The sequence below is a fragment of the Carassius gibelio genome, chromosome A3, assembly GCF_023724105.1.
Source record: "Carassius gibelio isolate Cgi1373 ecotype wild population from Czech Republic chromosome A3, carGib1.2-hapl.c, whole genome shotgun sequence".
NCBI lineage: Eukaryota > Metazoa > Chordata > Actinopteri > Cypriniformes > Cyprinidae > Carassius > Carassius gibelio.
The window spans coordinates 32285846-32357934 of NC_068373.1; the positions used below are offsets into that span (position 1 = coordinate 32285846).

The window sequence follows — 72089 nt, forward strand, 5'->3', positions numbered from 1 at the left end:
AAAAGTTCCCATAACAACGTTCTTTTAACGTCTTTATGATGTTATTTTTACTTGACTGATGTTCTCATAATGTTGAGGTAAAACATTTCGATAACAACGTTCTTGTAACGTCTTTTTGATGTTATTTTTACTTGACTGATGTTCTCATAATGTTGAGGGAAAACGTTCCCATAACAACGTTCTTGTAACGTCTTTTTGATGTTATTTTTACTTGACTGATGTTCTCAGAATGTTGAGGGACACTATTCCCATAACAACGTTCTTGTAACGTCTTTATGATGTTATTTTCACTTGACTGATGTTCTCATAATGTTGAGGGAAAACGTTCCCATAACAACGTTCTTGTAACGTCTTTATGATGTTATTTACACTTGACTGATGTTCTCAGAATGTTGAGGGAAAAAGTTCCCATAACAACGTTCTTGTAATGTCTTTATGATGTTATTTTCACTTGACTGATGTTCTCATAATGTTGAGGGAAAACGTTCCCATAACAACGTTCTTGTAACGTCTTTATGATGTTATTTTTACTTGACTGATGTTCTCAGAATGTTGAGGGACACTATTCCCATAACAACGTTCTTGTAACGTCTTTATGATGTTATTTTCACTTGACTGATGTTCTCATAATGTTGAGGGAAAACGTTCCCATAACAACGTTCTTGTAACGTCATTATGATGTTATTTTCAATTGACTGATGTTCTCATAATACTGAGCGAAAAAGTTCCCATAACAACGTTCTTTTAACGTCTTTATGATGTTATTTTTACTTGACTGATGTTCTCAGAATGTTGAGGTAAAACATTTCGATAACAACGTTCTTGTAACGTCTTTATGATGTTATGTTTAATTGACCGATGTTCTCATAATGTTGAGCGAAAACGTTCTCATAACAACCTTCTTGTTACGTCTTTATGATGTTATTTTTAATTGACTGATGTTCTCATAATGTTGAGCGAAAACGTTCACATAACAACGTTCTTGTTACGTCTTTATGATGTTATTTTCACTTGACTGATGTTCTCATAATGTTGAGGGAAAACGTTCCCATAACAACGTTCTTGTAACGTCTTTATGATGTTATTTTCACTTGACTGATGTTCTCATAATGTTGAGGGAAAACGTTCCCATAACAACGTTCTTGTAACGTCATTATGATGTTATTTTCAATTGACTGATGTTCTCATAATACTGAGCGAAAACGTTCCCATAACAACGTTCTTTTAACGTCTTTATGATGTTATTTTTACTTGACTGATGTTCTCAGAATGTTGAGGTAAAACATTTCGATAACAACGTTCTTGTAACGTCTTTATGATGTTATGTTTAATTGACCGATGTTCTCATAATGTTGAGCGAAAACGTTCTCATAACAACCTTCTTGTTACGTCTTTATGATGTTATTTTTAATTGACTGATGTTCTTATAATGTTGAGCGAAAACGTTCTCATAACAACGTTCTTGTAACGTCTTTATGATGTTATTTTTAATTGACTGATGTTCTCAGAATGTTGAGGGAAAACGTTCCCATAACAACGTTCTTGTAACGTCTTTATGATGTTATTTATAATTGACTGATGTTCTCATTATGTTGAGCAAAAACGTTCCCATTTCAACGTTCCTGTTACGTCTTTATGATGTTATTTTTACTTGACTGATGTTCTCAGAATGTTGAGGGGAAACGTTCCCATAACAACAGTCTTGTAACGTCTTTATGATGTTATTGTTAATTGCCTGATGTTCTCAGAATGTTGAGGGAAAACGTTCCCATAACGTTCTTGTAACGTCTTTATGATGTTATTTTTACTTGACTGATGTTCTCATAATGTTGAGGGAAAACGTTCCCATAACAACGTTCTTGTAACGTCTTTATGATGTTATTTTTACTTGACTGATGTTCTCAGAATGTTGAGGGACACTATTCCCATAACAACGTTCTTGTAACGTCTTTATGATGTTATTTTCACTTGACTGATGTTCTCATAATGTTGAGGGAAAACGTTCCCATAACAACGTTCTTGTAACGTCATTATGATGTTATTTTCAATTGACTGATGTTCTCATAATACTGAGCGAAAAAGTTCCCATAACAACGTTCTTTTAACGTCTTTATGATGTTATTTTTACTTGACTGATGTTCTCAGAATGTTGAGGTAAAACATTTCGATAACAACGTTCTTGTAACGTCTTTATGATGTTATGTTTAATTGACCGATGTTCTCATAATGTTGAGCGAAAACGTTCTCATAACAACCTTCTTGTTACGTCTTTATGATGTTATTTTTAATTGACTGATGTTCTCATAATGTTGAGCGAAAACGTTCACATAACAACGTTCTTGTTACGTCTTTATGATGTTATTTTCACTTGACTGATGTTCTCATAATGTTGAGGGAAAACGTTCCCATAACAACGTTCTTGTAACGTCTTTATGATGTTATTTTCACTTGACTGATGTTCTCATAATGTTGAGGGAAAACGTTCCCATAACAACGTTCTTGTAACGTCATTATGATGTTATTTTCAATTGACTGATGTTCTCATAATACTGAGCGAAAACGTTCCCATAACAACGTTCTTTTAACGTCTTTATGATGTTATTTTTACTTGACTGATGTTCTCAGAATGTTGAGGTAAAACATTTCGATAACAACGTTCTTGTAACGTCTTTATGATGTTATGTTTAATTGACCGATGTTCTCATAATGTTGAGCGAAAACGTTCTCATAACAACCTTCTTGTTACGTCTTTATGATGTTATTTTTAATTGACTGATGTTCTTATAATGTTGAGCGAAAACGTTCTCATAACAACGTTCTTGTAACGTCTTTATGATGTTATTTTTAATTGACTGATGTTCTCAGAATGTTGAGGGAAAACGTTCCCATAACAACGTTCTTGTAACGTCTTTATGATGTTATTTATAATTGACTGATGTTCTCATTATGTTGAGCGAAAACGTTCCCATAACAACGTTCTTGTAACGTCTTTATGATGTTATTTTCACTTGACTGATGTTCTCATAATGTTTAGCGAAAACGTTCCCATAACAACGTTCTTGTAATGTCTTTATGATGTTATTTTTACTTGACTGATGTTCTCAGAATGTTGAGGTAAAACGTTTTTATAACAACGTTCTTGTAACGTCTTTATGATGTTATTTTTAATTGACCGATGTTCTCATAATGTTGAGCGAAAACGTTCTCATAACAACCTTCTTGTTACGTCTTTATGATGTTATTTTTAATTGACTGATGTTCTCATTATGTTGAGCGAAAACGTTCACATAACAATGTTCTTGTTACGTCTTTATGATGTTATTTTCACTTGACTGATGTTCTCAGAATGTTGAGGGAAAACGTTCCCATAACAACGTTCTTGTAACGTCTTTATGATGTTATTTTTACTTGACTGATGTTCTCAGAATGTTGAGGGAAAACGTTCCCATAACAACGTTCTTGTAACGTCTTTATGATGTTATTTTTACTTGACTGATGTTCTCAGAATGTTGAGGGAAAACGTTCCCATAACAACGTTCTTGTAACGTCTTTATGATGTTATTTCATAATGTTGAACAAATACATTATTAAAACACCATTATTAGAATGGCTTCATTTTCGAAGTGATAGCAACAGAAATTACAAGTGTGACAAGTATAGTAGACTAGGCTATATACCACATTTCTGATCTTTGTTTCTATTTTTCCTATTTGTTCCCTATATTGTCCTAATGACAAATGTGGTTACAATTGGTTTATATTATAATATACCTTTGCAATAAATCATCATGTCTTTGATGAACAAAATGTATTTTTTTTTAGAACAGAATATGACAAAACATATAGCCTATCTTATTTTAAATTAAATAGGCATAGGCTATACTGCAAAGGTTATGTCATTTACCACTGCATTTTTCACATATTTTATTACAAACTTTTCCTGAACAAGGTCTACATTGTGAATGGATCTTCAGGTTTTGTACACCACAGGCTTTATTTTATTTTATTTATTGCGCTGAAGTGGACAGGACAGAAAAGTCTTGGGTGGAGAGAGTGGCACAGGAATAGCATAGAGTCAGGATTGGAACACCGGTCGGCTACCTAACCAGTAACAATTAAGCAACTGCATCCAAAGTACCGCAAGAGAATCGATCTCGTGAAAAAAACAGAGTTGCCAAGAATTGGGCTACTTTAACACTGCTCCGCGGGTTGTTTTTATGTCCGCGGGTTTAAGCGACACCAATAACGTGATATTTAACTCTAAAATGCTCTAAAAACCCTCACCAAAAACGTGTATTTTACCTCACCGGAATGCATATTAAAGAAAAAAACACAACCTACTGTGTAATAGACTCACCTGTTATATATATATATATAAATTTGCAGTTACCATGGCTACAAGAACAATGATTTGTGGTGTTATTGTTAAAACCATGGGTAATTTTCGTAAGGGAACCTAAAAAAAAAAATGCGTTTGAGCCCATGTGAAAAAGTTGCACAATTTACATATTATTTACAGTTTATTTTAATAAATATCAAACATTCAATTCAATTGTGCATTATAGCTGACACCTACATGAACAATTACAGTTGTTTTTATGACTGTAAGTCATTCTCCTCAAATGCTACTTTAGAAAAGTGTATACCAATATCGCATGTAACTTTAGAGATGGTCCCTAAATTTGAGACTCTCTATGGAAAGCCAAATGGGTCAGAATACGCGTGCTTTTCAACGCCGTATTCATTTTAAAACGCCGTTTTCATAACGCCGCCAGGCGTTAAATAAGCGCCGTTACGTGATAAGTTAACGCCAGACGCCACCAGGCGTTAAAATAACGCCACACGCCGACCGACGTTAAGTTAACGCGACACGCCACTTAAGATGCAAATTTATTCGCTCATCTACATGGACACACCTCTCATGGCTACGAGGACTCTACGGCAAGTCAGAGCATCCAGTTTGCAAGAGCGCGAAGATGGCAAGAAGAGCGTTTGTTTTGCAGTGTAAACACACTGTTAATGACTGCACTCGCCTTTTACTGTCTGATAATCCCGGGCCTGCTGTTTTTCAGTCATCATTAAACAGGTAAAGATTGTGTTTATGTTCTCCAAAATAATTTAGTTAGAGTTGTAACGGTCACGTTTTGATAGACACGATTACATGAGCTGTTGATTTAACTTGCTAATTTTAATGGCACAATAATGGCACAATATTTTTTTTTAACACAATTTACTAACTTTTATGCCCCAGAACTATGTTAAGTCATCTTAATACATTTTATGCAGTTGTTTGGAAGCAAACAAGATGCATTACAGTGTTTCTCCACCCTGGAACTGGGCACCCCCCAACACTGCACATTTTGTATGTCTTCCTTATCTGACACTGCCTTTTCAGTCCCCTGAGTTTCTTTTAATGAGCTAATGAGTTAAATCAGGTGTGTTTGATTAGGTAGACACACAAAATGTGCATTGCTGGAAATGCCAGAATGAACTGTCTCATATAGTTATTACAGGAATCACAAATAATTCCAACTTTGAAAATGATCAGTCGTTTGAACGAATGGACTGAATGATTTTTAAACATTTACTGACACCTACTAGCAGTGAGTATCTTTTTTAGTTTATGTTTAAAATATATTGGCTATATAGTTTCTCAAAAATTGAAATTCTTTTTATTAACATCTACCCACCCCAATGTTGTTTCAAACCTAAATGTCTATATTTCTTTTGGGGAACATATATTTTGAAGAATGCTGGTAACCAAGCTGTTTTAGTCATTAAATGTATGTAAATAATGATTCAGATGCAGCTTCAATAAATAAATAAATAAATTAAAAAAAATTGACAGTGTAGCCTAAATGTAAATTGAATATTTCTTTCTAAAGCAACATGTTAGAACAACATTTTTTAGACTTTAAAATGAGTTTTGAGGTTATTTTTCTTTCTTTTTAAAAAAACATAGCATGATATACTATTTAAAACAAAGCAAAAAATTATGTATTGTTATTAATTTATTTAATATAAAAATAATAATAATAAAAAAAAAAACATTTACTTTTTAGACTTCAAACCATGCTGAGGAGCCTGGAATGGGCAAAGGGGACTCTTCTACATACTCAGGCAGCAGATGAGATCATCCATGAAGTATCAGATTTTATTCAGGAGATTCAAACTTCTGAACCAAGAGCACAGGATGGTAAATGCAATCAAACAATCTTAATTACTCACAGTAAACTCCAGTTAGATTGTCTGATTTTGATGGCCAGTAACTTGACATCTACAGTAATATATTTTGAATAATTTTGCTAAGCATAACATATCACACAGACATACAAACTATTGGAAAAATTAAGAAGTCTGTTTATAATTGTTTATAAAAGCAATATATTATAATTATTCTACAGACAGCACTGTATATCGACCTCCACTGATTCGTAGTGGATCCAGAGGTGCACCATCTTATGTCATTACACAGGATCAGCTGTCATTTTTGTTGTCTTGTGGCTTCACTGTAAAACAGATTGCACAAATTCTACACACCTCCATATCCACAGTCAAGCGACGTTTAAGGTAAGTTATGTAATATAATAACTAATATCCATTGACTACACACATTACACCCTGTTCACAGGTGTATTTGTCATGCAAAACTAATAAAATGATGGAAACATTTTATTTTATCCCAGTTACATATGTTACATGTAGTGTGCATAATTACATGATACTGACCATAAACTAAACCCTAATCCTATTCCTAACCACAACCCTATAGTAAGTGCATCTAGATTATTATTATTATTATTTAGTACTTAAATGTGTAATTACACTGTGTAACCCGATTAATAAAGTGAATTTTATTTATATTTACATTTAGTCAGTTAGTGGACACTTTTATCCAAAGCATTTTATAACAATAGAAACATATTTGGGAATTTGCTCCACCTAGATTAAAATGTCATATGTTTAGGCTGACTGGAGTACTCATCTCATTAGATCATAATGAGTTGGGAAAAATGCTGAGTGCAACTTTTGATTTATTTTAGCGCTCCTATTAAATGTTAAAATGCTTGGATATATATTTCCAGGTGCTTCAATCTGTTGCAGTCTTCCTCATACTCAGATATATCTGATGCAGATTTAGATGAAAAAATTAGGGATATAGTGGCTGGAAATGACCAACTTGGACCAGAGGCAGTTCGAGCACAACTGAGGACAGAGGGAATTCGGGTTCAGAGGTGCAGAGTGCGGAGCAGTATGCATCGTGTCAACCCAAGGGCTGCAGCTCTCAGAGCAATGTCTCAGAGACTACGTAGAAGGTCCTACCGTGTCGCAGGACCTAATTCTTTATGGCATCTTGATGGAAATCACAAACTAATAAGGTAATTTTCTTTTTGAATGCAATCTTAAACATTGCATTATGCCTTAACCACTTTATTATTCTGTTGCTTTAACAAAATGCCATTAAGTCACTAAATTTAAAATTTGTTTTTAAAAGTCTAAATTTCAGAATTAAGCAGTTCATTAACAGAAATCAGTATGGCTGCATAAAAAGGGTTGTTGAAATGGATGTAACAGTGCTCTTGTAGAACATCTAAAGCACACCCTTCATTGGATATTTTGTTGTTGTCTAATGCAGGTTTTATGCTCAACTAAGTAATTATGTATTTGTGTTAATTTAGATGGAGGATAGTAATTCATGGTGCCATTGATGGCTACAGTCGGCTTGTCACCTTTCTCCAAGCATCTAACAACAATCGCAGCAGCACTGTCATGAACTGCTTCTTGGATGCCATTTCCAAATATGGAGTCCCTTCCAGAGTAAGGACTGACCATGGGGGAGAGAACAATGCAGTGTGCTTGTTCATGAACCTGTTCAGAGGCACTGAACGAGGGAGTGCTCTTAGAGGAAGAAGTACACACAATCAGAGGATTGAAAGACTTTGGGTCGATCTGTGGCGTGGGGTGTCAAATGTGTACTATGACCTTTTCCACTTTCTTGAGAGTGAGGGCATTGTGGATGTAGATAATGAAATGCACATGTGGGCTCTGCAATATGTCTACATCCCAAGAATTAACAAAGACTTGACAAATTTTAAACACCAGTGGAACAATCATGGTTTACGAACCGAGAGACACCAGTCACCTCTACAAATCTTTGTCCGGGATTGCCTGGCACAACAGAGTCTGCCAAGTACTGCAATGCAGGAGATATTTGCAAGACCCTCAGACTCCACTGGAGGAGAGACTAATTCAGCAGAGCTTGTTGGTGGTGACAGTCATTCTGTATCTGGAGCGGTATCTCATGTGCATTGGCTTGAACGAGTTACCGTACCTCCAAACCAGTTCACTGTGACTGATGATGAGATGAAACAACTCACAGAACAAATTGATCCACTTGAAGGTCCCCGGGAAAATCTTGGAGTAAATGTACTTAAAAATGTCCTTTCTTTTGTGGAAAACCTAAGAATGTAAATTGACATTTAACAGTGTCACTGTTACTTGTTTGAAGTGTTTTACATGGCATGTGTCATATTCTGATCGGTATCTCCCCTCTACTTTCCTGACTCATTTATAGTTTATGTAAGGGCTAGTCATATCCCTGAGATAAAAAAAAAAAAAAAAAAAACACTAAATCACATTAATAAACAACTTTTTATTGTAATTGTGATGTAAATTTCATTAATTTGTAGTATAATCTGAATACTTTCAGATGTGGATTCTTATCAGATATCCCAAGACAGAGCAGAACTGGAGAAAGGGACAAAACTTAGCAACCCCTACAAACATCAAAAAGCTGTAGTAGAACTGTATGATGAAATGTCCATTGTATAACTTTAGATAATCGAAGTGCACACATCCAACAGGCTGAAGGGCTTAATGTGAGTGCTCAACCACGTAAATACCTAAAACTAAGAAGAAATTTGGCACACCACAGCTCCAAAAGTATTATGTTCTCATCAAAGGTGACATTCCGAGCCTACAAGCTCTTCATTAGACAATGAACACATACATAGTTCAGGTTTTATATATAGCACAAACCTGAATGACATGATCACCCACATGATCCAAAAAAGGGCAATCAGGAAATCACCTCACATAAAGGCAATAAACAAACCTAAAAGTGAATACAACCACTAACTACAAATTCTGAACCTAAGCCTATATAAAAAAAATAGCTGTAAAGTATACATAAATTATAGAATCAAATTTACATTTGATTCTATCTTGATGTTGATTGTTTTCTTAACATCAGGCATTTTATTTAATGATTTTTGTGAGAGATAAAGTATTGTTCTTTTATGTATATTTTGCAAGTATTTTTTTTTTTAATATGTTGAGGTTCAGCATTTGTAGTTAATGGTTGTTTTCACTTTTATGTTTATTGCCTTTATCTGATTGCCATTCGGTTTGGGGGGCGGGGGGTCATGTGGGTGATCATGTCACTCTAGTTTGATGTATGTGATCATTGTCTGATGAAGAGCTTGTAGGCTTGAAATGTCACTTTTGGTGAGAATATAAATATTTTTCTACTCTTAGAGCAGTGGTGTGCCAATTTAGCTCTTCATGTTTCATAATAAAACTTTAAAACATGAAAATATTTAAAACTATTACATCAGTAACAGCCAACACAATTTTTCTACATCACTCCAAAAGTGGGGGATTGCAAAATACCACTTTCCATGTTTTCTCTGAAGAGTTCATAGCTGGGATGGATTGGTAGCCTCAAGACAATGCTGCAGGTATTTGCCTCTGGAAAAATTTTAGGGGCCTCATTCTCTTGAGGGTGTAAGAACTCCAATTTGGGTTCCACTGGGAACCCTAGCCTCGGAATAGCAGTAGATCCTGACACAAATCCAAGAATCTTGTCTAAGGTGAGTGGATATGCAGTTCCTTCTAGTAAAAATGAACAGGAAAAAAAAAAGTTAATGACCATTTTGCAGATACAGAATACCAGTAAAGTAGTTGTCACAGTTTATTGTACTTCATGTTCTTCCAAACCCATATAAGTATCCTCATCCCAGATAACAATAAAGTATAGTTGAATGTACTAAAAATACTTAAAAACAAGCAAGTACTTTTGTAGTAAATTCATTTTTTTGTGCTAAATAAGATTATATTTTATATAGACACTAATTAAAGGTGTATTTCTACTTGCACTTGAAAAAGTATATTAAGTAGCACTAATACTCAAATTCATTTTTAGTGCATTGAAATAAAGTATCCTATCACAAAAATATACAGAGGACTTTTATTTGTGTACTTCTAAAGTTTGATTTCATTACATTAAAAATTAGTTCAATCTTAGTAGATTTTTATATAGTAATCCTAAATTAAACTTTTAATAAATATAAGTACATTTTCCCAACTGTACCACATAAGTACACTTAATATAAATTGATTTTAAGTGTAGTCAGATAAAGTAAACCAAATATACAAGTGTTTTATAAGTGTATTAGTTAAAGGTGTGCTATGGTTCAGTATATATTTAAAAGTGTATGAAAGATTTGTTCAAGTGGCAACTAAATACATTTTAATACAGGGATAATATGTTAAAAGCACACATGAGCTATGGGATTTCATCAAACATATATACATTTTTATTTAATTTATCTTAAAAAAATATGATAGATAGATAGATAGACAGACAGACAGACAGACAGACAGACAGACAGACAGACAGACAGATAGATAGATAGATAGATAGATAGATAGATAGATAGATAGATAGATAGATAGATAGATAGATAGCTAGATAGATAGATAGACAGACAGAGAGAGAGAGAGAGAGAGAGATCCAACATAGCTTCAGTTTGATCTCATACCTTCCACTTCTATGAGCCAGTCCCTCCAGAAACAGATTGTTCTACTCTCCACTACTCTCCTGTTGCTGCCAACTGGAGAAAGTTCTGCTTTAAACAAAGCAGATATGTCTTCGGCCAAAAGTGGCTTCTCCTCATACATAAATACTTCTTTAAAGAGCTGAGGATGCTTTTGCATCAAATGTAAAAGCCCAAGACACTCCAGGCCCTCTTTAAATCTAGATAAGCAAAACATGTACCAAATGTGAAACAATGACAAAATAGTACTGGTAATTTGTCAGGTGAAAATATCTGTACATTCTTATACTCACTGTTCCAAGGAATCCCTCAACCTGTTCTCGATGAAAAACTTGGTAGCTGATTCCACTAAGTTGTCTCTGTCTTCTAGCGTCTGGATGTGCCATAGAGACCCCAGCATACTTAATTGGTCAGACGCCTCCATTATAGCACACTGTGCTTCATTTACATTCTGTGCCAACTGGATCTAAATTGACAATGAATTTAACACAAAATTAGCCATTAAATACAAGAAACAAAATACTTATATAAAAAATTTAAATATTTAATGCACACACAAACCCTTAAGTAAGAGCTTTTTAAGGTTAAGGTTAACAATTTAAACATTCTAAGATATTACCACTATCGCCAAATTACAGTTACTAACAAAGCAACAGCTGGCATAAATGAAAATGTGCAATATATAAACTAACCTTGGTCATCTTTGCTCTGAAGTCATAGTCAGCAATCTCTTGAAGGTCTGGTACTGGGGGCTGAAGGATGCACACCTGACAGAACAGTCTTTCTGAAAAAAAATTTGGCTCCACACCACCATGTATCAGGCACACAGCTATCATCCGTCCAACTATTTTGTACATTCCATTGTACAGTGCTGTAACACATGGGAAAAGCATTATTATGTCTATAAACAATGCTTAGAAAATGTGTGGTGCTTCTTAAAAAATTAATCACTTTTTTCATAGGGGACTATGTTTTAACTTTAATAATTAAAGATGATTTTTATAAAGACCTAATGACATTCAATGTGAAAGTGTGCAGAATTACAGAAAATTATAAAGGAGGCAAACTATTTTTCCAAAATGCTTAATGTAAACACACACACACACACACACACACAAATTAGGCAGGAGGTTACCTTTGGAATTGCAGGCAAGTGTTTTTTTCCAGTCCTCTCCATCAAATATTTCGCATGAGTGGATTTCCCTCATCAGCAAAGTTAAAAATTCTCTCGTTGGTCCACCCTCATCAGCGGCTCCCTCACCAATCCCATCAGCATCTCTGAACACAACATCTAGTTTTGCCTCAGGGTTAAAACGTTGGCGTCGGAAGGCTCTGATGCCACTGTCTAGGATGTTGCATCGTGTTACATTGATTTGGTTGGAAATGGGTGCAGCTGTAAAATCCACTTTGTTTGACATTGTATTTAACAATGATTTCAGGTCAACACTGAAAAAAAGAAATAAAAGAGAATGTTACTCCGTCTTTTGATCCAACTACAGTATAAATACATGTCTAACAACATCAATTGACTTACTCATACTCATCTTCATCTGAGATATAAATATCTGTGTCTGGACTGAGTAAAGAAAATGCCACTGAAACTTCTGGAGAGGAGGCCACGGCTGGAGCTGGAGCAGCAGAGGAGGCCACGGCTGGAGCTGAGAAGGAGGCCACGGCTGGAGCTGAGAAGGAGGCCACGGCTGGAGCTGGAGCTGGAGAGGAGGCCACGGCTGGAGCTGGAGCTGAGAAGGAGGCCACGGCTGGAGCTGGAGCTGGAGAGGAGGCCACGGCTGGAGCTGGAGCTGAGAAGGAGGCCACGGCTGGAGCTGGAGCTGAGAAGGAGGCCACGGCTGGAGCTGGAGCTGGAGAGGAGGCCACGGCTGGAGCTGGAGCTGGAGAGGAGGCCACGGCTGGAGCTGGAGCTGAGAAGGAGGCCACGGCTGGAGCTGGAGCTGGAGAGGAGGCCATGGCTGGAACTGGAGCTGAGAAGGAGGCCACGGCTGGAGATGAGAAGGAGGCCACGGCTGGAGCTGGAGCTGGAGAGGAGGCCACGGCTGGAGCTGGAGCTGAGAAGGAGGCCACGGCTGGAGCTGGAGCTGGAGAGGAGGCCATGGCTGGAACTGGAGCTGAGAAGGAGGCCACGGCTGGAGATGAGAAGGAGGCCACGGCTGGAGCTGGAGCTGGAGCTGGAGAGGAGTTCACTTGTGCAAGTGCATAAGTACTCTGTAAAATTGAACAACTGTGATCTTTCATTTGAATGTACTATTGCACTATTTGTAGCACTTTTGTTTATACATAATATAAAGGAAGCAATAAAATATTAGGCTTTCCAAAAAACGAAGACTGATATGAAATAGATCAAACAATAGGAACACAGTTTCTACATAATACTGCAGACACAAAGAGGCCTTTTGAATATTAGATTAGATTACCTTCTCTTGTACATAAAGTGCCGATCTTCCTAGCTGCCCACTAGCAATTATGGCTGCTGGGGTTTTTGACTCCAGACTCAAACGTGAAACCTGCCTCTGTGCATCAACCCTGCATAATTCAAACTCTCTCCCTTGAAGCTGTGGAAACGTGCTTCTGAGAATTTCTGCAAACTGTGTCTCACTCTGCTCTCTCTGTACAACAAGTCTCTGACTGGCAATGGCATCTATTGGTCAACAATGTGAAATGCTGTTAGTTTAATTTGTTTACAATCAACATGACAATTTCATGAATAGCATTATAAGCAAAGGACTTACCTCTCAAAGAAGATAACCGATCAATACCAGTGCGGAGAAGAGTTACTTTAAATGTACATGTCACATTTCTCCTCCGCGTCCTTCTGGGACGAGCAGGACCATGCAACGGCTGTTCGTTGCGGAACATCTCAAACCTTTCAGAGAACATTTAAACATAACTCTACTACGAAATTTAAACATATTTGCTATAACCTAATTAATGATCTGAGATAAAGTAAGTTTGATACTTATTGTTTGTTATTATAATGTCATGATTTAAGTTGTCGAATTAAATCATCCAATGAATTTATAGGGCTAATAAATAGATTTTATTTAAAGATTTTACAGATAGATAGATAGATAGATAGATAGATAGATAGATAGATAGATAGATAGATAGATAGATAGATAGATAGATAGATAGATAGGCAGACAGACATTCCCTACCTGTCCACAAGACTTTGTTCTCCAAGCTCTGCTGGTGATGCTTCAAGTAAACTGTCAAGTTGGGCATTTATGCGATCTCTAATCCCACTGAGACGTCTTCTAAAATTATTAGGTACACCAGACATCTTTGTTGTTCTCTGATAAAGAGATTAATAATGACCTAACAATCTAAAAAACGCGCCAGACACTACATCCGGTGCTGTCTTAAAATCATAAATGAATCAGACGTTTGAACGAATCGATTTAATAAATGATTCAGTGACATGCTGCCACCTACTGGCGGTTTCAGTTTCATTTTATAAATTGAGTCATTTAAATTGTTTAATATTTCTATATTCAAAACTTCATATTTTAAACATTAATCTCATAACATCGTTATTATGCATGAAGTCTGTAAATATTCCTTAATGCAACAAAAAAAGTTAAGTGCATGGCAAAGATGAAATGTTGATGCTAAGTTAAAATCTAAATGTTTTGGCTTTAAAATATGGAATACATTTAATAAAGTTTGAAAAAGGGGATTATAAAGGTTAAAAAACTAATCTTTAAGGAGTCAAATATCGCCCTATAATGTATATATATATATATATATATATATATATATATATATATATATATATATATATATATATATATATATAGTACAGACCAAAGGTTTGGACACACCTTCTCATTCAAAGAGTTTTCTTTATTTTCATGACTATGAAAATTGTAGATTCACACTGAAGGCATCAAAACTATGAATTAACACATGTGGAATTATATATGGAATTATATACATAACAAAAAAGTGTGAAACAACTGAAAATATGTCATATTCTAGGTTCTTCAAAGTAGCCCCCTTTTGCTTTGATTACTGCTTTGCACACTCTTGGCATTCTCTTGATGAGCTTCAAGAGGTAGTCACCTGAAATGGTCTTCCACAGTCTTGAAGGAGTTCCCAGAGAGATGCTTAGCACTTGTTGGTGCTTTTGCCTTCTGTCTGCGGTCCAGCTCACCCCTAAACCATCTCGATTGGGTTCAGGTCCGGTGACTGTGGAGGCCAGGTCATCTGGAGCAGCACCCCATCACTCTCCTTCTTGCTCAAATAGCCCTTGATGCCTTCAGTCTGACTCTACAGTTTACATAGTCATGAAAATAAAGAAAACTCTTTGAATATATATATATATATATATATATATATATATATATATATATATATATATATATATATAAAGAAATGTAAGCATAGACGCCTTAAGACCTTAATGTTACCTTTTAAAAACTAATTGCAAACGTTTACGCAAAGTGTATTAAATATAATCTACAAATCATGCAATACTGTACAACTAATTAAGAAAGGTTTTGAGAGATAGGCTAATCAGTCCAATGAGAGACAAGTACTAATCATTCTAATTGTTTATTAAATAATTCTTTCTTTTCACTAATTAATGTTTATGTTTTTATTAAACACATTAATAATGCTTATATTTTAGCATGTGCAATTTCACAAAGTATTTATAATGTGGCCAAAATTGCTTAATATTCAAGAAGGACATATAGAAATATGAAATAAATGTAATGTTATTATAGATTACAAAGAGATTAATAATGAAATACATCCAAAAGGTCATTATATATATATATATATATATATATATATATATATATATATATATATATATATATATATATATATATATATATATATATATATAGAAATATATATATATATATATATATATATATATATATATATATATATTTCAACACAGATTATAGATATATTTTGGAATATATTACAAGAAATTTATTATTTACACTCATTTGTGTCATGTAATAACAATATTCATTATATGTATATATGTATATATATATATATATATATGTGTGTGTGTGTGTGTGTGTATTTGTTTTTCTATTCTGGTGGGGACTTAAACCTGAATACACACAGACTCATGGGGACTCGTGTCACGGAGGGGACCTAAATTGACCTAAAAATGCAGAAAGTTTCCTGTGAGGGTTAGGTTTAGGGGTAGGGTTGGTGTAGGGCGATAGAAAATACGGTCTGTACAGTATAAAAACCATTACACCTATGGAGAGTCCCCACAAGGATAGCTGACCAGACGTGTGTGTGTGTGTGTAAGTGCTTTATTGTAAAAATTCAGGTATCTACTTTTGAGTATGATTTCAGTTTATCATATGTTATTATGTTTTAAAAAGGAAGAAAAAGTACCCTCAAAAGATATTTTATCATATAGCCAAATTGTGTTAAATGAGAAAAGCAAAGAATGAGAAAACAGAATCAAAATGTAGCTTTAAAAATGTATATTTAATTTAGGTTTACACATGCTATGCTTTGTTTCAGAAGTTGCATCTGAATCAACATATATTTACAGACTAAAACAGTTTGGTTATCAGCATTCTTCAAAATATCTTCCTATGTTCCTCAAACGCAATAAAGACATAAGGTTTGAAACAACATTGGGTTGAGTAAATGTAAATAAACAGAATTTCTATTTTTGTAAAACTATGGCCAACTATTTATTAAATTGAAATGATATCCTACTCAAAATATAATATAATAATAAAATAATAATATTACTTCCTTATTAATTTAACTGTTGAATAAAATCATTTCCACATTTTCACTCATTCGTGCCTGGGGTGATAACTTCATGAGACAAAAGCTTATTCAGGGGCATTTATCCCCTATATGTACAATTGTAAGGGCTCTTCTTGCCATCTTCGCGCTCTTGCAAACTGGATGCTCTGACTTGCCGTAGAGTCCTCGTAGCCATGAGAGGTGTGTCCATGTAGATGAGCGAATAAATTTGCATCTTAAGTGGCGTGTCGCGTTAACTTAACGTCGGTCGGCGTGTGGCGTTATTTTAACGCCTGGTGGCGTCTGGCGTTAACTTATCACGTAACGGCGCTTATTTAACGCCTGGCGGCGTTATGAAAACGGCGTTTTAAAATGAATACGGCGTTGAAAAGCACGCGTATTCTGACCCATTTGGCTTTCCATAACTCTCGAACGTCCAACGTCAAGCCAACTTAATTTTTTCATTGTTTTCTTTTCTCTGCGCCGGATTGGTGATGTCCTTTAGCCAGGCATAGATGTCCATCCATCAATTATGAACATTCAGTCGCAAACATGAGGTGCGAGCGAGCGCGAGCGCGGATGGGAGATTTGGAGCCCTATGATTTGGAGCCCTATGCAGACTGCGTATTCTGCGTATAGGGAGTGGCGGTACTGCTGTCATCTTTCACGCAAATCGCGACCGTGAATGCCGTGTTGTGATGGTGAAAGGCACATTGCACTGCGCGCAGCCGCATACCAATCGGTGTTAACGTCATACCACCGCGACCGCGAGACCTTTTCTTTTTAGATCATACACACACCGTCCCGATTGGCCTCCACACACTGCTTAAAACATTTAGTTATAAAGAAATTTTAAATATAATTAAGTATCGATACCACAATAGAAGCTTTTGAGTATCGATATATCGATACTGCACATCCCTAATGTCTACCTCTGAGGCCAGATCGCAGCCATTCTAACAGGTGAGTCGATTACACAGTAGGTTGTGTTTTTTTCTTTAATATGCAAATTTGTATGATCGGGTAGCTAAATAGTTCAGAAGCTTTTATTTATGCGGGAGACAATTAACTTATAGGCTAATGTTATTTGTTGTTGTGTGGGATTTACTTTGAAGGCCTTTGTTAAACTGAACTCCTATTTGTGTGCAGACAGGTTTTGCCACTTTATATTTGATAAGTTACTGACTCTTACACGTTTCGTAACATTCAGTTTTAACGCAAAACACGTATTAATTAAAGGCCGTGTTGCAAGGTTAATTTTTTAAAGAATATGTGCAATTTGCTTGTTGGTAATAAACATTTAAACTGTTATCCATCGATTTTATGTTGTTGGGTATCACAAAACGGAATATAATACGAAAAAATAGGTACTATCTTACAGCGGTCTCCTTTCCCCCACAATGCATTGCATCACGTCACGTTGGGAGAGAATTTACCAAAGCTGCCTTGAGAGCATTGAGAGTGACTAGAGAGACGAGAGTATTCAGATAGCGCAGAACGCAGATTATAGATAAATACATATATATAGATAGATAGACTAGATACAGTATATAGATAGATAGACAGACAGATAGATAGTGAGATAGTGACCAACAGCGACCCAAACGCACTCACTTCCCTACAGCACAAGCTTTCTAACGCAGTTTACATGGGACAGCACCCACACAAGCTCCTGTCAAACACAGCTACGTTTGCAACAACATTTTCACCGGAGGACGAGATAAACACTTAGAAACGTCCATATAGCTAGCATGATGCCTTTTATTTCTAGATGACAAAGACAAAATTTACCAGTTCTACGACACTATGACAAAGGTTACCGGTACTTCTCTGAACTAACGTCATGATCACTGCCACTAGTAGGCTTGGGCGGTAATACGGTAATATGGTATACCGCGGGATCTAAAAATAGCAACGGTATCAGTTTCAATACCGTCATACCGTCAATAAAAAAAAGCACTTTAAGGAAAACAAGGATTAAATATAATTTATTTAATGCCTAAAATGCGTATGCGTGGTTCCCAGCTAACACAGTTACGTTGTGACGACGTAACTGGATCAGACCATATTCGTTGCAGCGACATCCCAAATAACGTTCCAGCGACGTAACTTTGTGATTCCCATATCCGTCGTGGTGACGTTATAGTGGAACGTCTCTGGAACGTGATGAGTATGTCCTGACGACCAAACTGGCACGTTATGAGGACGTGACATTACAGGATCATATTGGTAATTCATATTTTCACCTCACCATTACCTTGAAATACATAAAGAACTAATAAACTCAATCCATCTCTGGTGCTAAAAATAAACCTTATGAAATCTAATTGTAATCTAATTATAGGGGATTCATAGTTAATACATTAATTACATACATGCAATGCAAATTAATACAAAAACATTACATTCTAATATAAAATAGACAAAAACACACTGCATTCATTCACAAATCAATATTTATTCAGCACTACTTTGTACAAATACGAAGCCAAAACATTTTGAACATTGCACCTGTTCTTTAAACATGCAAAATGTTACTAAGTTATGAGCACAGAAAACTAAACACATCAATTCATAGATTACACAATATAAACAATAGAAAATTTTTGTCTTAAAGATGGGGAGATGGTTAATGACGTTATTAGTGAAAATTAAAAATAATTATCAGTAAACTTATTGATACAACATAATTTAGTGCAACAAAAAATACATGATAAATAGATATGAAACAATTCAGCAGATACTGCACAGAGATACTGCACAAAGTAAAACTGTGAGCGTCCTATAAGAGGTTCCTGGTGGTGATGTGCTTTAATTACACGACATGCAGGAAAAAATTTAGGCTAATTCATGCGCACGATTTTCTATTTCATTCCCTCGATTTGCTAAAACGTGTACACTATTTATACATCAAGAGAACGAATTAGTAAATTGTGCATACGATTTAGCAAATCAATGAAATGTAAAAGTAATCGTGCACGTTTAGTACATAGAGGGAACGAATTAGTAAATCATGGACATGATTTCTTTCTTTTTCTTGCATGTCATGATCAGGGCTCTGTGCTCACTATCAGAGGATAAACCTAAACAATATAACAATTACCAAAGAACCATAATTTTTGAGCTTCTCAGAAGAAAAACATTCATAAAGCGTAAAGATATGAAAAATGAACAATATAGAGATTTCTAGCATCTCTCCTGTATTATTTGTCCCACCCGAAAAAACAAAGTTTTTTAAGAAAATGAGCATATCGACTTTCTCAGAAGAATCTGTGATCTGAGATTACTGACTGTGGAGATGACTCTTTCAGACAGTGCTGAGGAGGCAGAGTTAGGTGCTGGACAGCTGATAGAGAAGAGGAAGAGGGTGTTTCTTACCCCAGCAGCAGAAGACAGGCTCTTCTGAGGGAAGGACAGGAGGCTTGATGCAGTGTTTTGCTGTAGAACAAGGCTCCTTCTCAGCACCTGATCTTCTTCAGAAAATAGTTCCTCTAGTGTAGAGTCAGACACTCAGACTTCTTGCAAACTGGAATCTTTTAATAACATTTAGCATATTATTGTAGCCATGTTTATTGTTTTTATTATAACACATGGCAAGCTTATGAGAAAATTGTTAAATGTGTTCTTCCTCCTCTTCTTCATCCTGGACCTGCTGTCAACATCCTTCTCTGAGCTGAAAGGGAGGATCATCTTGTTAATGTTGCTCATGTATGTTCACAACCAGTCAAAAATCTGGAATCTTTATGGTTTTCAAGAGAAGTCTCTTCTGCTCACCAAGGCTAGATTAATTTGATAAAAAAAATTTTTTAAAGTAATTGTAAAAAAAAGAAAACAGAAAGAAAAAGAAATAACAGTTTTCATACTCTTTTTTGAATATACTTAAACATATTTATTGAAATAATTATGAGGCAAAGCTGAATTTTTCAGTAACTTTACTCCAGTCTGCAGTGTCACATGATCTTTTTCATATACTGATTTGCTGATCGGGAAACATTGCTGATTATCACAAATCAGTGCATTTACATGCACCTAATCACATTATTGGCGCTAAGATCAAAGTGTACATCTGCTCATGAAATACATGATGTAAATCACATCTGCAGTTAGCTTACTACGGTTGTTAGTTCCACTGAACTCTATTGGTAATGAAGGAACTTTTTGAACAAAGTTGGTTTTACGGAAACCCACCCCATATTAGAAATGATGGGGAAGAAAACTTAGCATTTCTGGAAAGTTTAATTTTTTCTTCATTATTATTTTATAAAACACAAAGTTCAAAACATTGAAAAAAAGGTAATCTTTTGTAAAATTACAAAAGTCTTCTCTACCACTGGTTTTCAATTTTATGCATCCTTGCTATTAGCCAACCCCCCCCCCACCCCCCCAAATAAAATAAATAAATAAAATAAATAATAAATAAATATAACTGTAGTGTAGACAAAATGTTTGGGCAGCACAACTGTTTCCAACACTGATAATAATCAGAAAAATGTATTGAGCAGTAAATCATCATATTAGAATGATTTCTGAAGATCATGTGACACTGAAGACTGGAGTAATTAATGCTGAAAATATAGCTGTGCATTATAGAAATAAATTAAACTTTTAAAATATATTTAAAACTTTTGACCAGTTGTGTACATTGCCACATTTAAATGAAAACTCAACTTGTAATAAACAAAGCACACATTCTCAAAGAACTTACATTCTGGTGATAACTTCCTTCCCTCACTGCTGTCAGTTCCCTTCAGTCATTCCCAGACATCCTTGTTTTTAATCTTTCCCTCAAATCTACAGAAACAAACATCATTTTACAGACAATTTGGATAAGTCACAAATTGCAATAGTTATATAACTATAATCACAATGCTAAATTATATATATATATATATAATTATAAATATATATTGAATCGGCACACAAGTATCGGGATAGTATTGAATTGGCAGATTAGCGTATCATCCCAGCCCTAGTTACTACAGTCAAAACAATGAAACTCTTCAAGAGCGCACAATAACTGATATTTAAAACTGTTAAAAGAAAAGGCTCAAAATATTGCACACATATAATACACAACAATATCTCTTCCTTTGGTGTTTTGAACATTTCTATGAGTAATGCTACATGCTGTGACTCTGTGTTGCTTCAAGTGCATCATTCTGCACTGGTTGTGTTTACGTGCTGCACGCTGTATAGGAGCCATACCCTTTCGTATTATAATACATTAGCACAATGAAAGATTCTTGTTCTGTCCCATCTACCACATGTTGCTGCCTTCATTACTGTGCTATAAATTTAAAAGAAATGTATTTTACACACACATACATTATACACACACACACACATATATATAGACGGTTTCAACGGCAACAACATAAACAAACGTTACTGCGCATGCGCGCTTTTGTGGACCTAACCTAACCGGTAGACTTCCAAATAGAATCAATAACAACAGCCAAGTCCCTCTAGAGTAGATATTTTTTGATAAACAAAATATGTTTGCTGCGTGGATCAGGCGGACTTAATGAAAATGCTAATTCATCCTTTGCCAGCAGGAGATGTTTTAAAGCATAGACATAAAGTGCGAGAAATAGAGGTTTCCTCAGTAACAGCTGTAAACAAAGCAGAGCTACGCTCACACGCTGCTTTATCAGGCATATAACATGCACGTCTTTCTTCAGAAATACAGCGATATAAAAACACCTGTGCCTCGTTTTGATATTTAAACATATAAATGTTAGGAATTTTTAAACGTGCAGTACGTAACGTTACTCATGTTTATTCAACAAAGCCTTTTTGAAAATCGATCAGTTTTAAAATTGTGGCGAGTCTCCAAAAATAAAATAAATGTATGGGAAACACATCCCGCAGCACAGCCACCTGAGCCCAACTTCAGTCTACTCATCACCTTGCCTTTAACTGCGTTTGTAGATGGCAAGCAGCCAGACCGATACAACACAGACCGGAAGTTAACTTAGGTCCAGGCGCGTGCATCCGATGAAACTGTCTAATATATATATATATCAGTTTGAGACCAAAGGTTTGGACACACCTTCTCATTTAAAGAGTTTTCTTTATTTTCATGACTATGAAAATTGTAGATTCACACTGAAGGCATCAAAACTATGAATTAACACTTGTGGAATTATATATGGAATTATATACATAACAAAATAGTGTGAAACAACTGAAAATATGTCATATTCTTGGTTCTTCAAAGTATCCACCTTTTGCTTTGATTACTGCTTTGCACACTCTTGGCGTTCTCTTGATGAGCTTCAAGAGGTATTCACCTGAAATGGTCTTCCAACAGTCTTGAAGGAGTTCCCCGAGAGATGCTTAGCTCTTGTTGGCCCTTTTGCCTTCTGTCTGCGGTCCAACTCACCCCTAAACCATCTCGACTGTGTTCAGGTCCGGTGACTGTGGAGGCCAGGTCATCTGGAGCAGCACCCCATCACTCTCCTTCTTGGCCAAATAGCCCTTGATGCCTTCAGTGTGACTCTACAATTATCATAGTCATGAAAATAAAGAAAACTCTTTGAATGAGAAGGTGTGTCCAAACTTTTGGTCTTTACTGTAAAATATATATTTTACAGTTATATATATATATATATATATATATATATATATATATATATATATATATATATATATATATAAATATAAATATATATAAATATAAATATATATATAGACACACACACACACACTTTTGCACATCCTGTCATACCAGTGACTGGGTGTTACTGCAATAGACTTTGCAGCATTATGGTTAACGATTAATCGATTATTTGATTGTTAATTTAAACGACGATCGATCATGGAAATGATTGAAAATTGACATCCCTACACAGAAGTATAGAAAATTCTACATTGATTTAAACATTTTTTTTGCAAAAAACGACACTGATATCGGATCAGAATTACTGTCTCTTCTCATAGTGACAGCCAATCACATTAGTTTTCTGGTATTGCATGCACTCGATTGGCTTGCGTCTGCGCTAGGGTATTTGCATAGGATGTTCTGACTGGAGGACGGCTGCATTGGCGCTTGAGAAGTCTTCAACTTCTATTTAGAATTAATTTCTAGAATTAATTTCACCATCCTTGACGTCACTTCATTTAAAAGTAAACGAGAGGCGTTGACGCCCCGTGTGATGGGGCGTTATATGTCTGGATACCGCTGCACAAATCTTTCAACAACGAGAAATGTAGTTCCAGCACGGCCTTACATCCAGGACAGCAGAATGGTCAGGATGACCTGAAACACATAACCAACTGAAATCAATTTAAAAGTATTTAGTCTTGCCTGAGTGATGCTGAAACAACCAGGTTTAGTTTTTCACCCAGGAGAAACTGCTTCCTGTGGAACAGTCTCCATGAAGAATGATCTCTTGATCCTGGATCCTTGCTGCCATCCACGCAGAGATGATTTGGAGGATATGTGTTTGTGTCTAAGGGTAATGAATCAATGTTACAAGAATACTGATAGCAGCACTATTGATCCTGTAACTTATGTAAATGTTTTCAGTACCGAACAAGTCAGGAACCAAATTAGTACCAGTTCTTGAAACCCATCTCTACTTGTAATAGTTGTCTTATTGCTGCTGCCCAGACTGTCTCTTCCCCTGATGATAAATATATGTGTTCATTTTACAGCAATAAATAATACATTTAAATTACTAGGTGGTAACAAATATATTTCCTTATAAGGAACTCACTGAATCATGGACTCAACTGGTGGTTGTCAGGCCCTAAGAAAGTGAACAATTTGTTTACTTTTTGTGAAACGAAAGTATCAGATCAATTTGAGAATTAAACTAGCATTAAAAAGCATGCATGTGAAAAACACCATTAACACCAATAATGAACAGATGACAGAATTTACAAGCCTGCCACTTGAGGGAGAAAAGGGGAAATTATGAATCCCACATAACGTTAATTTACACTAAACATGATTTCGACAGCCTCGGTCTAATTAACGTTAAACTTTATATTAAACGTTATATCGGTTTATATTCAAGTTCACAGCATGGATAGCATGAGCATCATCAAGCTCGAGCAGCAGGTAAGTTATTCAAACAAACTAATTAACGTTACTACGGTTAAAAATTTAATTATTAGAAAGTTAATACTGTATAGTTTATAGTGATAAATTACAAATAATTTAAAACAGGTAAGGTTATATTCGATTGTAACAGTTACCGTTAAGTTACCTTAGACCACCTCTGAGACTGCTTTTGAGCTAATTAACCAAACAGAGCATTTCTTTATTAAATTGAAAGAGAAAACCTACAAAAATACAAAACACTACTCCTCTTTGATGGCATTTAACGTTATATCAGTTAAAATCTATGAATAAAAGTAGATTTATAGGACTTACCTTTCCTCCGTGTCCGTCCGCTGGAAGTTGACCGTTACAAAATGACGGGCACGCGCACGTCGCGCACTTCACTCAGAAAGTGACGTGCGCTGCTAGTTTAAGGTTTAAATGTTAATTTGTCCCGTACTCTCTTTCATTAACAAACATTATCACCATTTGCTAAGTAAATTGTTTATTTTATTGTTCTTAAACTGATGGCATATATATATATATATATATATATATATATATATATATATATATATATATATATATATATATATATATATATAATTATTTTAACATGCTTGATTAATTTATTTGTATATTTCCCAAAGAATATGCTGTTCAAATGGTATCTTAATAATAATAATACATCTAGTGCAATAATATTAAAAGTTATCTGAAGACCAGTTGACCACGTCGCTACAACGTCCCCAATGGGACTAACTAGCGGCGTCTTTTGAGTACGTGCCCATGTAGTAGGTTGAAAAATATATATGTTAAAATTAAAGAGGAAAAAAACACCCCCCTTTAAAATTTTGTACTGTTCATAAATTATGCCTTCAACATTTGTTTATTGAGGGGTAAAGTCATCGTTACATTCTTTGTTGGGGGTAAAGAAAATGTTGCTGTTATTATTGTTTCCTGTAGAGGGCGTTTAGCGCTGTTTAACTAAGGTACTGCACCGGATGCTTCAGAGTTAATTAAACTTTGCCAGAGCTTACAGCCAGTACTCCTGTCTCACAGCGTTTCATTTATCATTCTACAGGTGAGCAAAAACGATTCTTAAACTGGTCGAAACAGGTGTTAAAAACTGTGTTTCAAACATGTATATGTCGATTTTCGTTAAGACTGTTTTGAGAAAGACTGTTAGTTTTGTTCATATGCATGCAGTAGTAATGAGTCAAATATCAGATCACACACACAAGTGACAAATATCTGAATTTAAAGCGAAATGAGAGAAAATACTCATTTGGGAAGAGTTTAGGAATGTTCCTAAAGTGTTTTATATGTTGATTGTAATTGGATTATAAAGTTTAAGCAAGTTAAATGTACATTTGCTACTGGAGTTATCTCGAGCCAAAATGGCAGTGCATGTATTTGTGAACTAGAGGCAAAATGGCGTCTTGCATGTAAAACATGAGGTTACTGTGAAGCTAAATGTCAGATTCATTTATGTGACAGTGTGAAAATGGAATTAGTGTTCATGAGTATGTGAAAACATGTGAAAACAGTAGCAGGTTAATGTATTGTGATTGATTATAATGTGTTGCAGAACAACTCAATATAGACAGAAGTAATTTAGGAAAAAGTCTTTATTGAAAAGTTATTTTCTTTAATGGAATGTGTTACAAAGAAACAAGTAATTGTTCTGAAAAATTAAATCTGTGAATGTTGTGAATACATTGAGAACTAAGAAAAATGAGAGAGTTAATTAAACTTTGCCAGAGCTTACAGCCAGTACTCCTGTCTCACAGCGTTTCATTTATCATTCTACAGAACCGGCAGAAGTGGTTAATTCACCTCACCCATTCAGGCTCCTCAGCCCTGACGTGGGTAACAATTTGGGGGCTCGTCCGGGATCAGCGCCACCTGGTGGTCGAGTGCTGATCATCAAAGAACCACAGTGGTTAAACATCTTTCATCCCAGACCAGCGAGTTGAACGGCAGACACCCGCAGTCCAGTCATGGCTACTCTTCGAGAACTACGGTGGGAGATCGAGAAGCAGCTCCACCTGCTGGTCAGCTCTTCGAACTGCAAAGCACTCTACAAGGTAGCCCTGTGTTGCGCGGAGGAGGGAGAAAAGGGGGTCCCAGACGGGGATGCAACAGAAGTGGAACTCTACGACGTCATCGTTGATTTCATGCGAGGAGAACAACTGCAGAGTCTAGAGGACCAAGGAATGGCCCGTTTGCTGACCCTTCATGACCTCGTTCGTGAGTTGACTGCTACAGAACAAGATTCTGCTTTGGATGTCGCAGAAATTGAAGAGACTGTGGGACTGGTATCGCAACCTGCATCGACATCAGCGGCTGCAAGGGTGCAGGTAGCACAAACTACAGGTCTGACATCACATTCAAGAGCTGAACAAACTGTTCCACTGCCTAGAGTGTCTGAACAAATGACTGGTCTGATCAAATTCTCTGATGTTGCATCATATTTGCCACGTAGAGAGTTCAAAATTTACGGTGGGCAAATTTCTGATTCAAATTCAGACTTGAGTTTCAACAGCATTTGTAAGCAAATTGATGAAGGTATAGCAGAAAATTTCTCAGAGTCAGAAGTTATTCGAACAGTGTTAAAGGTTATCAAACCTGGTACCTTCAAAGAGATGCTTATTACAAAAGACAGCCTTACTGTAGCTGAGTTGAAAAGGTTCCTTAGAGCTCACCTCAGGGACAAAAGTAGTACTGAATTATTTCAGGAGCTGAGCAATGCAAAACAACAGGACAAAGAATCCCCTCAACAGTTTATGTATAGGTTAATGGGGCTTAAGCAGAGGGTGTTGTTTGCTTCAGAACAAACAGAATCTGAGTTTCAGTATGACCGTAAACTGGTCCAAGGTGTTTTTCTACACTCACTGTATCAGGGTCTGAATGAAAAATACACATTTGTCCGGAGGGACATTAAAGCAGCAATAGGTACACAGGAAATCTCAGATGATCAGATCCTAGAACTGATTACACAGTCTGTTAGTGAGGAAACTGAAAGACAAAAACGAATAGGTCACATCTACAAATCCAAAGTCACAATTGCAAGTGTGACACAGCAGGAGGATGGGAAGGGGCAATGTTCTTCACTGAATCATGCCGAAGTTAGAGCCAATCGTGATGCCATTCATGAACTTTCTGTACAAGTATCTGCGTTGACGAAGAATCTAGAGAAAGTTGTCATGTCAATGGGCCCTAGTGTTCAACAGCAAACCCAAACCGTCGCTGCAAGTGCACAACAACAAGTAAAATCAGAGGCAAAGGGTAAATGCCAACAGTGTATATCCCAAAATGTTGAAGTATGTACTCACTGTTTCTTCTGTGGTCAAGCAGGACACCGAGCTGTGGGCTGTCTCATGAAAAGTCGGGCGTTAAAAGAGAGGAGGTCACTGGGGAGGGACCACCAGTGACCGGAGAAGATCTCGTGTCCCAACCTTCTTTCCATGCACCCAGAGGTGAGCAACCTGTAACACAGAACACATCCAACAGAGCAAAGGAAATTGGAGGGAAACGTGTCGCACAGCTGATTGGCAGTCGCTGCATGATAAATTGCCATTTAAATGGTGTCCCGACTCAAATGCTTTTGGACAGTGGAGCTCAGATCAGTATGGCTGGACAGATGTGGCTAAAGAAGAACCTCCCAAACATCGAAATCCAACCACTAGAATCTCTATTAGCAGATAGCCAGCTACACGTCACTGCAGCAAATGGGACAGCTGTACCCTTTGATGGGTGGGTTGAGGTTTTATTAGAGATCACAAGTGGCAAACAAAACAAAATCGCCATCCAAGTGCCCCTTTTGGTGAGTCGAAAATGCATGGACTGTCCGCTGCTTGGGTTCAATGTAATTGAGGAGATCATAAGGGAGAATTATGACTGTGCAAATAACATGAGCCTAATTGATCTGCTGTCTGAAGCTTTGCAGATGCAAAAAGGTGCCACTGAAACCTTGGTGTCCACAGTGAACTCTAACCTCCTCCAAGAATGTACTGCCAGCTGTATAGTAAAGACTGGGAAGTCAGGAGCCACTATCCCCTGTGGTCAGGTCATAGAGGTAAAATGCAGAGTAAGAACAGGTCACAAGGGTGGGACCATGATGTTCGAACCAGCGTCAGAAAGTTTCATCCCCGAAGGGTTGGAGTTATTTCCTGCTGTTGTAAATGTGCCTCCTGGTGCCTCAAAGACAGTGAAAATTCCAGTTCAAAATTCAACAAACCATAACATTTACCTACCTCAGAGACTTGTCTTAGGTAATATCGAACCCATCAGCGAAATTAGACCAGTTTGCTCTTCCTCCAGCATTTCACATCCAGATCAACAGATCAATGGTGCGCTTTTGTGTTCATCCCAGCTCACGTCAGCGGACAATGTCTGTAAAAGGGAACATCATGAGAGGAGAGTTGGAGAAAAATGGCACCCACCTGTTGATCTTGAACACCTCAATAAACAGGAACAAGATATTGTGAGGAAAATGTTGTTTGAGGAGTCAGATGTGTTTGCTCAGGATGAGGGAGACATAGGGTGTATTCCCAATCTGCAGTTGAAAATCAGATGATACACCAGTCCAGAGGTGTTATAATTCCATCCCAAAACCCCTTTATAAGGAGGTCAAAGACTATGTGCAAAATCTGTTGAACAGAGGTTGGATCAAAAAGTCATCCTCATCATATTCGTCACCAGTGGTATGTGTTCGGAAAAAAGACAGTAGCTTGCGCTTGTGTGTCGATTTTCGAGCTCTTAACCGCAAGACCATCCCTGATCGTCATCCCCTCCCCAGGATTCAAGATCTGTTTGACAGCCTTGGGGGAAATTCATGGTTTTCCATTCTGGATCAGGGAAGCGCATACCATCAGGGATTTGTGAGTGAGGACTCTAGACATGTCACTGCCTTTAACACTCCTTGGGGACTATACGAGTGGGTGCGTATTCCCTTTGGGTTAACAAACGCCCCAGCTGCATTTCAGCGATGCATGGAAGGAGTGTTGGAGGGTATTAGAGATGAGTGCTGCGCACCCTATTTAGATGATGTACTATGTTACTCAAAATCCTTCAGCGACCATGTTGACCATCTTCGAAATGTTTTTAGTAAGATGAGAGAGCATGGAATTAAGCTTCGACCAAAAAAATGTGAGCTATTTAGAAGTCAAGTGCGATACATTGGTCGCTTGGTGTCCGGAGATGGAATCCAGATAGACCCAGCAGACTTGGAGGCTGTCAAGGCCCTGAAAAATAAGGAACCCCGCACAGTGGGAGAAGTGCGGACGCTGCTGGGATTCCTGAGTTATTACAGGTCTTACATCCAAGACTTCTCGAGATTGGCCAAGCCACTCTTTGAGCTTCTCCTCACGCCACCTGGAACAAGAGAGAGTACGCAAAACCCCCAAGTTCCCAATCGTCGTGGTGCAAGAAGAAAGAATGAAAAAGGGCAGCTTAACTCGAGAACCCCAATCGTTTGGACTGCAGAACATCAGGATGCTGTTTCCAAATTTGTCGATATGTTGACAAGCCCGCCTGTGCTAGCTTACCCAGATTGTGACCTGCCCTTTGTATTACACACCGATGCTTCGAATGAAGGGTTAGGGGCTGTGCTTTATCAGCAACAGGGCAATAAACTCCGCGTCATTGGGTATGGGTCCCGCACATTAACCCCAGCTGAAAAGAACTACCACCTACACTCGGGTAAACTGGAATTTTTGGCACTCAAATGGGCCATCTGTGATAAGTTTAGAGACTATCTCTACTATGCTCCAACATTCACAGTTTACACCGATAACAATCCGCTGACCTATATCCTCAGCACAGCAAGGTTGAATGCAGTAGGGCAGCGCTGGGTGGGTGAGTTAGCGGACTTTCACTTTGACATCCGATACCGACCTGGTAAAGCCAATGTCGATGCCGATACACTGTCCAGACAGCCCCTGAAACTGATTGAAGTCATGGGTGAACACACAGAAACCTTATCACCTGAAACTGTGTCCGCTGTTTGGCAGGGTAGTAAAGCTGTGGCCGACAGTGATGTTCCGTGGGTTGCCGCCCTAGAGCTCAATATCCCAGGGGAAGATGTAATATGCACTGAGGGCAGCATCTCCACAGTCACCCCTGAAAACATCAAAGCTGCACAACGAGATGATCCAGCGATATGTGAGATAATCATGTTGAAAGAACAGGGCTGGACACCAAACGAAAAAGACAAGAATAATATGAAAAAAGAAACAAGGCGACTTCTCTTTGAATGGACCAAATTGGAGCTAGAGGACGGGATCTTGTACCGTAAGACAGGACAGACCAGACAATTAGTTCTCCCTCCGCGGTTTAAAACCACAGTACTTAGACAGTTGCACAATGAAATGGGACATGTAGGAGTGGAGAAAGTGCTCCATCTTGCTCGTGAACGCTTCTATTGGCCCTCAATGAGGAAGGAGATTGAGGAGTATGTAACAACTAAGTGTGCTTGCATAAAACAAAAGCATCCACATGTCCACCAACGAGCACCCATGGGATCCATTACATCTAGTTCCCCATTTGAGCTGGTGAGTGTGGACTACTTGCATCTTGAGCCAAGCAAGGGTGGTTGTGAGTATATTCTTCTGCTGGTAGACCACTTCACCCGCTTCGCGCAGGCGTATCCTACAAGAAACAAGTCCGGTAAGACAGCAGCAGAAAAGATTTTCCAGGACTTCATTCCTCGCTTTGGGTATCCCGAAAAACTCCACCACGACCAGGGTAGAGAGTTTGAGAATCATCTGTTTCAGAGGTTACAACAGTTGTCAGGAATAGCCCATTCCAGAACCACACCATATCATCCTCAGTGTAACCCTGTGGAGAGGTTAAATCGGACAATTCTGCAAATGCTCAGGACTCTGGAGGAGGAAAAAAAAAAGGAATGGAAGGACTACTTGCCTCACATTGTGCATGCTTATAATTGTACCAGGCATGAAGCAACCGGCTACTCTCCATTCTTCCTTTTGTACGGCCGATCACCCCGATTGCCTGTCGACTTGCTGTTTAACCTGGAAAACAAGACAGAGGGTTCTAATCAACAAACTTTTGCACGGAAATGGGAAGACAGAATGAGGCAAGCATATCAGATCGCGAAAGAGAACAGTCAAAAGTCTTCAGCAAAGGGCAAGAAATACTATGACCGAGCGGTAAGAGGTGTCATTCTTCAACCAGGAGACCGGGTGTTGGTAAGAAACCTTTCGGAAAGAGGTGGCCCGGGAAAGTTACGTGCATACTGGGAAAAGGATGTACATCGTGTCCTAGAGCGTATCGGTGATAGCCCAGTATACAAGATACAATCCGAGACAGGTTCCAAGACCCTTCGAGTGCTTCATCGCAACCTCTTGCTCGCTGTCAATGATTTACCTTTGGAAGATCCCATTGCTGGAGCTAAGGAGACAAGGAAAGAAAAACACAGGAAACAAGTGAGAAATCAGCTGGAGAATGAGTCAGACTCAGATGCCTCAGATGAGGAGGAACATACTTACCGGTATAACCTTCGTACGAACATACCTTGCTATAGATTTGTGACAGTTCCACCAACAGATAGTGAACTTGAAACTCAAACAACCCAAAACCATTCTTACCTCCGTCCAACGGCAACAGAATTTTATCCTGACGAAAGAGTTGATTCACCAAGGAACCAGGGTCAGGAGTTGGAACAAATTCTTGAGTCGCCATCTGTTCCTGGAAAAAATCAAAGGTCTGTGATGCCAGATGGGGAGAGGCGAAGGAATGAAGGAGAAACAATCAGAGTTGCAGAAAATGAAATGGAAAGGGGAACTACAGTGTTGGAGGAAGGAAATGTGAGAAGGACACAAAGAGTGGGAAAACCAAGAGAAATGTTCACATATGACACTCTGGGTGTTCCATCTTACCAACCCTGGAGATCAGAGGTACACTCACTACAACTCACACAACCATATATATCTCAAAATGGGACACATTACTTTCAGTATATGGCCACCAACCCTTGTTGCCATTGTTGTCATAAGGTGTACTGAAGTAGTGATTCAAAGAAGAGAATGAAAGCAAATAACACATTTTCAGAGGTTATTCAGATGTCAGGAGTCATCTAAAAAAAAAAAACAGGGGAGAGTGTAGTAGGTTGAAAAATATATATGTTAAAATTAAAGAGGAAAAAAACACCCCCCTTTAAAATTTTGTACTGTTCATAAATTATGCCTTCAACATTTGTTTATTGAGGGGTAAAGTCATCGTTACATTCTTTGTTGGGGGTAAAGAAAATGTTGCTGTTATTATTGTTTCCTGTAGAGGGCGTTTAGCGCTGTTTAACTAAGGTACTGCACCGGATGCTTCAGAGTTAATTAAACTTTGCCAGAGCTTACAGCCAGTACTCCTGTCTCACAGCGTTTCATTTATCATTCTACAGGTGAGCAAAAACGATTCTTAAACTGGTCGAAACAGGTGTTAAAAACTGTGTTTCAAACATGTATATGTCGATTTTCGTTAAGACTGTTTTGAGAAAGACTGTTAGTTTTGTTCATATGCATGCAGTAGTAATGAGTCAAATATCAGATCACACACACAAGTGACAAATATCTGAATTTAAAGCGAAATGAGAGAAAATACTCATTTGGGAAGAGTTTAGGAATGTTCCTAAAGTGTTTTATATGTTGATTGTAATTGGATTATAAAGTTTAAGCAAGTTAAATGTACATTTGCTACTGGAGTTATCTCGAGCCAAAATGGCAGTGCATGTATTTGTGAACTAGAGGCAAAATGGCGTCTTGCATGTAAAACATGAGGTTACTGTGAAGCTAAATGTCAGATTCATTTATGTGACAGTGTGAAAATGGAATTAGTGTTCATGAGTATGTGAAAACATGTGAAAACAGTAGCAGGTTAATGTATTGTGATTGATTATAATGTGTTGCAGAACAACTCAATATAGACAGAAGTAATTTAGGAAAAAGTCTTTATTGAAAAGTTATTTTCTTTAATGGAATGTGTTACAAAGAAACAAGTAATTGTTCTGAAAAATTAAATCTGTGAATGTTGTGAATACATTGAGAACTAAGAAAAATGAGAGAGTTAATTAAACTTTGCCAGAGCTTACAGCCAGTACTCCTGTCTCACAGCGTTTCATTTATCATTCTACAGAACCGGCAGAAGTGGTTAATTCACCTCACCCATTCAGGCTCCTCAGCCCTGACGTGGGTAACACCCACACCCCAGATAGCAAATGACATGTGGCCCAGTTCTGGCCCACATCTCCCATATTCTTCTGGCCCACATACCGCGCGGAAAGACGGCGATGACTCAACCTGAGTCTGGCTGACATATGTCAGCCACAACTGAACCAGATCTGGGCCACATCTCAGAAATGGTGAGGGTGACATCTGGGCCAGATCTGGCCCAGTTTTGTCTGACAGAAGTCAGCCGCAACTGTACCAGATCCATGCCGCATCTCACAAATGGCATGGGCGACACCTGGCCCAGATGTCAACCACGCCATTTCTGAGATGTGGCCCAGATCCGTCCCAGTTGTGGCTGACTTCTGGGTTACATATGGCCCATATTTACCCTTTCTAGACACAAAAGAATATGTAATTCATCCAGAATAAAGAAAACACTCATGTAGTCTAAACTGCTTTATTAAAATATTAAAATTAGATAAATAAATATACATACATGAATACAACTGCATGTATAGATATAAAACAAATACATTTACATTGTTACAAAATAAAAAATACAGATAAATATTTATAAATATAGTTAAATACACATTAACATTACATTTACATTTAGCAGACACTTTTATCCAAAGCAACTTACAAATGAGGACAATGGAAGCAATCAAAATCAACAAAAGAGCAATGATATACAGGTGCTGGTCATATAATTAGAATAACATCAAAAAGTTGATTTATTTCACTAATTCCATTCAAAAAGTGAAACTTGTATATTATATTTATTCATTACACACAGACTGATATATTTCAAATGTTTATTTCTTTTAATTTTGACGTTTTTAACTGACAGCTAAGGAAAATCCCAAATTCAGACGCGGCAGAGAGGAGTGAGTATGAGAAACATTCAGATACACAGGCTGATTCAGTCTTCTGAATTGGGAGTAGCGAACATGCATTATAAACTTCTTTCAAATTAGAATCTGTTGGGGAGATAAAATGTGCAAGATAACGTATATGTACTAATAAAACATCAAACAAAAAACGTCAAACAAAAAATATGTATCTTTTACTCTCCAGTACTGAAAGCAGAACTGATAAGGGAGCCCTTGATACTGTGACACAGCTCTTTCAAATTAACATTACCTTTTTTGCAGTGGCGGTAGTTTGTATGTCCATCTATAGTTGCCATCATCTAAGGTCTTTTGAGTACTGGTATCATCTGAAGTCCTCACAAGTCCTGCAAGTCCTGTGCTGTGCAGTTTCTAATAACCTTGGGATGGACATTTGCAGAAACAGGAAGGCAAAGGGAGAAAGATTAGCATAGCTGCTGTTCATATCATTTCAGGCAATGTGCACTTTTTACTATTTCATCCATGGAGTACATTGAGTACTATTTTTAATCTAGTAGGTTTAAACTGAAATAATTTTTCTAGATCCCTTAATAAACATATTATTTGTTGTCTGTTTTTGGGGAACAGACACAGTCTCTATAGAATGGACTGCATATGCCAGAGTAACATTTAATACATTTTAATAAAATTTAAATGGGAGGAACATCATAACTGTAATTTACACAACCATTCAAGAGTTTGGGGTCTGTAAGATATTTTATGCCTTTATAAAAAATCTCTTATGCTCACCACGGCTCCATTTATTGAATCGAATTACAGTAAAATAGTAACACTGTGACTATTACAATTCAAAACAACTCTTTTCTATGTGAATATTATGTTAAAATGTCATTTATTCCTTTGATCAAAGCTGAATTTTCAGCATCATTCCTCCAGTCTTCAGTGTCACATCTTCAGAAATCATTCTAATATGATGATTTACTGCTCAAGAAACATTTCTGATTATGATCAATGTAAAAATACAGACGTGCTGAAATTCGTTGTTACATAGACTCCAAACATTTGAATGTTAGTGTTACACGCATCAAATTGTTCAAAATCATCGGTTTCAAATAAATGCAGGTCTTTTGAACTTTGTATTCATATGTGAATCCTGAAAATTAAGGGTTTCCACAAAAAAAATGAAGCAGCACAACTGTTTCAACGCTGATAATTAGTTTCTTGAGCAGCAAATCAGCATTTCTGAGGGATCCATGTGACACTGAAGACTGGAGGAATGATGCTGAAAATACAGCTGCACATCACAGGAATAAATTAGTTTATATATTCACATAGAAAACAGCTATTTTAAATTGTAATAATATTTCACAATATTACTCTTTTTACATATTTTAATCAAATAATTACTACAGAGGTGAGCAGAAGATAATTATTACACATTGTATCAACTTCAAGCTTTTGAACACTAGTGTACTGTATATTTGAGGTTTGACTTACTGTACTGGTCTTGTGGTCAATAGCATCTTGGAGATGTTGTCTTACAGTAGGTTCACTGCGACTCTGCTGGATGCAGCAGGCCATCAGCACTGAAGAATCTAGGAACAAAACAAGCAATTTGACACAGAGCCAACGATATTTAGTCTGCAGTTCCAGGTTTATTAGATGGAAACAAGCTAGAGCAGGTGAAATGCAAAAAATAAATAAATAAAATAACAAATTCATTGCGATATATGTTGTGAAAAAAATGCATATTAGGTTACTTAACCTTTTCAGCGCTTCCTACATCTCTGTCAGCAGCTCCCTTCAGAAATATTGAAATCTTGGACACTCCCTTCTGTTGTAGAAGGATTATTTTATTATTCTTGAAATCGCAGAACAGTTTTATGTTTACCATAAAAGATCAAAACTACTTTAGTTTTCTGCCAATTTTCGCGCTCCTTGATAACGTGACGTCATCGATAAACAGTAAAGTGTAAATGTTAAGGTTAAATAAATTAAGCAATTTCCAATCATCCATTGAAAGATTACCAACAAAACAGTCAAAAGCTATCATCTAAAGATGAAGATTTGATTAAAAGCCCAAACTTTCATAAATAAGAGAACAACAGAGTTATCATACCTGACGATACGTCGTCTGAAAACGGTAGAAATGCTAACGGACTTTTTCGAAGACATTAAACCATTCCTATAAAGTAAATAAACAACAGAAGCGAGTCAAATACAAGTAAGAGAAGTGTCAACAACAGTTATAAGTAATATTTGTGTGATTTTATGGACTTAACTCACCTGAAAACAGTGAAATCAGCGAGAAACGGGGTGTTTCCTCGTGACATTTGCAGTGTTGCGCTCCGTTTCCATGGCAACTCCATCCGGTCCGCGCGCACGCCCATGAAAGCACGTCACGAATTAAAAGTCACACGCTTACGTTAAATAAATAAACATATGAATAAACATATGCCCCTTATTTTTTTTCTGTAAGAGGGGGCGCGGCCATTTGTAGATTTAATGTGTCTGGCTCTCGGTGTCATTCCAGCTATATTAGCTGTACAAACAGCTTGTTTTGCTGTTTACTGTTGCAAACTGCTGTATCTTACCATGTTATTTTTAATGTATTGTCTTAATTATGAACGTACTGGTTTGTAGTGCAAACAGTTTTACCGTTTACGGCACTTTGTTCTTCTTGTTATTTCCCTATAACCATGACCATAAATCTCACACATTCACATACAATTGCTTGGTGGATAGAATTAGATCACTACATAATTCAAAATGTCATTCAATCATGATATTTCTAATTTAAAATTCATTTTGTAGTTCTATAGCCCAGTGCAAAATGCCAGGCACATACATATATATATATATATATATATATATATATGTGTGTGTGTGTGTGTGTGTGTGTGTGTGTGTGTGTGTGTGTGTGTGTAAGGTGCATCTTGAAGAAATGTGAATATCATGAAAAAAGTTCATTTTGTGAAATTTTTATATATTCTAAAGATTCATAATTTTTATTTTTTTTGATGATTAGAGCTTAATTTAATGAATGTAATTATTGCATTTAAAAGTATAAAAAAGGAGTTAAACAAATATCATTTAATTCTTTAAAATGATTTTTAAAGAAACTTTGTCCTGTGGTGTCACAATGGAGGACTTTTTTTTTTTTTATCACACCAAAGGACCTTTCAGCCTTTTCTGTCAATTAATGACCTTGCTATTCCAAGCTAACCTGTCATTAGTGGCAAGCAAGACACATTTGCAAAATTTTCTAGGATTATGTAGCTTAACATGCCCTTTTTAATAAAAAAATATATATAATTTAGGGGTGTCATATTAATGCACAACAAAGCATAAAACATTTGTAGTGGTTCAAAAAAAGTTCAAAAGGACATGGTGTCACACCAGAGAACATGGTACAAAAATGTAAAAAAATCGAATAACATTGCAGCTTCATAACAGGTCCGTGTAGGTCAAATAAATGTGTGTATGTATTTATATTACGTGTCCTGAAATATTATGGGAGTCCAGTACTCAAAATAGTTGTAGAACCACTGACTGGTAAAGTAAGGTGATCTGCCAGGACGTGTCTTCAGAAAATGGCACATCTGGTCACCTGGTATAGGCCATATCTGGCCCACATACAACAAGCCAGAACTCAACCTAAAACCGGTTTGTCACACATGGGCCAGATCTGGCCCACACACAGCAAGCCACGACTCAAATTAGAGCCGGTTTGTCACACACGGGCCAGATCTGGCCCATAAACAGCATTCCACAACTCAAACTAAAACCGGCTTGATGTGTGTGGGCCAGAGATGGCCCATATAACCTCTGCCAGAACTGAGCCAGATGTGCCATAGTTGGCCCAGATGAGGCCCGGATATGTTTGCTATCTGGGACGTTTCTGGGAAGTTAGCCAAGATTCAAAAAAATGGAACTTTACCACGACGTCCTCACAACGTTGCCATAAAGTAATGTCGCGCTGACCAAATGACGACTAACTGGCGACGTCCTCACAACGTTCTGTGTTTGCTGGGTTGTCATCGCGTGACAAGACGAGGAAAAACAGAGAGAGGGGGAAAGATGGCGAGTTCCGCACCGAGTGACCTGGTCTCGGACGAGGCTATTTGCAAATTGTGCCCTCACGAAAAAAATGACTCTGGGAATATGCTGCAAAAAAAAAAAAAAGCCGATGCAATGGCAGGTCCTTTCGGTATCGGCAACGTAGAGGACCGAGTCGGAGCTGAAATAACAGCCTACTGTTTGGAGCCAGTTACTCAAGGAGACGAGGACCCACTTCATTCATGGAAAAATGCTTCCTGGTGTTTTCCCCAGATGTCGCGAGTGGCACGAAAGTACCTGTGCGTCTTTTGTCTTTGGAAAGAAGTTGTTTTTGTTTAGACCTATTGCTTTTTCAATTTTGATTTTATATATATATGTCACACCCAGGGGCGGCTATGCTTTGACTAAGCCACACCCCTTCTCAACTTCCACCTCGAGGAGGTCCCCAAAGCCAACCCAATGGCCAAACAACAAGAGAACAAGTAAGTGATAAAACAATCTTTATTTAAATATTTAAAAATAGCTTGGGGAATAGGGAAAGGGTAATTAAAACTAAACTCTGACTCGGCCCTCCAGATGGGCTATGGCCGGGAAGAGGTCAGGGAGCAAGGGGGCCACGGGGATCCGGGGCGTGGGACTCGGGGCCCGGCCAGAGTCTTAGGTATCCGTAGCGCCCTCCTTCTTCCTCCTCTTCGCTGAATACAACTCACGGTAAGTACTGGTTCACACAGTTCGTTCTCGGGGTGCTCACTCTCTTTCTCTTCCTCCACAGGCAACGGCTGGGGCGCAAAGGCACAGTTAATTCGGCTTGGTTTTGCTCTCACCTCTTCGCTGATTGCAGCTCACAGTAAGTACTGGTTCACACAGTTCGTTCCTTGGGTGCTCACTCGCTTTCTCTTTCTCCACAGGCAGCGGCGTAAGTACAGGTTTCCTCGGTCTCTCCTCGTGTTACCCACTCTCTCTCCTTTTCTCTCCACAGGTATCAACTTGGACACAAAACACAGTTACTCTGCTTTGAATGGCTCTCACCTCTGGGCTGGACACAGCGTACTGTAAGTACAGGTTTCGCTCTATTTCTCCTCGCGTTATCCACTCTCTCTCCTCCTCTCTACAGGTATCAACTTGGACACAAAACACAGTTACTCTGCTTTGGATGGCTTTCACCTCTGGGCTGGACACAACGTACTGTAAGTACAGGTTTCCTCTGTTTCTCCTTGTGTTCTCACTCTCTCTCCTTTTCTCTCCACAGGTATCAACTTGGGCACAATAGCACAGTTAGTTTGCTTTGAATGACTCTCACCTCTGGGCTGAACACAGCGTACTGTAAGTACAGGTTTCCTCTGTTTCTCCTTGCGTTACTCACTCTCTCTTTCCTTTTCTCTCCACAGGTATCAGATTGGACACAAAGCACAGTTAGTTTGCTTTGAATAGCTCCCACCTCTGGGCTGAACACAGCGTACCGTGCTATCTCCGGAGATCTGAAGCACGCTCACAACATATACTGTACTGAACTAGGCTAGAACCAGCAGTCTCCTTGTCCTCCCGCGACGGAGTGCGTGAAGGCGGGGGTTTATCTGACAGGACACACGGCAATACACAGCAACCCACAGCAATATACAGCACCACGTCAAAATTATAGGTTTTCACAGCACGAAGACTCACCCACCACACTCAGTGTACGAAAAGGACACCCGTCTTCCTTCACTTCGCTTGGTTCGGATCTGGCGATGGAATATGCGGCCTAGCTAGTGATGTCGTCGTTGTGACTACTTCAATAAGTATTCCTTCGGCTCTCCCACCACGCTATATTAGGGGTAGGGCCGCCCTCCTCCTCCTGGGGAGATCTACACAACGCCAGGTCAATATACAGGGCACTTTCGGCTTGCTCTTAGTACTCACATCAATGCCGCTTCCAATCCCCTTTTTCACGTCGTCTCAATTCGCCGTATAATCCGTTCACTTCTCAACCTTTAAGGTTCGCGATGTCTTCACAATCATACAATTCCAGCCTGAGGGAGAGAGAGAGTTAGACAGCCACCAGCAGCGCACCAAGACGGGCACGACACAGTGCTTCACACACACCAGAAAGAGCTCCCAGACTGTGAAATAACTTGGCCTTAAGTACTGCCTTGTCCAGCGTATCCTCCAATCACCAACCGCTGTCCCTAACTAGGCACAGGTGCATCGAATTCCCTGATTTTCCCTCTTACGGCGCTACCGGAAGTTCCGGTGTTCTGTTTTTCCGGGCGGAAACACTTCCGGGCGGAACCAAACTTCCCGAATTTTGGTTCCGCCCCTAAAGATCGTCACCTTGTGACATATATATATATATATGGATGATTGTTTATTTTAATTCAACTCTGGTTCACTGTTGTGGGTCTATTTGCTCTTTTTTATAAGCTCTTTGTTATTAAAAGTTGTTCGTGCAGTGTGATTTTTAGGGGCGTTTTCCGCAAGTATCACATTCGAATAATTTTGAGCTCACAAAAAACGAATATTCGTTTATGTAAATTAAGTTTACTGAGAAAGACGTTATTTTTCAGCAACATTTATTGTTTCTGTCATTTTTGAACAAGCGTACACACAATAAGCTTGATCGTGTTTTGTAGCTGAAAACCTTTAACAATGCGTGCAAACAAAAAAAAGTACAGATTCAAAGCAAAAAAAAAAAAAATGAACAAAGGAAAACGTAAAGAACGTTAGGGTATTGTAGATAATGTAGCTTACACTTAACTTTGAAACTGTCAGCAAATATTTTTTGTTTTTTTTCCTATTGTTTTACATGTTCTTGTTAAGAAAACACGGGGAAATCCCATGATCGGGGGAAAGTCGGCTCCTTAGTCTGTTAACAATAAGGCTGGCCGCGGAGAAAACGCGCTCTGACGGCACAGACGTTTTGCAAGACTCACAAATAACGGTGTGCTAAGCGAATACGTTTTGTTAAGCGGTTCGTGTTTTCGTTTCACCACTGAATGGGATCCTCATCTGGTGGAATACATGGCTCCAGCAAGAACTGTTGCCACTCGTCTCGGCTGGACTCTCTGTAATCATTGCTGAAGAACTGGCTTAGTCTTTTCCGACGAGTGGGCATTGCATCCTCTTCATCGTTGGTGGCAGCGACTCGAATCAAGGAAAATGTTCTGATAATGTTCAAAAAAATTTTTTTTTTTTCTTACTTCTCTCATGTTTTCATCGAGAAACCGGAGATGTTTGTGCCGAGGGTTTAGGGCAGACGCGAGAAGAGGAGTTTTCACTGCATTCTCCAATTTAGCTGTGTTTATTTTTTTTTGCTTGAGAGATGCCGCAACAATGTTCTGGAATGCGGTCACTTTCTGTGATTCTCCATGGCATATTATTTTTGCTTGCATACATCTTCAAATATGCCGTGAAGAATCACAGAAAGTGACCGAATTAGGTTTTATTGTGGACTTTTTTCTTTCTTTTTTTTTTTTTTTATGGCAAGCAAAAATATGTCGAAATTCGAATATCATTTTTATTTATCGAATAATTAGAGCAGAACGAATATTCGAAAGTTCGACTTTCCGTGCACACCACTAGGGATTTTATTGATTTGTGCGCGCAAAAACTGTTCTGTAGGTTTATGTTAATTTAATTCTGTTTGACTATTGCTATTTGTTGCTAATAAAAGTTGTTAATATTGTTGTGCATGTAATTTTGTTATTGTTTCAGTATTAGTGTTTGTTATTCAGTTTATGAATGGTTTAGGCACAAGCCAACAGTTTGGTGATGCTGTCTCAGCCTTACGTCATCATTTTTTAATTATTCACGGTAATACCGTATACCGAGGTAAAATAGGGAGGAGGTTTGACGGTATCAAAAAATTTGGATACCGCCCAAGCCTAGCCACTAGATATAAAGAAAACATTTATTTTTCACTCAGTGCTATTCAATGACAGTAATAAATAAATACAATTATATATATATATATATATATATATATATGTGTGCGTGTGTGTGTGTGTGTGTGTGTGTGTGTGTGTGTGTGTGTGTGTGTGTGTGTGTGTTGTTATTGCGCACTGCTGCTCGTAAACTAGCTCCAGTGCTCATTGCTGCGATGCTAAATGATAGCAACTCACCAGGACACTTCACCAACTCTCCACTCATTCTCCTTGGACCATGCATAGGCTTTGACGGACATCAGGTCTTGGCAATTCCTCATTTGCCCTCTCACGGCTGGCTCGATTGAAATTACACAGCTGCGGGTCATCATACATGTTTGCTCTCGCCACCTCTTCCTCATCCCAGTCAGTCACTATAGTTCTGATGCTGCGTTCCAGGCAGGTTTTTCAGCTCATAATCACTATTTAATACCACTACTAACGACTTTGTACCGTTCCAGGCAAGTTACGCCAAACTTTCTGAGCGCAAGTAATTGTAACTAGATTATTTATTTTATTGTAAATTGTTTTTTCAACGTGTACTACTTGAATAAACACTGCATGAGCAGGCAGTATTATTCTTATGGGCTGTCATCATTGTTTCGCGTGCTCTGTGACCTCAGAACTCAGAGTACATCGATCTAGTATGAGACACAAGTTCACGGGTGGGAAGTCACGGATTTGATTGCCGTTCCAGTGCACTTTCATGGGTTTAAGGTTGGAAAAACACGGGTTACGGGTTGCCTGGAACGCTGCATCATACTAGACTGAGGCTACCTTTCCTCGACTTCTCCCCAACATGACGTCATCACCGAGTTGCGTAAAAAAAACGTTAATACCAAAAACTTCTTGGTCTTTAAGACCATTTTTGAGACATTTTAAAAATAATATACATATCTTGAGTGATTTATGTACCCATTAATCCAAATTGGTGTTTAACCTGCAACATGGCCTTTAACATTAGCCGTGTTTCCACTGTAGGGCCAACGCAAGTGCATCACTACACGAGTCAGAAATATATTAATACGCCATGCTAAAGGATACGTACTTGCTCAAAGGCCATTAATGTCTTACAAACATTTTTTTTTTATGCCTGTAAATGTCATAATCACTCAACTGAATAAAATCAGGTTATTGTAATTGCTATACTTTTCTGTGACTGTTAGTTGCACATGTAGGCTAATTAGACAATTAATCAGCTATATGTCAATACTTAAAGTTATCTCTCTCTCTCTTTCTCTTTTACAGTTACTTTTCAAAAGTTTCTCAAACATGGAGTCTGACATGAAAGGGGTATGATTTTTTTTATTTTATTATTACAAAAAGAGAGTGGTTAGTACTTCAAGGTTGTAAGAGTTTGCACTTGGAACACAGTGTCATATGCATTGTTGTAACTCCAGCTGTGTGTGATCTTTGTAGAGGTGGAGTGGGCTAAGCACAGCACAACAAACCAAACACCAAAGCAACCCTGTGTTTTCCATATTATTTTATATAATTATTATTATTTTTCTTGGTGCGGATATTGCTGTGTAGCATAATACAGCATTACTTTTATTTTCAGATCGATTGGCTGAGCCTCATGGGAGGCAACACACCTGGAGAGTCGGTCAGAAGACTGCTTAGGAAACTCTGGACGAATGCTCTATGGGCCCAATATATACAGAGATAAGGTAAGGCTTTCTTAGTTTGTAAAACATTAATAAGGAAAACATAGCACATATAATACAGATTATACTGTATACTAATACTATGTTTTGTTTCCATAGATGCTACAATCTAAGGTGTCACTTCAGGTCGAAGCAGAGACTTCGGGAAAAGAAGACAAACAGAACACACTTAGTAGCAGACAAATCTTTTTATTAAATTTTCCAAACATTTGAACAACAATCACATCAAATTAAAATGTTAATACAACATTGCAAACATAATAGGAAAACAAAACAAACAAACAAGCAAACAAAAAGAACCTACGGGTGGGGGGGGATGGGGTTAAGGGGGGAGCTTACAATTAGCATTTTGGGTTAAATCTATCTTCAAAATATGAAAGGAAAGGCCTCCATAATTTAAAAAATCTGTTAACAGAACCTTGCATGGAATGTCTCAGTTTCTCTAACTTTAAATACGCCATGACACTTTCTACCCACTTAATGTGTGTTGGTGGTTTATTTGACTTCCATTTTAGAAGTATAAGCCGTCGGGCCAGCATAGAAGAGAAAGCCAGTGCATCCGATTGACCTGGCGGTAGTGAAAGGTTTTCGGATGCCACACCAAATATTGCTATTACGGGGTCTGGTTTTATCTCCTTTCCACACATAAATGAAAACGTGTCAAACACAGCAGACCAGAATGGTCCTACAGCTGGGCATGTCCAAAACATATGACCCAAAGTGGCCTCATATCTGTGACATCTAGAACATGTTGGGTCTATTTCCGGGAATATTCTTGCCAGTTTACTTCTAGAAAAGTGTAGCCTATGGATTATTTTAAATTGCAGTAGTCCATGTCTGACACAAATAGATGTCGAATGAATTCTCCTAATGGCTGATTGCCAGACTGTTTCTGCGACTACACTTCCCAAATCCTCTTCCCACTGTTTCTTTAAAAAGTCTAAAGATGGAGAGGCCGCCTTTTGAATCAGACTGTACACTGTTGATATCAGACCTCGCTCAGATGTACTCAAGTCAAAGAGCTCCTCAATCCAACAATGAGGAGGAGGGGCCGAAAGGGTATTAAAATATTTTTTCACTAGACTTCGTACCTGCAGATACCTATAAAAATTAGATTTAGGAATATTAAATGTTTTAATCATATGGTCAAAAGAGACAAAACTACCACCTTGAAAAAAATCCCTTACACTGAGTCCCTTTCTAAACCATGCCTGAAATGCATGATCAATTAAGGATGGTGGAAACAATGCATTGGAAGTAATGGGTAACAAGGAGAGTGCTTGTTTTTGCTTAAAGTGTGACCTAAACTGAGCCCATATTTTTAGAGTGCTAGTCACCAAAGGGTTGCTTGTCAAATACTTCCTGTTAAGTGGTAGTGGGGCACAGAGCAATGAGAATAGAGAAACTGGACCACAAGATGCCTGTTCCATCTCCACCCAAACAGGTTTGCTCTCCTGATCCAAATGTTCTGCCCAATAGATAACTTTATCAATATTACATGACCAATAATAATACAAAAAGTTGGGCAATGCCAGTCCCCCTTCATCTTTCTGTCTTTCTAAAAATGTTTTCCTGATTCTTGGAATGCTTTTATTCCGTATGAAGGAAGATAAAAGTTTGTCTAACTCCTTAAAGAAAGATTTGGGGATAAACAATGGGACATTTTGAAATAAAAATAAAAACCTTGGCAGAACAGACATCTTAATTGTGCTTATTCTGCCTGCCAATGAAATAGGTAATAAGGACCATCGGTTTAAATCTTTTTTAGTTTTTTCTATCAATACAGTGAAATTACATTTAAATAGTTCTTTGTATGTACTTGTCACTGAAATTCCCAAGTACTTAAAGGAATTATAAGTTGTTTTGAATGGGAATTTCTTGAGATCTAACTGCTTTGCCTCATTATTAATTGGGAATAATATACTTATTAAAATTGATCTTATATCCTGATATTCCCCCAAAACTATTTATAAGTTCTATCGCTTTGGGTATGGACATATCTGGGTTGGATATATATATTATGAGGTCATCTGCATACAACGAAATCTTGTGGATGCTCCCACCTCTATTTATACCTAGCAGATCTGTCTCCTTCCTTAACGCTATAGCTAGGGGTTCTATCGCAATGTTAAATAAAAGTGGTGACAGGGGGCAGCCCTGTCTTGTACCCCGGTGCAAACAAAAATAATCTGATATTATCCTATTGGTTCTTATACAAGCAGTTGGATGTGCATAGAGTATACTGATCCAAGTGCAAAAACTAGATCCAAAACCAAAATGTTTCAGGGCTGTGGATAAATACAAGTATTCTATGCGATCAAAGGCTTTATGTGCATCTAACGACAACAGAACCTCTGGTAGCCGTGAGCTGCCTTGTGAGTAAAGTATATTGAATAGTCTTCGCAGATTACTTGAGAGCTGCCGCCCAGGCATGAATCCTGTCTGGTCTTGATGTATAATAGACTGCATGACAGGATTCAACCTCACTGCCAAGACCTTAGCTAATATCTTATAATCATTTGAAAGCAAACTTATAGGGCGATATGAGTCGCATTTTAGGCGATCTTTACCTTTTTTGTGTACAACTGTAATAATAGCCTGAGACATTGTTGGTGGTAAAAATTTTTGCTCGATTACTTCCTTAAACACTTCTTTCAAAATAGGGGATAGTTTTCCTGAAAACTTCTTATAAAATTCAATAATAAACCCATCGGGGCCAGGTGCTTTTCCACTTTTCATTTGTTTAATAGCTTGTTCAATCTCCACTGTAGATATGGATTGTTCAAGATTGGCTTTATTCTGCTCACTGATGGTAGGTATTTCCAATTTGGCAAAAAACACTTGCTATGTTTGCCTTGTCACATGGCTCCGATGTATACAATTCCTCATAAAAAATTTTAAACTGCTTGTTAATATTCAACTGGTCTGTGGTTACTCCCTTTGCTGTCTGAATTTCAGCTATATAATTAGCTTCAGTTGTCTGTCTCAGGTGGTGTGAAAGCAACTTACTAGCCCTTTCACCATACTCAAATTCTTGCTGTTTAGATCTCAGATACAATGCTTCCTCTGCCTCTGTAATCAGGTTATCTAATGCTGACTGTAAAACTCCTCTCTCCTTGTATAGAGTAGCAGTGGGGGTTCTAGAATGTTCTTGATCTATATCATTTATCATTGAGATAATCTGATTAATTCTATCCATTCTTTTTTTTCTCATACCTACACTGTATGAAATTATTTGGCCTCTCAAAAAGGCCTTCATTGTCTCCCAGAGGTTGCAATAAGTCATACCTGGTGTGCAGTTTGTTTCAAAGAAGTAATCTATCTGTTTAGATAAGAAATCAACAAACTTCTCATCTGTCAATAATCTGGAGTTGAATCCCCACACACCCTGGGGTGGGATGTTATTAGGAAAGCAGAGAGTCATCAGTACAGGGCTATGGTCAGAAATTACTATACCTGTGTATTCACATGAACTAAGTAGTGGTAACATTCTCTTGTCTAAAAAGATGAAATCAATCCTTGAATAAATCTGATGTGCTGCAGAAAAAAAAGAATATTGCCTTGATGTTGGATTCTTATATTTCCATGCGTCGACCATACCATAAGTTTGCATAAACTCATTGACACATCGAGCTGATTTACCAAGTGGCCCAGATGATGCTTTAGATCGGTCCAGCACTGGGTGGAGTGTACAATTTAAATCACCTCCTAAAATAAGCTGGTGACTGTCAAGATCTGGAAGACGTGCAAAGAGGTCTTTAAAAAAATTAACATTGTCCCAATTAGGTGCATATATGTTTACCAGCAGCACTTGCTGGTTGAACAGTTTTCCTTGGGCAATAACATAACGGCCCTCTTTATCAGCTATCACCTTTGATTCCTCAAATGATACATCTCTATGAATTAATATGGCAGTACCTCGACTTTTCCCAGTAAACTTTGAATGAAAATTTTTTTGAAAGCCCCCTCTTTTCAGCTTATTAAGATCCTTAAGAATCAAGTGTGTTTCTTGTAAATATACAATAGATGCTTTCTGTTTGGAGATGTGAGAGAAAACCTTATTTCGTTTTATTGGATGATTAAGGGTGTACTCACACTGCCAGTTTGAACCGTGCCCGAGTGCGTTTGACCACCAAAGCGCGGTTCATTTGACTAGTGTGAGAGCTCCGAATCGTGCCCGGGCGCGGCTCGATTGGCCGGCCCTGGTCCGCTTGGAAGAGGTGGGCCAGGGCACGGTTCAGTTGGACTCGGGCGCGGTTCGCATGCAGTGTGAGCGCTAACCGTGCCGGAGCACGGAAAAGGACGCTTTGCATCACGGTTTTGCGACGCTCCAAAACCAACATGGCAGGGAAAGGGTCGCTTTGGTCTACGGCAGAGGTGCAAAACGCATAAAAAAAAGTAAAAACTGCTAAGTCCTTGCTGCACTTCAGCTGGTACCTGGCAAACATCCTCATATGAGCAGCACGATTACGTGAAAATGTCCGCGCCACTAAGGCGACACATCTGTTTGACAACAGGCTGTGGACCAAACAACACAAAATTATCCACAAAGAAAACAGAGCGATGCACTCCATTGTGTTCAAAGAGCGCCGCTCTTCCGGTTTATCCCGAAACCGTCGCACCATAATGACGTAAGCGTGCTCCGGCACGAATGCTGAAACCCTACATGTGAGGAGGGAACAAGATGGCGGGCTAAGCACATGTACATTTCTCCGCTCTCCAGCACATTTTGAGATTTACGTTAACATTCAACTTTAAAACATCCTAATTTTTGCGTATTAGCGAGTACTGGACTATGTCAGCAAAAAAAGCTTCCAATCACCCCAAAATAGTCATCCCTGGACAAAAAGGGATGACTGTAAAAACTTCTGCTCTCGCCGAGCACGAATACGTCATGGAAGTTGACCACGTCGAAAGCAATGAGAAACGCAAAGAATCTTCCTCCTTGCAGAACACTCCGACCAAAGCCCCGGCTAAGAAACAGAAGGGAGACGAAACCCCTGAGATTTCCAACGTCGCTCTCCTGGAAACCTTAGTTGCCAGATTCGATCTACAAGACGGAAAGCTGAGCAGCATTGAGCATAAGATTACTGAGAACAGTCTAATGATCGTCAACCTGACAAAAGCTGTGGAATTCAACGCGGCGGAAATAAAGGACTGTAAAACTAAAATAAACTTGTTCGAAAAACAACTCGCCTCTGTTGTCACTTCGCACGCAGATTTGGTAAGCCGCACGTCGGAGCTCGAACGCTACAAAAGACGATGGAATCTTCGAGTAATCGGAATGAAAGAAATTGCAGGCGAAGATATCCGAAGAGAAGTCGTCTCACTGTTAGCTGAAATTGCTCCTCACCTGCAGCACAAACTTGAAGACATCGTGGATTCAGTTCACCGCATTGGCTCCAAAACGAAGGATAAATCCAGGCAGGTGATCATTCAGTTCAGCATGCGGAAACACAGAGACGAGTTCTGGCGATCCACCAAAGTTTCGGATGTCTGCAAACTAAGGGGAATAAAGTTCACCGAAGATTTGTCAAAGGAAGACAGAGAAGCCCGCGCTGCACTCTGGCCGAGGATCAGTGAGGCTAGAGCTGCAGGGAAGAAAGCCTACTACCGAGGTCCTTATGGCTACATAGAGGGCACCCGGATTGTCTAGGACGGTTGATTTCAACTACCTCGTCCACATTTGTTTACCTTAAGTGTTGGCATGAGGTGTAAGTGGGATGTTTTATGTCCTTGCTGTTGAGCGAGATTTTGTTACAGTGCTCTGTTTGAGAGATATCTTGTTTTGTGTTCATTAGAGCACGGTTACATATTTTTCATTTGATTGTTTATCCTATTTTACGTATTTTATTTTTTTATTTGTTTCCTGTTAGTTAAATGTTCTCAGTGAAATCAGCTTTTTCCTGTATTTCTTTAAATGCAAGGGGTCTTCGTAACTCTATTAAAAGAAAAGCTTTATTTCTTTTTTGCAAAAGCAAAAACTCACACTGTGTATTTTTGCAAGAAACACATTCCAACCTTGATGACGTGAAGTTCTGGACGAGTCAGTGGGGGGACAAAATCATCTTCAGCCATGCTTCTACACATTCTGCAGGAGTGGCAATACTGTTCAACAACCTACCAGGCAAAATTATAAAGGTAGAGACAGATTCAAATGGCCATTGGGCTTCAGTTGTTATAAATATTAATGACGTTTTGTTTATTTTATTCAATGTGTATGGGTACAACAGTGCTCCCCTAAATAACAAACTACTTACTGAAATTTCTGATTCTCTATTCGAGTTGAAACTTGTGTACCCAACTGATAATATTATTATAGGAGGAGATTTCAACATGGTTATGGATGAAGCGTTAGATCGTTTTCCGCCCAAATTTAATACCTCTCATCCTAATGTTACCCTTTTTAATTTTTGTTTGAATAATAATGTAGTGGATGCTTGGAGAGCTGTGAATCCAAATCTTAAACAATTTTCCTGGTTCAGAGATAATGGGACTTCCAAATCGAGAATTGATTATTGGTTAACCTCAAATAACCTAACCGACTTCATCAAAGATATTTCAATATCTGCTGCTCCTCTAACTGATCACTGTTGTATCTCTATATCATTCAACTCGGGCAAAAGAGAAACACATAATAAGGGTTATTGGAAATTCAATGCTGATTTATTAAAACACCAAAACTTTTGCTCACAAATTAAATCCATAATTAATGATATAGCATTGCATAAGGACCTTATTACATTCATAAGTAAATGGGAATATTTAAAACACAAGATTCGGGAATTTTCTATACAATTTAGTAAAAATTTAAGTAAGGCCAGAACACAAATGGAGTTAGAATTAACAAGAGAATTAAACAATTTATGTAATAAAAGTGAAATGGACAATGAAGCTAAATTACAAATTTTATCCTTGCAATCCAAAATTGATGATTTATATACTCAAAAAGCTAAAGGAGCATATGTAAGATCTAGGGCAAGATGGATAGAGAAAGGGGAAAAAAGTAATAATTATTTTTGCAGACTTGAAAAAAGGCGACAGGAAAAAAATGCCATAAATTCTCTTTATGTGAACGGTGTTATAAGTACCTGCCCTAAAATGATTTCCTCAGAGATTTTTCAATTCTATAGTTCTTTATATAGCTCATTCTTTTCTGTATCAGACTGTAATATTCTCTTTGATAATATACACACTAGCATACCGCAGTTAGACCAGGAATTTAAAGACTTGTGTGAGGCTGACATCAAGATAGAGGAATTAGATAAAGCAATAAATAAATTATCTTCAGGAAAATCTCTAGGTCCTGACGGCCTTACTTCCGAATTTTATAAATTTTTTAGGGAAGATTTGAGGGAACTATTATTTCAAGCCTTTCTCGAATGTATCCAAAATAATTCACTATCTTCAACCATGAAACAAGGTCTAATTACTCTTATCCCCAAACCGGGAAAAGATGCACGACATATAGATAATCTTCGCCCCATCACTTTACTCAACTGTGATTATAAAATTCTAGCGCATATATTTTCCAGTAGGCTCAAGAAAAATATAGATCAAATAATTAGTGAATCACAGTCTGGTTTTATAAAAGGTAGGTCAATACATAATAACATCAGATTGGTTTTAGATATTTTAGATTATCGTGAATATATTGAGGATGAAGGCTATATTCTCTTTTTAGATTTTAAAAAGGCATGACACAATCAAACATAATTTCATATTTAACTCCCTCGAAAAATTTGGTTTTGGCATGAAATTTATTTCTTTCATAAAAATGTTATATAAAGACATCAATAGTTCTATATCCCTTTCATTTGGAACATCCCAGAGATTCAATATTTCGCGAGGAATAAGACAAGGATGTCCCATTTCCCCTTTTCTATTTATCTTGGCAGTAGAAATGCTTGCTATCTTGATAGATAAAAATAGCAACTTTGATCGACTTAGTGTATTTGGAAGACAAATTGGTATAAGTCAATTAGCGGATGATACAGCGATCTTTTTAAAGGACCAATTTCAGATTAATAAAGCCATTCAACTAGTTAATCTATTTTCCAAAGCATCAGGCCTACACTTAAACTTGAACAAGTGTGAGTTACTTGCAATTCATGGCAGCGAATTAGACTCTTTATGTAACATACCCATAAAAACATGTGTAAAATATTTGGGGATAACTATTACTAGAGATAGTAATCAAAGTATCCAAGAAAATTTTGTTAAAAATCTTTCAAAAGCAAAAGCAATTCTCAATAACTGGCTACAAAGAGATATCTCAATATTTGGAAGAGTCTTATTGACTAAAAAGGAAATACTCTCCAGGTTCGTTTACCCAGCCTCCTCCTTAGCTATCCCGCCTCATTTACTGAAAGAATGTAATATTGCATTGTTTAACTGTATCTGGAAAAATAAGCATCACTATATCAACAAAAATGATTTAGTTCACAATTATGAAGAAGGGGGATTAAATGTTATTGATTTAGAAATAATGAATAGTGTTTTAAAAACTCAGTGGTTAAGATCATTTCTTTGTAATTCAAACTGCTTATGGTTCATCGTATCTTCTTCAATATTTGGGAAAGTAGGTGGCTTGGAGTTTTCGATTAGATGTGACTTTAATATATCCAAATTACCTCTTAAATTGTCTGCATTCCACCAACAAGTTCTCCTATGTTGGAAATTAGCATTTTCTCACAATTTTAGTCCACACAAAACTTGTATTTGGAACAATCGTTTTATTTTGCACCATAACAAATCTTTATTTTATGAAAACTGGTTTCAATATAATATTATTTCCCTATTGGACATGACAGACAGTTATGGAAATGTTCTCAATTACAAGGATTTCTGTTTAAAACATGGATTTGCATGTCATCCTAAAGAGTTTTACAGTGTTGTAAATGCCATACCCAAAAACATGGTATTATTAGTAAAAGGGATTCTTTCACATTACTCTGTAACATTCTCTCTCCCATCTCTTTGTCTGGGTGAATTGTTTATTAGAGATCATAAATGTAATAACAAATATATTAGAAATGTCTTCATTAATAAACTTCATCCAAATAGAATAAAACGATATTACGTTTTCAAAGAATTTAACCCTAAAGAGGTGAAGGAAATGAGAATGAATTATCTTACCTTTCCAAGTCTCCTTAAAGTGAAAGAGCTTCATTTTAAAATAATAAATGATATATACCCGTCTAAGGAACTTATCAAATCAAAATTTGATATTGGAGAAAACTCTTGTCAATTCTGTGATAGTGATATTGAAACCACTGAACATATTTTTTTTGATTGTAATTACTCAAAGTTGTTTTGGGCTCAATTGTGCAGTAAAATGTCATGTGTAATTACATGGATAAATCCCCTTGAATACAAACAAATTAAGTTTGGTGTACTTAAGAAAGATTACTCACAACATTACTTGATTAACAACCTTTTTGATGTTGCTAAATATTTCATTCATAAATGCAGATTTCTGAAAACCCCTCCATCCTTTACTCACTTCTCTAATGAACTCAAACTTTTTGCTGCTTCTCTTGATGCTCTCTCAAATGAAAAAGCTACTGCAGCTGCCAGCTTCTTCAGTGAACTAAGTGCTCAATAACTACTTGCTACCCCTTGTAAGAAATTAGTTATCTATAATTGCTCTTTTATTTTATTTATTTTTGTTTTTTATTTAATTATTATTGTTATTATTATTTTTTAATTTATTTATTTTTATTTATTCCTTTTTGTTATTCGTGATTGTGCATTTAATGTATTACATCACTATTACATATTGTATTTGCAACTATGTCTGCCTCGAAGAATTGTTAATATTGTTTATTCTGTACCTGTTTTGTATGTACATTTGTTTGCTAATAAATAAAAAAAAAAAAAAAAGAAACCCTATATGTGAGTGCAGGCCAGAGGGGGAGTGGGGACGATCGTACTGGGGCCCGGTTCATGGCAACCGTGCCTAGTGTGAGTACACCCTAAGACCCCGGCAATTCCAACTTAAAACTACTGTACTGCCTCTCTTTGACATATGTGATTACTATTTGCAGCATATATGCTCCCTGGGAACGAGGAGGGAAGAAGAAAAAGAAAAAAGAAAAAAAAAAACACAACAACAACAACTTGAGCTGGCCTCTAAAAGAAGGCTGCTAATACTACCAGTTACCATATCCTCTTAACACCACTCGTCCCACTAACTTAAACTCCAATCTGAACTGTTATAACAAAATAATAATGCCACAAATTGCATTTCTCTTGTTTACAGGAAGATGTGAAATACTAGAGAAATAAAGAACGAATCTCTTGAGTCAGACAAAGTCCGAATATGTTTAACTCACCATGCATTAATTAGCAAGATATTAAGGTTCATATCGTTTGTATTAGGGTTTCAGAGTGTCTCTCACGAAGTCCATAGCCTGCTTTGGATCTTTAAAACTTCGCCTCACCCCATCTTTCGCGGTGATTCTCAACTCGGCGGGATAAAACAGACCGTAGCGCACACCCTCACAGCGTCTGAGTAGTCCACGCACCTCATTGAAGGCTGATCGCTGTTTCACGACCTTTTGGGTGTAGTCAGGCTGGAGGTGTATTCTGTCTCCATCCAGTGTGACAATCTCCCTGCTCTCGATCTCAAGGTTCTGTGCGCGCGATCTATTACAGGGGCCTTGTCCAATTGTAACGAAACCTTGAGCAGCTCGGATATGAAGTCGGGGATATGCTTTCCCTCCTCCCGTCTCTCCTTCACTCCCGTAATGCGTAGATTACAACGGCGCGATCTGGCCTCAAGATCCTCATTTTTTGCTTCCAATGCAACGACATCTTGTTTAAGTTTCGCCACCTCTCGCTGCAGAGTATTCACGTCATCCGAATGTCCGCTTTCTGCTTCTTCCAGCGAGAGCACCCGCGTCTCAATTGTGGCCATTCTCGCGACTGCTTGGCCCATCACGGTCCCAAACTCCTCTCTCAGTTGCTCACATTGCGTCTTTATCTCCGTGGCCTGGATCTCGGCTTTTTCGTCTATTTTCGAGAGTAGCTCCGTTTTAAGCATTCGTATCTCACTGAGAATAATCTCTTGGTTAGTTTCCATTCTGTTTCCCGCTACTTCCATCGTCGCATTTTCCGCCATCTTATCTGGTTTGCTGCGTGTGCCGGGCATATTCAATAAACATCTAAATTAGACGATTTTTTATTCAAACTTTACTTTGTAGGGCCTCTTCTTTTTTAACTAAGTGTAATCACAGTGAGCTGGTCGAGAATGCATTTGTTTTTAACTAGTTAAATACAGTTCAGTATGGAGACCAGTCAAACACGTCTTCACATGTTGCCGACCTAACCGGAAGCCCCACACAGAACACACTTAATTAGTTGTTTTACACACAGAACATATTTTATGTAAGATTTGGAATGTTTCAGTTTGTGGAATGTTTTGAGTATATAAAATGTGAAAGTTAAGATATCAGTAATGCCATTTTTTTTTTCATTTAAATGTACTGTACGTTACAGTATCCTTGGCAAAATGTAGACAAATACAATATGAATGAAAATTATCAAATATATTAAAATATGAAAAATGTTTGTGTAGTGTACTTAAGTTTTTGGTGTTGACAAATATAATTAAAATATTTTACCAAATGTTTGAATTTATATTTGTTTATAAAAAAAAGTTCCCAGGGTAATGTTTGGAGGATATTTGGATATTTTATATGACGTTTAAATATTCAGCATTTTTTCCCCCTATCATTTTCCTAACAAGATGAAAAATCTGGACATTTGAAATGTTTAAAATCATTTAGAGAATAATGTTTTCATAATGTTTTCAAGATGATAGAATGTAATGTTTCTACAACATTCACACATAACCAAGAAAGAGCGTTCCTAATACATAAAAAAATGCAAATTTCAAACTTTTAACGAACATTCACTAATAACATTTTCATTACGTTTTCAAGATGATAAAATGGAATGTTTCTATAACGTTCACATAAACCTAGAAAAAACGTTCCTAAAACATTTTAAAAAATGCTAATTTTAAACATTTAAAGAACATTCAGTAATGACGTTTTCGTAACGTTTTTAAAATGGTAGGATGGAATGTTTCTGTAACGTTCGCAGAAACCCCACAAAAAATGTTCTCAATACATTAAAAAAACTTGCCGTTCTCATCGTTTACAAAACATTCCGAAATAACGTTTTCATAACTTAAGGGAAATGTTAGTAAAACGTTCTGACAACTCATTTTTGTTAGCTGGGTTACAATCTTATAAAAAATGAGGGCTGTTTTGATGATATTTGGTGTCTTAAAATATTTTGTGTGAAATTCATGAGGGCCAGTGGGTTCTGAATTGTTTTTTTTTTTTTTTATTTGATCACAAGTATTTGATGTTTTGTGAATAATGATTGTATTATGTAAATAATAAAGTCTTGTTAAACCTCTCTCTCTCGCTCTCTCTCTGGTGCATGCTGGGAAGTGGGAAGGGATTGCATGGGAGGGTGATCTAGGTGAGAGGAAATTTTCTAAAAACTTTCACCGTTTCTTGCTTTTTATTTTTTCGTATTCAATTATTTAAATTTAAAAAGAAAAAAAAACTGAGTTTGTTTGCCGTGGGAGTTGTTGCGTGTCGGAGTTAGGATGGCGTCTCACACTCACACGAGTGTGCAGGCGTCAGGTCTGTCGCTCCGGAGTACCAGTCGATTCTGTTCCCCTCGGAATGTCTGTTCCCCTTTACGCAAACATACTACAATTCTTGCGTAGTTGCCGAGTTACTATACGTATGATCAGAACTAGCGTGCGCAAGAAGCGTGACTGGATGTACGGCAAGTCAAATAGTTTAAAATACCGTTCTAAATTTTAAACTTGAAAATAAATTTAAGACGAGAAGTTTTTTCAACGGAACAACTGCAAGATGAATAATAAAAAAAAGAACATAAACGGGAGTGTGAGAATCATTTTACTATGCTGCAGTGTAACAAGAAATTTGTCCCATTTTGCTTTCCTTACATCCAGGTGTGTTTGTTTTATTTGAATGCAAGAATGTTGCCAAATCCGTGGAATTTAGGCTACTTTGGGAAATTGATTGATTAACTATTTGGTTTGGTTTATTACACAGACCTGGCAACCCGTGGGGAAACAGACATTCCGAGGGGAAGAGAATCGACTGCTACACCGGCACGGGATCAGGTGTGTGACTCAGGGTGTACTCACACTGCCAGTTTGAACCGTGCCCGAGTGCGTTTGACCACCAAAGCGCGGTTCGTTTGACTAGTGTGAGTGCTCCGAATCGTGACCGTGCGCGGCTCGATTAGCCGGCCCTGGCCCGCTTGGAAGAGGTGGGCCAGGGCACGGTTCAGTTGGACTCGCGCCGCTCTTCCTGTTTATCCCGAAACCGTCGCACCATAATGACGTAAGCGTGCTCCGGCACGAATGCTGAAACCCTACATGTGAGTGCAGGCCAGAGGGGGAGGGGGGACAATCGTACTCGGGCATGGTTCATGGCAACCGTGCCTAGTGTGAGTACACCAGGCAGGTGTGCCGGTAGAAGACGTGTTACTGGACATGGCAAAAAGAGTGGGCCATGATAATATCATCTCGGCATCTAGGATGAACAAGGACGTAGTGATATTTCTGAAAGAAGAAAATCATTTCAGTAAGTGGCTCATTTGTTCCTGTTCAACTGTTAGTTTCAATCACAACAAAGGTGATGGTTTCTAATGTTCCGACTTTTATTCCGGATGCAGATATTGAGCGAGAGCTTTCTCGTTTTGGAAAACTTGCCAGTGGAATTAGAACGGTTCCACTGGGTTGTAAAAATGCTGCTTTAAAACATCTGTTGTCGTTTAGGTGGCAGGTGTACATGTTTTTAAATGAACCGACGCTTAAAGGGGGGGTGGAATGCTATTTCATGCATACTGAGTTTTTTACACTGTTAAAGAGTTGGATTCCCATGCTAAACATGGACAAAGTTTCAAAAATTAAGTTGTACGTTTGAAGGAGTATTTCTGTTCCAAAAATACTCCTTCCGGTTTGTCACAAGTTTGGGAAAGTTTTTTTCGAGTATGGCTCTGTGTGACGTTAGATGGAGCGGAATTTCCTTATATGGGTCCTGAGGCACTTCTGCTGGAAGAGCGCGCGCTGCCGTATAGCAGAGCACTGAGAGCACAACAGACTTCACTGATCAGAGCGAGAGCGTCGAGAAATGTCACAAAAGAAGTGTGTTTTTGGTTGCCAGGGCAAGACAACCCTGCACAGATTACCAAAGAAAAAACAGCATTAAGGGACCAGTGGATGGAGTTTATTTTTACAGAGCATCAACGGAGTTGTGCAAGTGTTTGTGTTTGTTCCCTGCATTTCGAAGATGCTTGTTTTACAAACAAGGCCCAGTTTGACGACGGATTTGCACATCGTTTATTTCTTAAGGATAATGCCGTCACAACGAAAAAGGGTCACGATCGTGTGTTGGAACCGCAGGCGGTGAGTAAAACTGCTTCAAATATCTCTGTGTTATTAACTTAGCTATCGGCGTGTAAGCACATCAAGTAAACAACATGCGATGTTGTCATCAAACTGCACTTTCCACATGTAGGCCTACAGCTTAAAAAAAAAAAAGACGACAAAGTGGAACTTAGTCATTTTCCAAAACCGCTAAGCAAATATATACAGTTTCAGTACATACCACAAAGAGACGTTGTTGCTGCTGCTGCTCTTGTTAAATTTCAGCCTCTGGATCTGATTCTGGATCATAAATATAAGCTGAATCTGACTGTTAGCCATGGTTTGTTTTGGTTGGTTTTGTCCTCACGGTGTCACAGCTTCCAAACGCTCTCAACTCAAAAGCCTACTGGCGCTCGTGATTCTTTAGCTCCGCCCACACGTCACGTCTCCAGTCGGTCGTGTTTTTCCCGGAAAAATCGGTACAGACTAACTTTCTCTTATGAATATAATAAAACTAAAGACTTTTTGGAGTAATGAAGGATGCAGTACTACTCTATAGGTACTCAAGATTATCAGGATATTGAGTGAAATTTAACCCTGTTTGTTTTAAGTGTTATTTATAGTAAACCATATTACAGATGCTTTGTCACATTTAAGTTGAACAGCGGTCCCAGCGCGTGTGTAACCGTGTGTGGTGAACTGAACAGTCGGGTTTTTCAGTGAACCATAGTAAATATAAATGTAATTCTGACCGACCTGCTCCCTTACTGGTGAACATGGCTGGGATTTTGCAAGCGTGTACGTCTGCAGACTGCATAACTTGAAGTGGGAGGCGTAACTTGAAGTTGTCCAAATCACACAGAACCACGCGAGACCTCAAAACGATAAATTAATAAATTAAGGGAGGCAGGGGTTTTAGGCAGGATTTGATTCTTGATGTGTGTGTAGATATTAATGTTAGCGGACAATGTGAGAGTGTGCGTTTTAGTAGGAAAACGTATTATCTGTCCCGCACTCCGGAACAGAAGAGGGCGGTAATGCGCCAATAAGCTGGATGCCAACCGCCATTAAACTGGAAAGAAAACGAATATGACAGCTTGCTGTGAGAGACAACGGTGAGAATATGTTTTTTTTTCCCGAAATAATTATTTAAATTTAAGTGTATAAGTCATTTTCATAGAGTGGTATTCTTTTTGGAGTTAATAATTTATTAAAACTAAAGCGTAAAGTAAGCAACATATAAGCAAAAGGTCTAAAGACGCTATCCCCAGGTTTCACAGGCTTAATCTAAAACCTCTCTGTGACCTACATAATATAGCATATTTGTGATTTAGCTGTAAACATGTTTTATAATGCATAACTAACAGTGAAGCTCCATTAAGTACACGACTCAATAGTGGATTTACATAAACTATATATACTTCTTGAAGACTATTACTAAAATGTCTATTTATCATCTGACTGGATAATGTTTGATAAGTATTGTAGATGAGCACATCTAACAGACATGAAACAGCCCAGCCGGCATTTCAACGTTGATTCAACGTTGAAACAACGTCAGGTACCATGGTTGAATCAACGTTGAAAAACCTTTCGATTTTGCAAATTGGATCAACGTTGAAATCACGACGTTGATTCACCGTTGAAATCGTGACGTTGATGTACGGTTGAAATCACAACGCTGATTCACTGTTGAACTCCCGACGTTGAATCAACGTTGAAAAACCTTTCGATTTTGCAAATTGGATCAACGTTGAAATCCCGACGTGGATTCACCGTTGAAATCGCGACGCTGTTTCACCGTCTTACCTGCATTATGGGTGAATTAGGGTCGTGCTGCAGCCCTGGGATGAAAGCTGAATGAGGTGTTGATTTTGAAAAGTTAATCCGCGTTGATAAAACGACGTTGTTTCCCCGTCGTACCTTGCACCGTGTGTAAATACACCTAGATCCTAGTTGGCATTTAGATCAACAATGTACAGGCAAGGCTAAAAATCTAATGACTGGCAGCAATGGCTTTACAAACAACTTCAATAAACTACCACATGCTCAAAATTGTCAAACAGCAGTTAAATTTTGGCAACATACTGTGTAAAACAGATGAAAATAATCCCACACTTTATTATGCAGAGTATGCATGGAGGTAATGCTAAAAACAGGTAGTAGAACAATCCAAATACAATAATATTTAAAGGTTTTTGTGAAATAATTTGGCACATAAATGCATATTTTTTGCAGCATTTACAAGACAAACCCTTGTACCTTTATGACTGAAACCAGTGGATCTTTTATTTTGGTGGAAACCTACAGTTTCTGTCAAAAACATGTTTTATTAATGTGTCTCATTACAAGAGTTGTGTACATTTGTGCAGTGAAAATGTGTTGGAACAGTTCGACAAGGGAACCTTCCACCAGTTGATTTCTAATGGGATCCCCCCCGGACTGTGTCTTCTTTACCGTGGGGAATGCAGAATGAGATTTCTACCGCAGGGCACTCTAAAATGTTAGAACCAGCAGCCTTAGTGTATACAGTGTGGTTGTGCTTCGGGTGATCCTTGAAAGTGTCCCAGCGCTCGGTCCTTTCTGACGCCGTCCCCTCCACTCTCTCCCACTTGTGCACTTTCTGTACCGTCCTGTATAAACATTTACATTGAATCATTTAACAGACGATTTTATCCAAAGCGACTTACAAATAAGAACAACAGAAGCAGTCAGGTGTAAAAGCGAACAACAACAGTATACAGGTGCCATGACAAGTCTCAGTTAGTCTAGTACAGAACGCATAGCCAGGTTTTTTTTTTATATATATATATATAAAAGACAGGAAAAGTGCTAGCATTAGTTGGTTAAGTTCTGGTGAAAAAGATGAGTCTTAAGATGTTTCTTGAAAATGAGTAAAAACTCAGTTCGGATTGAGATTGGGAGGTGATTCCACCAGCTGGGCACAGTCCAGGAAAAGATCCGTGAGGGTGATTGTGAACTTCTTTGGGATGGCACCACAAGGCGTCGTTCACTTGCAGAGTGCAAACTTGTGGAGGGCACATAAGATTTAACCAGTGAGTTTAGGTATGTCCACAATGTTTCACAATAACTTTGATATTGTGAAATATATTTAACTGAAAACTGAATGCAAAATAAATCACACAATATTTTCACTTTACAGTTCAGTAACAGTGAGGTTGGAAACAAAGTGGACAACACTATTCATTAAACACTTATTTTAATGTATTCAGATGAAAATGTACAATATTAACAAATTATTCACAAGCAGTGTTTTCAGAGCCCCCAGTTACACTGTTTTAATCAGAACACTAACATTACAGTGTAGTAAAACAAGTCAAATCAAATTCAGTACATTTTTATTAAACTAAGCACAACCAAAACCTATCACAAAAGGTCAAAGCATCTCTAGCAGAAGTGACAGTGCAATGTAGCAGAAGAACAATTTCTTACCAATGTTTAAAGAACAAGCTGGATCCTCGATGACTCTACAAGGGGAAAGAAGAAATGGTTTACTGAAAAGTTCTTAAAAAGCAGGATTTCATATTATACCATTTCTTTAAACCACTGGTTCTCAAACTTTTTATACCAAGTACCACTTCAGAAAATATTTGTTATTAAATATTAAGTTGCACCATAATGACCAACATTACATTTCAGCAGCGTATTAGACCAAACTATTCAGCTACAGGTCTACAGTTAAAAAAATGAGGCAGTTTTATTCTAATAAGAATATTAATTGTTGTCAGACACTTTACCATGGTAAATACAGTTTGAACATTAACACTACAACTGTGCTTACATACACAGGTAAATGAAAAAAAAAAGTTTAAATTAAAATGTAATTTTAAATGTAATTATGTAACAAAAGTTACAAAACTGTACTGTACTTTAACTGTAACATACTTAAATGTGCAAAAAAAAAAAAAAACTTACTCAAAGATTAAGTTAAAATATATTAACATTAATTAGTTTAATTTAGTGATTCACCTGCATAACAACTAGAGGGGGCCTGACACTTTGAGAACCATGGCTTTAAACAATCCTTTTTTTTTTTTTCATTTTCTTTAATTCATTAAAATTATATTATTTAAATACCGACATTTGCACTTATATGTTGCAGAAAACACTTTGAAACTAATATAAGAATACAAACATATATAACACACCTAATGCATGGGATTCATATCAGGAAAATATGGGAAAATCTCTAAAAGACAGACATTAACACATAACTCACCAGCAACACATTAGGTGAGCATCTAACTTGATCAGCTGTGATAAAGCAATGCAAAAATAGACACACGGGTATTTATTTATCTGCAGGTTACATGTCCTTTAAACTACCCATTTGTAAACTCTGGTAATACTTTACTATTTTCAAAAGATAATAAAGATAAAGTTAGCGATTTTCTTACCTCATTTTGACAGGATGTTTTCAGGACCTCGCAGAACACCTGACCCTTCTTGTGTTCACAGTTTTTGTTCTCCATTGACATGTCACGACTCAAATTCGCTCGAAATAAATAAAAAAGGCAAATATGAAATAATTCGGGACCGACCGAGCAGTCAGTTATAACGAGCAGCGGCTCACAGTTAGCCGCCTCACTCACAGAAAGACGACAATAACGGTCATATTTTTAAATGTAGAAAAGCGCGAACCGATTCATTGTCCAGTTTCCTGAATGACAGCCAGATTAACCAATCATGATAGAAGTAATAAAATAAAACTACCAATGGGAGTTGTTTCAGTGTGATAAAGCAGCGAAATGTATAGTTTTATTGTTGTTAATGATGATAATATTTAACATTTTAGAATAGGTATCATGACTAAAATATTTTTAAATGCTATTAAAATAATAATTAATTTAAATAATTTAATATAAATAATTTAAAAGCTTTTTAACCTTTTTCTACCATTTAGCATTAAACATTTTTAACGTTGTTTCATTAAAACAACTGACCTTATTTCAACCATATTTCAACGTTGAAAGTTGGTCATGTGCTGGATGTTTTTCAACCATTCAGCTTTAAACGTTGAATCAACGTTGTTTCAACGTTGAAACCACAACTGACCTTATTTCAACCATATTTCAACATTGAAAGTTGGTCATGTGCTGGATGTTTTTCAACCATTCAGCTTTAAACGTTGAATCAACGTTGTTTCAACGTTGAAACCACAACTGACCTTATTTCAACCATATTTCAACGTTGAAGGTCGGTCATGTGCCGGCTGGGAGGTGTCTGAGTGATATGTGTGTGTGATATTGTGTAGAATTCACTTTTGTCAACACTGCTATAGATGAATGTGAGTCATGTAAACAAACAAATCTACATAAACTAACTAAACATAAGTTATCTATTTTATTTGTCCATTTGCAATGTTGATAATTTAAGGAACATTTGTGTTGGATAAAAAGTGAGTTACATCAGTTATTAGTTTAACATGTAAATGCAGTATATCACAGATATATGACAGAGGAGACTGACTCTTGTCTGGATGTTACAGGAACAGATGAGACACATATATGTTTATCTGCTGCAGAGACACTGATGAAGGAATGCTAACATCAAAGGATTTGTGTAAGTACACTACAAAAATAAATGAAACATTTTAAATCTTAAGTTGTATTTTATTTTCATAAATGTAATTTTAAACAACTATTACACCTCCTTTCTTATTCTTGATTTCTGTGCATTTGCTGCAGATCTTTTGTGGTGGAGCAGGACCTGCAAGGAAAGATGAAAAAGAGGGAAAACCTGAAACAAAAGAATAATGTAATGACTTTTTGTATTGTGTATGTGTATTTTTGTAGGACATGAAAATGTCTGTAGACTGGTGTGTGCACTGAGGATGGAGAAGACCACAGCATCATCCTGGAAATGATCAAGAGTCACAGATGAGATGCTCCAACACTCCAGCTCTTACTGTCTCATCAGGACCAGATGCTGCTCTGGTGTCTTCCTTATCAGTGACCCCAGAGCCAGTGAGAGCATCTAGAGAAAGACCACAAGACACTGAGCATGTGATTTTGGTAAAGTTTGTTCGGCTGGTTAATGTTTAAACAATGAAGGCTGACTTTCAGAAGCTTCAAAAGCATCATCAAAAAATGTGATGGAGCTTTTATCTGAAGTGATTGACAGTGCTCTTATTAAATCCCCTGATCAACCTGGAGAAGAGAGCCTTGCTCAAGGACACACTGGTGTTCCTGTGGCTCAAATGGTTGAGCATTGCAAGGTTGTGGGTTCGAATACCAGGGAACACATGTTAGGTAAAAACTGTTAGTCTGAATGCACTGTAAGTCGCTTTGGATAAATGTATAATTTATTTATAAATTTGAACCACTTCAGTGGTTTAGCCCACTACAAAAATAATAAATCAATGCATGTACTTGTAAACTCTGTGTAAATGTTTTTCAGGTAGTCGTGCTCATGGGGTGCAGGCACATGAAAGTTCGGAGCAGATACAGCAGTCAGATTGTCCTGCACGTGTTCTTCTGCTCTCGCTTCAAGGTTGTGTGGTTCAGATAGCCGTGATCAAGGTCTTCCTCATCCTGTTGCTCAACGACATCCCCATTGAGAAGAGTGAGATCGTGAAGTGCAGCAGCAGAACTGTATCAGCTGTGTTCAGATCGCAGGAGGATGTTCGGTTCACCATCTGTAAATACATGATTGTTAGAACATTAAGTTTGAATGAAGCTTTGTTTCAAGTTCAAGTTCAAGTCTGCTTTATTGTTAATTTCCACATGTACAGTACATACACACAGAGAATCGAAATCGCGTTACTCTCAGACCCCGGTGTATACAGTTAACATTAACATTAAAGCCTAAACAAAAATAACTAGATCAAATATAAAATGTAGATACAAATATACAATGTATACAAGGGAATGATATAAAAAAAGACATATAATAAAATTACAAATAAAGTTAAATAAAGCAGCGCAAGGCAAATGACAGATATAGTGCAAATCAATGAAGTGAACAACAGTGCAGTTAAAAGATTTTTTAGTGCAAAAAGATCACTTATGAAAAAAAAAATATATTATTAAGTCTGATTAAAGTGACAAGTGACCAAGAGCAGTTATTTTATTTAACTGACTGATGAGGTAGTGGAATGACGTCAGTTCCATGCTGAATGAGGTAGTGAGCGGTGAGTGAGCAGACCAATGCTGCACAAGTGACTAGTGCATGCCATCATATAATAATAATTAGTGTGTGTGGAGGGGGGGGATCATAGTTCAGTGGTGCCTGGGGAAGAAGAGGGGAGGGGGGGCAGGTTCGGGAGGGAGTTTTGTTTGTTTCATGTGTTGTTGACTTGTACATGTATGCATTTATTGTGATGATAACTTTTATACATTTTTTTATCAGTAAGACATGTTTTTTTGTTGTCAGTAAATAAAATATAAATATTTTATCCATTCATGTATTAATTGCTTGACTGAAAATGGATGTATTTACATCGACTGCATTTGTTTAACTTGTATATAGTCACGTTTAGCTGTGTCACAAAAGAAAATGAATTTAGGTTATTTTACTAAAATGTAATTTTAAGAAAAGAAATTATATAATTTTTGGTTGGCATTTATTGATATTATTGCATGGTAAGTGTTGGGGTGGGCAAAAGATGCAATTCATTATGGGGTAAATTAATTTTCGAGTAGTAATACTTACATTTTAGAGTATAAGATAAACAGTCTTCTCCAAAGGTGAGCTCTTCGAGCAGCTGATCGACTTACCCTTTGTGCAGATATTGCAGAGTCGCTGTGAGGTGTTTGTGCACCTGACCCTGTTTTTTATTATTATTGCCACATTATTACATAAAAGATCATGGTAAGATGGTTGTATCTAACAATAAACAATCATAATGCCATAAAACATACAAAAATGCATGTGTTCATCATAGTATGAGATACTATACAAGAAAAACATTTAATTTAAAATAATTTAAAAAATATTCAAGAGATAACGATTTTGGGTTTTCAATTTATATAAAAAAAATGCTTTAAGGATAAGAATTGATCACATTAGTGGAGTTAAAAATTAAAACCAACAGTATTGGCTATAATACAATCACAAAATAAAAAGGCAGCCATTTCTGCAACAAGACCACAACATGGGCAATGTTCATCATTATCAAGATAATTACAAATACATTAATTAAACCTGTCACTTATATCTTTTAAGTTTTTGTGCTTGTTTTAACTTTGTAGGTCACATGATCAACATAGCGGATGATGATATACAAATTGCATTCATACTTCATACATACGCATTTAGGCTGTAGAGTATGTATTCTTTTAGCGCTCGTTAAGTTAGTACTTATTGAAATTAAGTGCCTAATTAAAGGGTATGCGGTTTCGAACGCATCCCGACAAAGTCTCGTTTTGACATCTCGCGTGGTTCTGTGTGATATATACAACTTCAAGTTACGCCTCCGTCTTGCAGTCTGCAGACAGACCCTTCTCGGATTTTGCAGCAATTTGCTGCGTCTGTGGCCAGGGCTTTTCTCATTTTTATACGTTCTGTCTCTGCCTCCTTTGCGTTTACGCTCCATTTTTTTGCGCGATTTTCTAAGATAAAGCATGCCTCTGGATATAGCCAATTAGGCAGTGCTTCGCTGATGTTTGGTCATGTGGTGGTGTCATTTTCACTCCACGGTCGCCTGATTCGTACATTCATAAGAGCGTCAAAAATTCGTTGAATACCAGCCTATTGCACGTCAGCCTGATCGACTGCACAGTGGCAGCCGGCACTCAAATCAAATTTTATCATTTAAGCAGAAATCTTTTCCTGAAATCCTATTGCACAACGCCAGTGAAGTTGCAACTCTCACTGGCCAATGCCAGTCAAGACGGCAAATATGGGCGTGGCCTCGCCACTATATATTGTGCCGTGTTGGCGGCATAACCTCAGAATCTTCTGACTGAATTGACAGTACAGCAGATCCGAGCAGTGAACACGGCGGCCTACGCCATGTCTCGTTCCCGTCTCTCAGGGAACCGAGGTTACGACAGTAACCAGAGATGTTCCCTCTCGAGAACGGTCTCTCGACATGGCGTTAACGCCTTGGGGACTGTATAGAACAACGCCGTGGGAACAGCGATTAAAAAGGCTCAGCCTCGGCGGAGCAATCATAAATAATTATTGTATACATTAAGATAAAGTTAATCCCCAGCCAATCAGATACGACCCTGCAGCATGCCTTGACGGGATTGGATATAGATTCCCGTGAGGGGGACGAATCAGGTTATTTAAAAATCATGTCTGAAAGAGGCGCAGCCCTATAGCTATACAAATATGACACAATCCTGTGAACCAACATATAAGCGTATAGCAAAAGAGTGCAACAACCATTAGAATGAATTGTTGGGCACACATAGGGAATGACCGTATGAGGTGTTACAGGCTGAACCTCTCCCTACAGGACCTGGTCGAAACAACCAGCGCCGTCGAGCGGCTAGTGGTTGAAGGGAGAACCACAGGTTGTACTCACCGATAGAACCTGTGAGGCTAATGACTGCACATCCAAGTTGTAGAATCTGGCGATGGTATTCTGCGAAGACCATCCAGCCGCCATACAAATATCTTTGATAGAAATTCCCTTAGTCCACGCTCACGAGGAGGAGACAGCCCTCAACGAATGGGCTCGAACACCAATAGGACATTCCATACCACGGCTAGAATATGCCAAAGCAATAGCGTCGACCACCCAATGTGACAGCCGTTGTTTAGAGACAGGCTATCCTCTGGTGCTGCCTCCAAAGCATACAAGCAGCTGCTCGGATTGCCGAAACGCAGCCGTGCGGTTGACATAGAGTCGTAAAGCCCTTACCGGACACAACACCTGACTCGGGGTGCCGTCCAATGAGGTCTCCGATTCCGTAGAGAAGGCAGAAAGAGCCACCACTTGCGCTCTAAACGGTGTCGAGAGCGATTTAGGCACATAGACAAACTTTGGCTTGAGCGTGACGTTACAATCACCTGGTCCAAACTGCATACAGTCCGCATTCACCGAGAGCACTTGCAAATCCCCCACGCGCTTGCACGAAGCAAGGGCGAGCAGCAGCGCGGTTTTAAGCGTGAGCTCCTTCAAGCCGACAGACTGAAGTGGCTCGAATGGCGGGAGGGCTAGTGAAATAATCTTCGATGCTCCAGTGGCAGTTTGAAGATCCTCCTCCAAGCACATTGGAGAGCGGGGGAGAGGTGAATCGCGCCATTCTGCGCGGTCGCCCACGTGCGGCTGTCGTCCCACCAGCGGCTCGCTGGCGGCGGTGGACGGTGAGAAAATCCACGGTGCCGAGAGAAATCACCGAGGGCGATATTCTTCCGGGCCCTAAGTACCCGCACTGAGAATTCTCGATAGGCCCCCGAACACAGCGTGCAAACTTTTGACATGCTGGAACGCCAAGAGGGAAATCCGTCTTCTCAACAGCTTTCTCGTAGGATAATTGAAAGAGGAAGATTCTGAGGTTATGCCGCCAACACGGCACAATATACAGTGGTGAGGCCACGCCCATATTTGCCATCTTGACTGGCATTGGCCAGTGAGAGTTGCAACTTCACTGGCGTTGTGCAATAGGATTTCAGGTAGGTTAGGAAGGAAGGGAGTCCCCCAAGGCGTTAACGCCATGTCGAGAGACCGTTCTCGAGAGGGAACTCATCATAATGGTTATTTGAGAATTGTCTTACTGGTCACAAGGAGCGAAGTGTCCTGGAGATGTTGTCAGAGAGAAGCTCCGCTCCGATTTTGCTGTGCAATCCATCAGCGCGAAAAAGTCTAGGACGCTCCCAGAAAAGATTCCAGTTATTAACAAATAGCAGTTTCTGTTCTTTACACCATGACAACAACCATTCATTTAAAGCAAAAAGTCTACTGAACCTTTCGTGTCCTCGTCGATACGTGGGCAGTGGTCCTGACACGATGATCGTCGCCGCGGGAGTCGTGCTGTGAACCGTCTCGATCAGGCTCCTGAAGTCCCTCTTCAGCGTCTCCGTCTGCCGCAGCGTGGTGTCGTTAACCCCGGCGTGAAGCACGACCGCTCTGGGGCTCTCGTCAGCCTTCAGGATTGCGGGTATCTGCGCAGAAACATCGAGAACACGAGCACTAGGCAAACAATGAGTGTGCACTTTACCTTCGGCTAACATAGCACGGACGTGTCCCATCCGTGTCCCAAGGACGTCTGGGAAGATCGCGTCCTGGGTGCACCGGGCCTGCGCAGAGAAACACACGGAGTAGACGTGGTGGGACTGTTAACAGCACGCTGTATACTTACCCCGGACTTGTGAGCGTCAGCCCGGGATGATTCCAGCGCGGCTCTCCGCTCTCTCAGCTGGGCCTGCCTCTGTTCCAGGTCGCGAATCTGCTTCCCCACGGCCTCGAGCTCGAGCTGCACAGAGTGGAGACATTCATCCGCCATTAAAGCAAGTAACAGTGAGTACAGCAGTGGTAATGTGTGAGAATAGAGTATTAGCAATGTAAGCGCAGTTAGCAGCAAACACGCTTGCTGATGCTAACGGGCTAAAAGCTAATAGCGGACCTGGGAGATCAAAATAAAACTAGTGATAGCGAGGCGCTCTGATTGTTTTTGTTGTAGAATACAATAGAGGATATATTCACACGTTATATAAACGGAAACAATTATGTATAAAATTGATTTTTAAGTTAAAAATAGTCGATGAAAAGAATAAAGTGACAGAGCTCAAACGCAGTACAGCCGCTAACAACAAACAGGAAGTGAAAAAGGCATGTTAAAAAATAAGGGAATGGTAAATGATGAAAGGCTAAATAGGAAAAAAGAAGAACTTGGGTCTTTTTTACAGGAAAAGGTAAAAGGAGCACTCATAAGATCAAGAATTTGCTCCATCAAAGATATGGTTGCTCCTATTGCCTATTTTTTAATTTGGAAAATAAAAGTTTTTTACAAAAACAGCTGAGTCATATAAGACGTCCGAATGGAACTATAACTTCTGACCCTCTGGAAATGAGAGAAATGACAATAGACTTTTATTCTAAATTCTATAATGCTAAGATTTGTGACTCTGGAAGTGTGGATGATTTGCTTTGTGATCTGCCTCAGTTGAAAGATGAACAAAGAGAAACGCTGGATGAACAAATAACTTTGCAAGAGCTTACTGATGCAATGAGACAATTATCCCCTGGAAGATCTCCAGGACTGGACGGTATACCTGTGGAGTTCTATCAGGCTTTCTGGGAATTACTTGGTCATGATTTAAAGGAACTGCTGATAGACTGCATCGAAAGAAAGACATTACCCACAAGTTTTTACAGAGCAGTCCTATCCTTAATTCCTAAGAAAGGAGATTTGGGACTATTAAAAAACTGGAGACCAGTTTCATTGCTATGTTTAGACTACAAAATTTTCTCAAAGGTACTAGCAAATAGACTTTATTTCAAATTTATATGAATTAGTTCATAGAGAACAGTCTTATTGTATACCAGATAGAACAATTATGGATAATTTATTTTTATTGCGTGATGTGATTGATTTTAGTAAAAGAAATAGTCTTAATTTGGGGATTCTTTCACTTGATCAAGAAAAAGTGTTTGACCAAAGTTGATCATAAATATCATTTTAATGTATTAAAAGAATTTGGTTTTGGGGATAATTTCATATCTTATATATAAAATTGTTGTATTCCAATACATTTGTTATGGTTAAAGCTGGAGGTGGCTTGAGTGCACCTATCATGATGTCCAGGGGAATCAGACAAGGCTGTCCACTTTCTGGACAGTCATATAGTCTAGTAATCGAACCATTGTTGTGCAGATTAAGGAAAGAACTAATTGGTATTTCACTTCCAGATTTAAAGAGTACATTTAAAGTATCCCTGTCAGCATATGCTGATGATGTCACAGTGTTTATAAAAGGTCAAAATGATGTGAAAGTTTTAACAGAAATTATTGGGACATATGAAAAAGCATCCTCAGCCAAAGTGAATTGGGGGAAAAGTGAGGGATTTATTATTGGTAACTGGGAAGAACTAGGACCTCCAAAACTACCATGTGGTTTACTTTGGGGTAGAGAGGGTATAAAAACATTAGGTATTTTTTTAGGGAATGAAAATTTTCAGATGAGAAACTGGGAGGGATTGCTGGAGAAAGTGATAGCCCGATTGTCCAAATGGACCTGGCTATTACCACAATTGTCGTACAGAGGGCGAGTCTCGGTCATTAACAACTTGGTGGCTTCGACATTGTGGCATAAAATGACTGTTATGGAGCCTCCACTGGAGTTGGTTCGTAAAATACAAAGGACAATTGTGAACTTTTTTTGGAGTGGGGCACACTGGATCCATGCTGCAGCACTTTATTTACCTGTCCATGAAGGAGGT

At 38.1% G+C, this 72089-nt stretch overlaps 2 protein-coding genes and 3 long non-coding RNA genes across 5 annotated transcripts; 1 reads left to right on the top strand and 4 right to left on the bottom strand.

Annotated features, from left to right (window-relative positions):
* The first annotated feature begins 4694 nt into the window (after positions 1–4694).
* Positions 4695–8771, top strand: LOC127956230 (uncharacterized). Its single transcript, XM_052554040.1, has 5 exons — positions 4695–5085; positions 6062–6195; positions 6404–6569; positions 7085–7378; positions 7679–8771. The coding sequence occupies exons 1-5, from the start codon at positions 4976–4978 to the stop codon at positions 8469–8471; spliced, it is 1497 nt and encodes a 498-aa protein (XP_052410000.1). The 5' UTR covers positions 4695–4975; the 3' UTR covers positions 8472–8771.
* A 722-nt stretch (positions 8772–9493) lies between these two features.
* Positions 9494–12543, bottom strand: LOC127956307 (G2/M phase-specific E3 ubiquitin-protein ligase-like). Its single transcript, XM_052554150.1, has 6 exons — positions 12372–12543; positions 11973–12283; positions 11530–11708; positions 11131–11303; positions 10823–11037; positions 9494–9893 (listed from the first exon to the last, which is right to left on the bottom strand). Exons 2-6 carry the CDS (start codon positions 12253–12255, stop codon positions 9637–9639), a joined length of 1107 nt encoding a protein of 368 aa, XP_052410110.1. The 5' UTR covers positions 12256–12283; positions 12372–12543; the 3' UTR covers positions 9494–9636.
* Positions 12544–13017: 474 nt separating this feature from the next.
* LOC127956605 (uncharacterized) lies at positions 13018–14704 on the bottom strand. The gene is made up of 3 exons (XR_008153604.1): positions 13585–14704; positions 13270–13493; positions 13018–13060 (listed from the first exon to the last, which is right to left on the bottom strand). It is a non-coding gene; the product is annotated as an uncharacterized LOC127956605 (long non-coding RNA).
* A 19637-nt stretch (positions 14705–34341) lies between these two features.
* On the bottom strand, positions 34342–37357 carry LOC127956531 (uncharacterized). Its single transcript, XR_008153582.1, has 6 exons — positions 36967–37357; positions 36800–36865; positions 36446–36514; positions 36178–36275; positions 34973–35099; positions 34342–34809 (listed from the first exon to the last, which is right to left on the bottom strand). It is a non-coding gene; the product is annotated as an uncharacterized LOC127956531 (long non-coding RNA).
* A 2012-nt stretch (positions 37358–39369) lies between these two features.
* Positions 39370–41001, bottom strand: LOC127956540 (uncharacterized). Its single transcript, XR_008153584.1, has 3 exons — positions 40178–41001; positions 39627–39768; positions 39370–39518 (listed from the first exon to the last, which is right to left on the bottom strand). It is a non-coding gene; the product is annotated as an uncharacterized LOC127956540 (long non-coding RNA).
* Between the last annotated feature and the right edge of the window lie 31088 nt (positions 41002–72089).

Bases quoted from the DNA above. Each gene is read 5' to 3' on its own strand.
- LOC127956230 (XM_052554040.1), top strand. From the start codon at position 4,976: ATGGCAAGAAGAGCGTTTGTTTTGCAGTGTAAACACACTGTTAATGAC. The intron at 6,196-6,403 runs GTAAATGCAATC...ATTATTCTACAG, and splicing joins TGAACCAAGAGCACAGGATG to ACAGCACTGTATATCGACCT. The intron at 7,379-7,678 runs GTAATTTTCTTT...GTGTTAATTTAG, and splicing joins GGAAATCACAAACTAATAAG to ATGGAGGATAGTAATTCATG.
- LOC127956307 (XM_052554150.1), bottom strand. From the start codon at position 12,255: ATGTCAAACAAAGTGGATTTTACAGCTGCACCCATTTCCAACCAAATC. The intron at 11,709-11,972 runs GTAACCTCCTGC...CATGTGTTACAG, and splicing joins ACTTGCCTGCAATTCCAAAG to CACTGTACAATGGAATGTAC. The intron at 9,894-10,822 runs GTATGAGATCAA...CATTTTTACTAG, and splicing joins CTGGCTCATAGAAGTGGAAG to AAGGAACTGCATATCCACTC.